This window comes from Artemia franciscana, chromosome 20 (assembly GCF_032884065.1).
Source record: "Artemia franciscana chromosome 20, ASM3288406v1, whole genome shotgun sequence".
NCBI classification, from domain to species: Eukaryota; Metazoa; Arthropoda; class Branchiopoda; order Anostraca; family Artemiidae; genus Artemia; species Artemia franciscana.
The window spans coordinates 37,459,708-37,526,152 of NC_088882.1; the positions used below are offsets into that span (position 1 = coordinate 37,459,708).

General features: G+C 35.0%; 1 protein-coding gene across 3 annotated transcripts; it reads left to right on the forward strand.

The window, feature by feature from the left end:
• The first annotated feature begins 7,110 nt into the window (after positions 1 to 7,110).
• On the forward strand, positions 7,111 to 50,395 carry LOC136040213 (zinc finger protein ZFP2-like). 3 transcript variants are annotated; one of them, XM_065724406.1, is made up of 5 exons: positions 7,111 to 7,213; positions 16,701 to 16,882; positions 36,338 to 36,496; positions 37,808 to 37,966; positions 48,687 to 50,395. In XM_065724406.1, exons 2-5 carry the CDS (start codon positions 16,837 to 16,839, stop codon positions 50,078 to 50,080), a joined length of 1,758 nt encoding a protein of 585 aa, XP_065580478.1. In that variant the 5' UTR covers positions 7,111 to 7,213; positions 16,701 to 16,836; the 3' UTR covers positions 50,081 to 50,395. The 3 variants fall into 3 exon arrangements, with proteins under 3 accessions (XP_065580478.1, XP_065580479.1, XP_065580480.1); XM_065724407.1 differs by having other exon boundaries at positions 7,121 to 7,219; XM_065724408.1 differs by lacking the exon at positions 7,111 to 7,213 and adding an exon at positions 8,243 to 12,221.
• Positions 50,396 to 66,445: the final 16,050 nt, after the last annotated feature.

Consider the following 66,445-nt stretch of genomic DNA (forward strand, 5'->3'; position numbering starts at 1 on the left):
GTGACTTAACGGACAGTTCATCGCCAAGAACCCAACCCCTTTTGAAAGCCCTCCCTCCTTCCTGCTCAGTTGCAGCCAAAACAGAAACTTTTACGTTTATTGGTATCCTGTCAGCGACTTCTAGCCTTAGTCATTGTATTGCATCTTTCCCCTGTGAAACCGTCGAGGTAATTAGTGGTGGCTTTTATTCGGATGACCTTCCAATAAAGTTGAAAATAAATGCTTCGTTTAATGCCTCTAAACAGCCAGATAAAAAGTGGTTTTATATAAAAGACTGGAAAGAAGTTAACCGCGAGATGTTTTGTTTTGAATGTGACAGAATATTAAATAAAATAAAGGTGCCCTTTCATTGTTGTACACGCGCTCGGGCCTTAGTGAAAAAGAAACAGCCACTGGACTTACCAACTATAACAGAAATTAACCATGCATTAAAGTGGGCTGAAGCTTTAGCTGTCCCGTGCCATCGTGCTAGGAAAGGCTCTCAAGTTCAGGGTTGGCAGAAACACCCTTCCTTTACGTCTGCGTGCGAGTCTTCTAAAATTTGGCTGAATATTTGGAAAGATTGCGGCAGGCCAAAGTCTGAAACTGTTAACGGTTTGTGGCTACATTTCAATCCTTATTTGCTGAAGTGTTAAGAAAACATAAGGCTGATCTTATTGAGAAAAACGCTCATAAAATTGCAGAGAACCCTTCGAACGTCTGGAAAAATTTTAACGCCCTTGTGAACATATTGGTGCAAATAGTATTCCTGAGCCTTAGTGAAACTATTATAAGCATGAGTTTTCTTCTCCCGATCCTGCTCTTGAATCAAGATCTGAAAAAGAATTAAGTGCTTGTCTGAAAAAGCACGAACCCTGGACATTTATAATTAAGCCAGGTGATTTATCGTTTTATTGTATAAAACTAAAGCAAAGAAATTCCGCGGGAGTTGATGGAATTACTGCTAGACATTTTGATTTCGCAAGTGCTTTTATTTTTAATCATTTATCTCTGCTTTTTCAAATGTCTATTGAAAATGGAGTTGTTCCTTGTCAATTTACATTTGGTCAAATAACCTCTATCCCGAAAAATGGCAAAAAGGATATTACAGCGTGTAATTCGTTTCAACCTATGACAGTTTCTTGTACTATTTTTAAATTATTTGAGTGTTATTTTGGATGAAATTTTTTCTAAATGTTATGTCCCACCCCACCAGTTTGATTACCAAAAAGGTATTAGCCGGGAGTATGCCCTTTTTTCTTTAATGAGTGTTCTTGCTTATGCAAAAAGAAGTAAATCTCATATTATCCTTTGTGCTTTAGATGCTGCTCGAGCTTTCGACTCTTGCATTTTTTTCCAAGTTTTACTTCAAGTGTATAAAAGATTTTTTTTTATGACGGTGTGGTTTTTATTACTTGATATTTTTTTATCAATATTTTTACATCATTTTAATTTCAACAGATTTATTAGAACTTTAATCCTCACCAGATTTTAGATTAAATTTACGACCATTTCCAATACCTGCCTATGGTATACAATTGTTGATGCTTCCTTTGAATTGATGGTATTTCTTTGTTCTCAAGTTTATCAGAGCAACTTATAATGCGCCCCCCACTAAAAAAAAAAAAATCTTGGATCCACCCCTGTTTACATCGAACACACAAGATTTTAGATACGGTTAGATGTATTTGCTAATACAAAGTGGCAACATGCATAATTTACACACCTTCCCCAACGGGATGGAAGCCCTCCACCCTGAACAGCAATGACAATCATTTTTTTTTTTTTTTGCATGGGTAGTACTGATCTGTCTCCCGTTTTTTTTTTTCTCTCTTTTTTTTCCAAGACTAACGTTTTACCAGAAAATCATTGAGAGATTTTTAATGGTTCATATAAAAGCTATTTTTCATATATACTTGCTTTTTATAAATTTCATCATCTGCAAATGCCATATGGCTCTAAAAATGGCACTTGTGTACCATTTCTCAAGGAGTGGGGCTAGCGGGCAACCAAAACATCGTAGATAGATATATTAATAGCTCATATAAAAGCTATTTCTAATGTCTACATTTTCTCATAAATTCTATGATCTGCAAGTGCCAAATGGCACTAAAGATGGCAGTTTTGGTGTAGTGTCTCAAGTGGAAAAGGTAGGACTAGTGGGCTACCAAAACTTCTTTGAGGGATCTTCAATGGCTCATTTGAAAGCTATTGCTCATTTCTTCGCACTTTTTTTCAGTCCTACCATCCGTAAGTGTCATATAGAACTCAGAACGGCAAATTTTGTACCACCTCTTAATTAGAAAAGCCTGGAAGAATAAAACCGTGCCATTATAAAAATTATGGTCCAAAACCCTTAACTGGAGATTTGTAAGAGATCTGGTATACTTCACCTCCCACCCCACTTAGTAAGTCTCATTAGTCTGTTGGAAGAATTTGCTATGAACTCTAAGACGGTCAGCCGACGTAGAGGCTCGCAAAATTATTTTTAAGACGTTGAATATTCTTAAGAGGGAAAAATTCATAGAGTAACAAATAATTGAATCTTGAAATGTCAAATGACTATGCCTTGACGTATCTCCTCCCCTCCTCCCGTTCTTAAAAATTCAGCTTCACCAAATATAGTTTAATGCTCTTACTCTTTATAATAGAAATCGGAATTAACTCAATGTTTTATAACATTTTCTTATAATAGAAAATGTATTTTCTGAATGAGGTCCAATAACTATGCTTTTGGTGGCGACAAAACCCTCCATAGTCTCTGAGAAGAGGGCTGTAAGTTAGACATGCACTTATGTATTATACCTCCAACACTCAAGAAGTGAAGTTAGGTTAATTCTAATGAAATAGACCTAAGTATGATGAAAATATAAGACTTGGAAACGAATTTTGGCTAAATATTTTACATTAGGGGGGATTGGGGTAAAGTACACCGTGTCTGCAAGCAAAATGTGCTAGGTACAATTATTATGTATATTATGAAGCAGGAATTGTTCTCTAACTTCACACTGTCCAAATACTTTAACCTCACCTCCCTTTAATGTGCAAATATATTGCCCAAATTAAATGTTTCTCATCAATTCTGTTACTTGTTGTCTTGTCTCACTTTAAGCAGAAAGAAACTAACGAAAGAAACCTGTTTCACAGTGCGTCAATGGATGAAGAACTTGAGGGTTTGCGGTATAATGCATTATTACCATTTCCAGTGCTGGATTCACCAGTAGACTGAAGCCTTGGGTGGCAAAGTTTAGGGGGCCACGGGTAAAAAAAAAATGCGAAAAAATGTTCAAATTGACTAAAGCTGAAATGATAGTGCTAGTGCCCTATGTAATGGAAAAATGTACAACACCGAGTATCTCAACATGAAAACTCTTCATGACATAATTCTATTATTCTTAGTTTGAAACTAAGATCTAACGTAGATGGCCGACTTGATCATTTGCTGCATGTCCACATTGATGAAGAAATTACGTATCGGCAAAACGTTCGTAAGAGAGCTGCTGCCGTGGTGAAACGACTATGTTCAAGAGGCCTCGCTTTCAGGGGGAAAAATAAAAAGTTCGGTGATCCTCACAATGGAAACTGTTGGCTGAATTCAACCGTTTCTTAGACAGTCATATTAAACGATTTTATCAAGGATCTTGAAGTACCAGTTTCTAGTCTAAAACCATTTGTGATAAGTTTATTCTGTTGATGAGTCACAAAGTCTTATAACAGATCAAAGACGAGATACAAAAAGCAAAATACTTTTCTTGAATCGTCGCAGACATAGCGTATGGGGACCAACTTACTCTCATCATTTGATACGTTTTGGGAACAAGTGAATCGTGTGAAAGATTTGTGGAGTTTTTATTTGTAGTCATTTGAAGATACAGTCGAAGATTTTGAGAACAAAAAGGTGCCTAAAAGAAGATTGTAAGCATAACTTTATTTATATATAGATTATATTGAATAAAAGAATAAATTGACATTGAATACTGAATTATACTGTTTATACTGATTTTTTTTATAACAATAAACATACCCATATAATTATTAAATCAATGAGTATTGACCAGCAAAAATAATAAGTAAAGCTAAACCTTCATCATCACAAGGATTTCGAAACTAACAGCCATATTAATAACAGGCAGAAGGTATTATTATTTATTACTTATCTATTATTAACTCTACAAAGATATTTTCACAAACCTTAAAGTTACTATTTAATTAATCAAAAATTGTTTTTAATATGATTGTAAAAACTGGTTCAATTTGTAGGGTGGCAAAATCGAAATAGCCTACTGGTGGCAAATACTCAAATCCGCCGCTGATCGTTACACAATTATGATCCTATAAAAACCAATGGATTTTGATCTGATCATCAGCCACCATAGTTCAATTACTAGCGCGTTAAACTTTAAATCAGAATGACAAGGGATCAACTCCTTAATTGGGTATTTGTGTTCCTTTTATGGTTTTGTTCCTTATATATGATTGTTTTTCTGCTAATATACTATTTTTATGAATTTTTTGTGAATTGTGAAATATTTCATACACTAAATTTGGAACAAAACACGCCCCGGACCCCAGCCCTTCCCACATAGGGGTTGGAGAAGTCTATGTCTATGGTTCTGGAACCACACAAAGTTGTATCTTCAAAGAAGGATTACTTATTACTATGTTTATTTATTCATATTATTTACCTTTTACGCTGCTGGATAGACATAATAAAACTATTTGTAATTTATATAGAGAGATTATTGAACTAAAAACCTATTTGCTTTTTTTTCTATGATATTTTTCTAGTTGCCAGGCTACTTTCCATTTTTTTTATTGCTATTCCAAGCCTGTACGTTTAAAATATTTTGTTTTTTATCAGGAGGAGGAGGAGGGGAGATGATTGGTAAAATAATTTAGGCATACAATCATTTTCCTTAGATTTTGAAAACCTTAAAAATACTTGCTTTTTCCTAACTGTTGAGGTTGACCTTTTCAAAATCGTGTATACCGTTTTCTGTAGCATGGATTTCTAGGCATTATTTGAAAAATGATCGGAATTTAAATAAAAACTGTTTGGGTACTTCCTTCTTATATAGAGCACACGTGAAAATTGAAGTTAGTTTAATCATAATGAAATATTCCTAGGTAAGACAAAAATATAATATTTTAGAAACAAATTTGGGATATATATTTCTACATTAGGGGTGGGAATTTAAAGCTTAGCATTTATGAAATACGAAATTAAACAAACATATTCTAATCTAACCAAAAATACCAACTAAATGTTTAATTAAAATATAGCTACAATGTATTTTTCCACCGAGCCGAAGCTTAACGTATGAAAACAAAGAAAGGAAATAATAAATGAAATGAGAAAAATCAAAAGGTGAAAAACGAGGATTTTATCAGCCAGTAGCAAAATATAAAAAACAAGCAAATATTTCGACAAGGAGCTTCGCCAAGTCGTTCAAGTGCTCAAAATAAAATAAGAAAGAGGAAAAAAAGGAACAAAGAAGAAAACAACAACAAAATCTAACCTTCTTAAGTGAACTGTACGAGAGGAAAAAAGACACTGAATCAAACAACAAAAACCAACTTGAAATCAATGAAAGAGAAGTTACCAATTAGATTGAATAAGTATCCTTTGCCTTGCAACAGATTTTGCCTGTCTACAATTTCGGTTTTCATTGGATATGCGGACAGGTTGTCTTAAATTAGACTGGGCGAAAATATTTTTTGCCTAGTCTAATGGGATTTTGTCTAATGCGGAAATTGATTTTTCTCTTTTCATTTATTATTTCCTTTCTTTGTTTTCATACGTCATGCATAGCCAGCATGGTCTCAGAACGTGTTTAATCCGAAGCTAATTGTCCGGTATAAAGGCCATGGAAACCAATTATTTCCTCTTGTTTGCGATACTATTTCTCGCGCGTGCTCTATATAATAAGGAGGTACCAAAGTGTTCTCAACTGAAAGTAAGAAGCGACATTAAAGCTTAAAACAAACATAAATTATTCCATATATGAAGGGGCTTCTCCCCCCTGAAAAAAAAATAGAAAAGACCATTGTAGTGTTGCTTCTACATTAAATTTAAATTAAAAACGGGTATAGATTAATTTTAAAAAACTAAATTTTTTGGGGAAGCTTAAAAGTGATGTTGAAACTTCAAACGAACAAAAATTATTGCTTCACAGTCTATCTAACATATATCAATAAAACTAATACGAACAAACCAACTAAGTATATTTCAGTATTATTGTAGGATTATAGAAAACTAGTGCTTTATTGAAAACACGAAACAATATAGGAGTTTTGGTACAGTAAAAGCAAATCGATTAAAAACACTTTTTATAGTATAAAAATAAATCATTTGAAGATTGTTGCTTAATTTTTCTTTTCGTTTAATTTGGTAACATTTCTGCACAATGGTTCAGTCCTATAATTGGCTTTCGCTTTGGTCCTGAAAAAAAAATGTGGCATGATTAGTTTTTAAACAAGTTTGATGTGAAATCAAACTGATGATTTCACATCTGACCATAGACTACCTTTAAAATTTTATCATAACTTGTAATTCTTTGTTGTATAGAGAGAAAATAGTATATTTCCGAAGTTCATATTATGGCTTATTTGATCTTCATTTTGAGTAATACTAAAATATATTTCTTACAATTTGAGATCGTTTATTATTCACTATTGGTATTATAGCGGGTAAGATTAAAATGTTACCTGATAAATCAGTCTACTTTTTCTGTATGCTGTCCAATGACTGCGGCTATTAAAAAAGTATTCATTTTTATGCTAATGTTCTTATGATAATTTGATTGTATGCCGAAAGTTACTGATATCTCAGCAGATGAAAAACTTTATAGATTAGTTTGTTGTTATCAGGCTACCTACTCATTTTAACTAATAAATCAACATTCTTGTTAATTATGCCTGGATTTTATGTTTTCAGTAAAGCGCTACATCTCCATAATCCTGCAAACATAGGGGAATTATAATAAGTTGGTTTATTTGTACTAATTTTATTGATGTATCTTCGGTACACTGTGAAGCAATAATTTTTTCTCGTTTTAAGATTCAACTTCGCTCTTTACTTCCATACAAGAATTTATATTTTATTTAGGGATTAAAACTTTTCAACATTGTAATTCGCGCTGAATTCAAAAGGAAAACGCCACAAGGATTCATTTAGAACTATAGACTACCTGAAATCTAAAACATTTTCAGAATTTCAAGTCACTTTCTCTAGGTTAAGGTTACATTTCTGATTTATTAGCTATGTAGAATTTTTGAATAGTTCTTCGTGTCTAATTTAGATTGTATCCAGTAGCTCAGGTAAAGGTGTAACCCATATTCAGTGTCTATGTAGAAGAAGATTTAGAAGAAACATTTTTAGATTACCAAGCTATATTCATTTTTGCTATTTTGGTCATATGTTTGGTAATTCATCTTATCCCTTACCCCTACCATCATAATTCTCAAATACCCTAATCTATGGGCTGGGCTGTTTAAAAAAACTAACAATAATTGATGAAATACTTACTTTATAGTACACTGCGACTATTTTACCAGAATTCCACGTTTTATCCATTATTTATCAATGTTTATCAATCACTTTTCATTAATAAAATCCTCTTCAAAAGTGAAATTAAATTGTGTCATTTTCTTACTGTTGTAAAGATGTATCCTCTGGATTTCAAGAGACAATAAAATGGTATGTCTTTTAATAAGAAATGGGGTAAAATTCTAGTGGATTTACTTCTTGCTATCTCAGAAAGGGGTTAGGCTAGAAAAATGAAACTTTTAGGGATAGGTGTACAGGCTAAAGCAGCTAATGTCCTGGGAAGGTATTTTGAAGTACCTACCTCCACTCCTTCTCCCTCTAGAGGGCCCTGACCTTTGATGACCTTCAATAATAGCCTATGTGTGTTATAAAAGTGAAATCTTGCAAAATCTTCTGCTTGAATAAAGTACAGCAAAAGTGTTTTCAGCTTCACAAGTTTGCTCAATCTCAATTTGTAAGGTTTTAAAGATATGCAAATACATCTCCTAAATTTTGAAAAAGAACATTGATATGGCTCAGAATTCTACTGAAATAACAGGAATTGGATTTTTAGAACTAAAGGCAGAGAAAAAGTAACTGGTAACTGAAAATTAAGGTAAAATATTGTTTTATCAAAATTTTTATAGGTAATAGACCTGTCATGTACATACATTTCAGGGCTCTCTAGAGCAAGGAGGAGTGGGGGTGGGTACTTTAAAAGGCCTTCCCAGGATATACTTTAGCCTATAGACCCATCCCTGAAAATTTCATTTTCCTAACCTAACCCCTTTCTGAGATAGCAAGAAGTCACTCAACTAGAATTTTACCAATGGTTTGTCTTTTGATAAGAATGATGTTCACAAGAGCCATATACCACCATAAAAAACAACAATGTAAACAATTACTTTAATTTGTGTCCTTGCCTTGTGCCTGGAGTTGAGGTGTTGAGCATGGGTTCATTAATAATTAGAGCCTATATTTTGGATATTTTTAATAAAAATGACACATTATCTGTGATGGAACAGGATATATCTTTGTACTTGTATGATCACAGATACTGTATAGACCCAGTATTACTCCAAAGTGCAAACTAAAGTAAAGTAATATAGCCCCTACTTAATATTCTTCTAATCTGTTTCTTTAACTCTCAATCTTAATTAAAAAGTTTAAGTATGATGAAAAATATAATACTTTAGAAACAAATTTGGGCTATATATTAGCTCATTGGGAGGGGTGAGGGTAAAGTATAGCAGTTCTACATGCCTAATTTGTTTGGTAAATAATGGTTCTGTATAGCCCTATTATGAAGTAATAAATGTTTTCTAACTTCACACTGTCTAAATACTTTACCAATATCCCCCCCATAATTTTATTTATTTTCTATCTATTCTGTCGCTTCTCTTTGTCTTTTCTCCCACTAAGCTGAAAGAAAATGACAAAAGAAGTGCTTCAATACATCAATGCATTAACAACTTGAGATGTATGGGCTATAGCCTATCATTAAAATACATATTTCTTCTTTGAATTGCTGCTATGTTTGACTTCACCCTATATATGCATGGGTAGGGGTTTGAGTCTGGTGCTTCTGATTATTTAGTTTGTTTTAGGAGTCTGTTTTGCAAATCTGTAAACTCAGCAAGACTCAATTTGGCTTCAAATGGGAAATATTAGAAATATAGGAGAATACACAAGAACTCGTTGATAATTTGTTACTTTGTACCCCTTTTAAACTATCCTTTAAATAATCTGGGATTTTTCTAAGCATAGATGCCAAGGGGCATATCATCCTAGGTATCTTTGTGAAGTTGAAAATAAAAACGCTATTGTTGATCAAATAATGATAATAATAATAATAATAATATTTATTACCCACAAACATACAAAAGTATAAACAGTGGATTAGAGAGAAAAAAAATGAATAAACAAAGCAAAAACAAAAGTACATGTAACTCAACAATGGCAAGCACAACAAAGCTAATATAACAAAGAAAAACAGTGTAATAAAATAGACTAACAGATCAGTAGAACAAATGAAGTAAAGCTGCATTGACAACTAGAAATATTTACAAACACAGTATAGACTGCTGCTTATGTTTCACATTCATCAAGTTCATCATTTATTATTAACCCACAAAGGATAACCATAGGGGGGAAAGAAAAAAGCAAACGAAAATTAACAAAATTAAACAGTTCAATTTTTTTTTTCAATTTAATATAAAAAAAAACACATAACAACAATAATAATAAAGATCCTAGAAGCAAACTTGTTAAGGACCAAAACAACAACAAAAAATTGAAAATGAAGAAGAGAAAAAAAAGAAAAGAGAAAACATGGGTAATTAAAGCATATTGAATAAACATTTAGAGAAATATAATATCAAGATTTTAGTACATTGTTATATAGCATCCAAAAACTTGAGGATAGCTTGACACTGGAGGGTATTAAATTCCAATGAAGTATAGATTTATAAATTTGGAATTGCTGGGCAGAACTAGAGATACGCTTGGGGACAATGAAGGAATGGTTGGATAAATGGAGACCGTGGCCTTCAGAATTGTTACTATTAAAATAAGATAATAAGTGGGGAGGAAGATTTTTATGGTAAGCAGAGTATGCAAGGGATAGATTTAATTTTTTGATGATTTGTTCAAAAGGGATAATACCGAAATTGGAGTACAAGTCCTTGGTGGGATATAGTCGTGGCAACCGAAAAACTGCTTTGACGGCATTTTTTTGAGCAGATTTTAATTTATTGGTAACTGAAGGATAAGTATTGCCCCATACAGATCCGCAGTATAAGATATATGGGTAAATAAAAGAATAATAAAGGGTGACAAGGATATCGGGAGGAAGAAAATAATTCACACAATTAATCATACTTACCTGTTGCAAAATTATGGCTCTGATATAGGACACATGTGTTGCAAATGATAGGCAGGAGTCTATGTGGACACCAAGAAACTTGGCAACTTTGACCTGCAGAAAGAGATTGGTAGAATATTTTAGGCCAAGTGCTGGCTGAGCTTCATTTTTTTTGTAAGGGGTTCAAAATAATACCACCTGACTTTTCTTGCTGTTAATGGTCATGCAGTTAACGAGACACCACTCCTGTGCTCTATTCAGAAGGGTTTGAGTAGAGGTGATGATGGATGGTAAATTAGGACTGGCAATGAAAAAGTTGCTATTGTCAGCAAAAAGTACTGGGTGCACTGATGGACCCAGGTCTGTAAACAAATTATTAATATAAAGGAGAAAAAGTATTGGACCAAGAACAGAGCCCTGTGGGACGCCCCTCTGGACAGGTAGGGGATGTGAAGTCACCCCACCCAGTCTCACACTCTGTACTCTACCAGACAGATAAGAGCTGAACCATGAGAAAGGAACTCCACAAATCCCTAGTTTATTGAGTTTACTTAATAAAACACTGTGATCAACCATGTCAAAGGCCTTTGAAAAATCTAGATATAAGCCCAATACAGTATTTTTAAGGTCAAGTTGGGAACGTATAAACTGTGTGGCGTCTATTAGTGCATGAGCAGTTGAAAATTTGGCATGGAAGCCATATGATGAGGAGAAATCAACGAATCTGATGAATGATTCCCAAATACAAAGGGAGAAAGACGTCAGAATATAATTCTCTTGAGCACTTTAGATATAACTGGGAGAAGTGAGATTGGACAATAATTGCTTATCTCAGACAGATCACCTTTTTTATGAATTGGGATAACAATTGCTGATTTAAATATTTCTGGGAAGACTCCATTGGTCATAGACAGGTTTGCTATGTGCACAATGGGTTCACAAATATAGGAAGATACGGTCCTAAGAAGCTTATTACTTCTGCCAAAGGAGTCAGGTGTACTACTATTGGAGAGAGATTCGATAACTTGAAGCACCTCTTTGCAATCAGCTGGAGAGAAAGACATGGATCTGGGATTCTTGTTAGGTGTACTGACTGTGAGAAGGAACAGGAGTTAGCATTCAGAATATTAGGAAAATAAGTATTCAAAGCATCCAGTACTGAAATTGAATCAATTAATCTGCCACTGATGTCCCTAAGGTTAATAGGTTCAGATCTTGAATTCCTTTTTTTGAAAGAATTTCATTTATTGTAGACCAAATTTTTTGCAAGTTCCCTTTGCAGTGAGAGATTTTTAAATAATAATAATTTTTCTTTGCTTCCCGGATGAGTTTGGTATATACGTTTTTGTATTTTTTATAATTAGTCAGGTCAATAACGCTACTGGTTTTGCAAGCTAACTTATATAGGGCATTTTTTCGGTATGAAGAAATTATCAGGACATCCAGGGGCATATATGGGTAGTTTTTTGGTTTGATTTACAAACTGGAAAGGTTGAACTGATAAGATCACTCAATCCCTGTGTATAACTACTTGTGGCTGAATTAACATCCTGACAATCCAAAATCTTGGACCAGTTGAAGGATTTCAAACAATCTGTGAACCAGTTCATATTCACAGTATTATTTACTTTATTAGACGTAGGGGTATTAGTTCTACAGGGTTGAGTAGCTGATAGGGAGGGTAGCGAGAGATAGATTGGAAAGTGATCTGACAGGTCAGAAAATATTATTTTGGAGGACAGGTGGTTTCCCAGGGAAGTGGATACAAAAATGTTATCAATTAAAGTAGCAGTAGACCTCATAGGATCAACTCTAGTAGGAAAAAGGATTGTGGGAAGAAGACCACTTGAGGTAAATGTTTCAAAGAAGGTATCACAATGATTATTATTGCTAACATTTAATAAATTACAATTGAAGTCCCCAAAAACTATTGCCTTCCTTTGTGGTAAATTAATAAAACTAGAAAAATCATCAAACAGATTACAAAAGAAAGGTGTCAGAAATGAGGTTGGTTTATAAAATAACGAAAAAATAAAAGAATTCTTGTCTACAGTTATGTCGACGATTATTGAATAAATGCATCTATTATTTATAGGTTGCTAGAACAAGAATTCACAGTCTAATAGTCTGGTGAATTTTAGACTTGATTGGATGTAAAGAGAAATGCCGCCAGAGGACTTGGTTAATTTTCTTTCAATATGAATAGCTTGAAAGCCAGTGAGGGAAAATTCATTAGTATCATCAATTTCTGAAAGCCACGTCTCTGTTATTCCAATTACGTCGAAAGGGCAGTAACCATTTGTTAAAATTAAATATTTAAAATTAGCCCACTTATCCTGTATGCTTCTGATGTTAAAGCAAATTACATTAAGTTTGGTCTCTTCCATTAGCTTGGGTTTCACATTTTTCGCAAAATCAAAAGTGTCGAGATATTTTCAGTTAATTTGGTTTAAAGGGCTATTGGGGCTAAGGTGTTGGTGGACAGATTATTTTGGTCATCGTAATAGTCAAAAACAACATTATTGCACAGTGATAAATTCCTGAGAAACGTAAAATCTTGTACAGTACTTGTATAGTCCAATTCCTTCATTTAAGGTTTGGGGTTTTCTTTCTGCTGTTAACAATATCACGTAGAATAGGACACCGAAGGCTATAAGAAACATGGGATCCATCACAGTTAGCGCATTTGGGCTGCATTTGACACGGTGAATCATGTGTTGCTTCGTGAGGACCAGCAAATCAAGAGCATTTCAGGAAAGAACTTTTGCAAACCACCTGTAGGTGGTTGGGTGAACGGCACTTGTTACAGCATCGTGGAAGATCGTGAAAAACAAATACTCGAATTGATTCATACTCAATCCGAATACCATCTTTTAAAGCATGGTCGAGTGACCTGGCATCCATAAAACAGAGCTTTACGGAATTCGAGTTGCCAAGACGAGTAGCATCAGTGATCCCAGGGATCTTCTTAAACGTAGCGAGTTCAAAATCACTTTCAATGCCTTTAACTAAACCATAGTACTTTTTGGATTTCATTTTCACAATTGAGGAGGGTAGGACAGACTGGGCCAAGACACAGAACTCCAGGGCAGCGGTTTTATCAATGGGCACAATCATCTTGTCACCAACAGGTTTAACGGACAGAATCGATTCATGACCGCAAACTTGTTCCAGAGCTTGTCTGCGTTTTGTAGGATTGCTCAGATCAGGCGAAACCTTAGATATAATCACTGTGGCATGATTTGCATCATTGCGAGACGAAAGGGATGGGAAATTGGTTTCGTAAGACACCATTTTAGAAGACATAGTTTTTAACATTTGTTCACAGCTATTTACTTTCGCAGCTAATCTAGAGTATGCTACCGCTGGTATACAGGGGACTTCAGTAGGTACACGAATGACATAGCAAGGAATATCCAAATCGTCATTATCACACTCACGTAGCAGATCGAGAATATTCTTAACATTATTTGATGCTGCCTTAGCACCAATATGCTTTTGTGGCTGGATATCATTGTTAACTGTGTTCCAAAATTCCACCTTAGCAGAAGAAAAGACTGATCCGTCAAAAAAATCAATGGCACACTTAATTATCAGTTCATCATCTATTCCGGATTTGCTGTATGAAATTTAGCATGGGCGAGTAAACCAGTTTCCTATCACCCACCGATCGCATGCTATCGCTGTCTGCATCAGACATAATTCACATAATTCAATAAAAATGCCCAACTCCAATTCTCGACTCTCTAAGTTTAATTATGGTCCAAAAATAAGGTTAAATGACTTATCGTTTCGAGGGGGGAAATCCAAGAAAATTGATTGTAGATTGTCTGAGAAAATCCAAAGTAAACTTTTCACACGATTTAAAAAGGTAGATATAGTTTGAGAGGTCCACAAAATAGGCTAGAAAGTCCTTTCGCCAGAAGAGGATATCCAATTTCTTCTATAAACCCACTTCATCACAATCAAATCAGGTAATAATCACATGTCAGGCATTCAGGTAATAATTTTGTAGCTGTTGAATAAATTCAGTCTCTAATTAACTCAATATACAATCCTTTATCCACTGGTTCAGATTCAGTCTCTAATTAATTCAGAAAATAATCCTTTTTATTTTCACCACTGGTTAAAACTTAGACTAATCCTTTTCAAAGAGAAAATAAGTCTTAACAGGTTGAAGACTAAATAGCTACGTTATCCTACATAATACATAAATAACAAGAGAAAATATAACTATACTAGAAATATAACTTATAAAAAGAAGAAGATTATGGCACCATCACCCCATACAGGAAATTATTCTTGCAGAGATCAGGCATAGCAAGAAAGCCAATTTTGGATGGCCAATTATGGATCAACAATGCCATATCTTTCACTAATCCAAGAGTTTCTATTCCAGGGTGGTAGGCCTAACAAGAACTTACAAAAATAATAAGAGCATGACCAGATGGTACGTTTATTCCAATCAGTTAATAGAGCCCAAAACAGGGAAAGACCAATAATGTGTGGCTGCACCAGCGCATTGAAAAGCCTTGCGCTAATATATCTATTATAATTTGTCTTGGCAGATATGAGACCATAAGATTTGCAGATCTTGCTGGTCAAATGTTCAACTAGCAGTGATCTGGTAGATTTCACATCACAACCAATTGGGAGCCCAAGGTAAACTAAACTAGGTGCTGGTCTCACAACACTTTCCAAGTCGGATATCAGGAACGTCATCTGAGCTTTGACAGTTGAAAACAACAATTTTCGCTCTTACTTTTGTTAAAATATAGGTTTATTTTGGAATAAGCGTTGCTTAGAACATTGAAGTTCTTTTCTATCATCCCAAAAGAACAGCTTAAATTCAGTATATCAGCAGCATAATTTAACAGTGATATATCTCTACCTCTAAACACAAGACTCATCTCAACATCTTTTTGTGATTCTATAACACTATTATTGTAAATAAAAGGGGAAGAAACTGCCCCTTGCTGGATACCTTTTTCTACAGGAACTACTACAGCCAAAATTTGTGGACCATCAATCATCAGGACTTTAATTCTAACCTTCAGTTTCTTATATAAATTTTGGAGTGGTAAGACAATTGATCTGTCAAGGTCATGTTTAAGCGCACATGACAGTATCTGAGCATGGACACCAGAATCAAACTCTTGGGGTACATCATGACCCTTTTCCCTGTCTGGTCACACTCTAAAAGTACATTACAAATGATATGGTGAACATGCTCCCTACTAACAGATTGTTTAAAACCAAATTGGTTATCTGGGCTTTTGCAGACTCTACAAAACTCATCAATAAAAAGAAGTTCAAAGATTTTGCAAAGAGCTGGGGCAACTGTTATGGAGCAGTGAGAGCTGCATTGAGCAGGGTCTTTTCCTTTCTTTAATACCTTTAATAGTCTGCATGAGAAGTTTTAAAGAATGAAAGGATACAATAAACAAAAGTATTTATTGTAGGTAATAGTATTATAAATAGTAACAAGGAAGGGTTAGAACTTTTTTGCAATTTGCTTTGGATCTTAGATATTTTATACCATTTTTAGGGATTACATGTTTTTTTTTGGAATTCACCATAAATGTGTTTTCAAAATAACATTTTGCTTTTACTTTCTGTGTTAATATGGTGCCCAGAAATTGGTAATTTACTCCACAATATAAAAAAAGTAGATGCTAGGAATTTTGTTGTCAAAGATCATATTATTTTGGATGTTGTTTTTTTTTTTATTTGGATTTACTGAGTTTCTTTTTTGATTTTGTTTCAGATGAATTTTCACTGTATCTTAAAAGTGATACATGTAGAAACATCTATTGATAAACACTTGAAAATATATGATTGGTGATGACAAAAACCATAACAATTTTTTAAAATGACTAAAGTTGTATTTATAGTGGGCTGAGTTTAGAGCATACACTATGTCTTTAAATTGTCTACAGAATAGTTATGTCTGGGGGATTGGCTCTTTAGTTTGGTTTGAGCTGAGCAATAAATTATTTTTGAACTTCTTTTTTATTTAGAAGTTATGTTGCTTTGAGTTAAAAAAGAAAGATGAATTTACCTGTTATTCCAAAATTGGTAACAGCTTACATTCTGAAATTTTACTGTGAACTTATGTTTTGTCTTTAAAACTGTACTTTTAATTGTAGCTAGGTTGTTAGTGCAGTTTTTTCCTTTTTTTTATTTTTTCTATCCTACTTTTTTACTTTTGAAAATGGATCCCATTTCTGACACTTTTTACTACTGAAACAGTTGAGCCCTTGATTTCAAATCTGTGCAGATAAAATTACCATTGCTTAACATTATTGATTATGCCATTTATATTTTTAGGGGTTTGGTGCTACCACTCTCTTTTGTGAAACAGGAGTATCCTTTCCTATTGTTGGTGATGTTTTTGTACACTTCATAATTGGTATCAACTCAGTTCGTGGATTGTATTATTGAAAAACTACCTCAAATTTTAATTATGGATTATCTCACCATTCCTTCTAAAGCTTCTGTTATCAAAAATGGTAAGTGATTCAATAAAGTTTCTAGTTGCAGAAAAAAAAGGAAAGCTTCTTTGTTTTTGTAAATAATTTTTTTGGCTTTTCTTCTGTTTTGTTCTTATAAAGTGGACCTCAACGAAAAACTAATAACTTTCCATAGCTTTTTTTTAGCTTTTCAGATTGTCTTCTAACCATAGAATAATACAAAAACAATACAGCCAACCCTGGGTAAAAAATTGGATAATTTTGGCTCTTTAGGCTTACCTTATATAAATGTGATTTTTTGTTGTGGCATGAATTCAACTCCTCTTTCCTGTTTATCTGTGACTGATGCCAAAATAACTTCATGACAATCCTAGGTGGGTAAAAAAGTCAGGTGTTAATTCATTTTCTCCCCACTGTGTATCTCTACAGATCCCCAAATATCAGCTCTTCATTCTAGGATGAAAAATCAGCAATGTTCATTCCATTACATTACACAGGCATGAATTCAATTCCTTCTTCTTGTATATCTATCCCAGACTCATGCACAATAAACTAACATGCTTTTCATTTCATTGCAACTTTGCTTTGTCATCTAACAGTAGATTTATTGTGCAATTTTTTCTTTGAGATTAAATATGGTTTTTGCTTTTTTCTTGTTTCATGCAGTTTTTTTAAGCTGTTCAGAGTCATTTTTCACCTTTTTGTAATTTCTATGTGTCATACAAAAAGCAATGCAACCACTCCCAAGGTAATATGATGTCATGTGTTTATGACGTCATCAATCCGTTTTTTTAAGACGTTAACAACTCTTCTCCAACTTTGACCAATCTAGATCATGTTTTCCATGTCAGAAAATCTTAGGATGCCAATCTTAAAAAAGTGGAGTCATTTTCAAGAAATTTTTTAAATGAATATATATATATATATATATATATATATATATATATATATATATATATATATATCATGAAAAGAGAAATCACCAATGCAACAGCAAAAACGCAAAAAAAAAAGAGACAGAAGGAGAAAAGGAAGACTGTTTTACTAAATTAGTGATTAATATAGACCAGCACTTGAATGAGGCCTTAACCCTACTCATCCATACAATCACATAGGTTAAACAGCATAGCCAAACACAATCAACCATAAAGAATAATCCATGGACAGGCAGTCAGGTCGTCAATAAGTATAAGTCGTCATTTACCAAACAATAAAAAAAAAAATAATAAAGACAAATAATTCGGAGGCAACAACCCAACACAAGGGCTCATCAGGAGAATACACTGGCCTATAGGGTTTCGCCACTTTAAATTCTCTACCCAGCCAAGTGTTGCGGCTACCACAGAATATCCATGGCATCCCCGTGTCAGGTATCACCCCCAAAATACATGCCTATGAAAAAAAAAACAGCAAATGTAAAACAACCAAGTAACACCAAAACAAGCTTATCCTGCTAATGTATCCCTCTTTTTTTTAGCAACAATAGGTAAACTAAATATGATAAAATTTACCAAATCACAAATATTAACACATTGCAAAAAAAAAAAAAAAAAAAAATTAATGAACTAAACAATTATAGAATTCATCTTTACCATGTGGCTATTTTTAAAAAAATCCGCTCTATTAGAAACACAATTCAAAATAAATGGCGCTGCATCATAATTTGTAGAACCTCCGAAATTAGTTGAAAATTTCTTTAAGTATTTCCAGATAATTCTTTTGATATTTATTTAAGAATATTGAATTTTTCAATATTTTTCAATATCTAAAAATTAAGAATTTTGAAGGTTACACATATATATATATATATATATATATATATATATGTAACCTTCTTGTTACCATCTTGTTACTTCTTGTGTGACCACAAGATCCTTCTTGTGGTCAAAAATGTCAATATGCCAGTTTAAAAAAAAAAGCTATGTAGCCAATCTATATATATAAAAATAAGTTGTCTGTGGATCTGTGGATCGTGGATCAGGTGACGTCATGTTTCGGCTGACGTCATGAAATTAGTTGCCATCATTTTTGCTTTGAAGGTGACGTCATTCAAGTTATATAAGACATATGTTCGCGTAGAATTCTATTAATGTTTAAGTTTACAATGACTGATGAAGATGCTCAAAGAGTCTATGCCAAAAAACTTGCTGCTGATAGAGAAAGTCAGAAAAGAAAGCGTGCCGAGGAATCAAAAGAACAGCAAGGAAACAGGCTTGAGGCTAAAGAACGCAAAACCGCGCAGTTAGATGAAGATCCACCTGGACAGCGAGAGTCAAAACATATTAAAACTGAAAATGATAGCGATGATGATTGGGTTTGGGATTTTGACTTGGATAAGGTCATCAATGACTACCAGATTTTAGTTAAAAAAAACAAAGGTTCGGCGATATGTATTTCATAGTGAAGCTGAAAAATAAAGAAGAAAAAGAAAACTGAAAAAAGAAAAAAGAGAAATTACAGACTGGGATACCGGGACACAAATGACGACCGGGACACAGGGAATATAAATGACGACCAGGACACAGGTATTTAAGAATATCGTTCAAAGACAAATTTTTAATTGTAAGAAGACCGTTGAAAGAGAAATTTCTAATTGTAAAATGACTGAAAAACCTACAATGGCAAAGGTACCACCATCGAAGTAGATAACCAGTGGGTTTACGGCCAACCTACCATCTTCAAAGATACCACGATAGGAAGACTCTACACCGTTCACCCCAATCAACATGAATGCTTCTTTCTACGCCTGCTTTTGGTGAATGTACCCGGTCCGACATCCTTTGAGTATTTGAGAACTGTAAACGGTACTATACATGACACTTACCGTAGTGCATGCCAAGCTCTGAATTTATTGGAGAATGACCAAGACTGGGATAACTGCATCAATGACGCGTGCGAAACGTCAACCCCAAGTCAAATTCGTACACTTGCTCTCCATCAGCTCCTACAGAGTTATGGGAAAAATATAAGTCAAAAATGTCCGAAGATATACTCCATCGAAAACAGTTAGAGACGTCAGAAATGACTTTTGATTTTACATCAGAAATTTATAACGACACTTTAGTTATTATAGAAGATTTGTGCGTACGTATGGCAAACAAACCTCTTCAGGATTTGGGAATGCCTTCACCTAACCGTATCGCTGCTGTTTCGACATGTGTAGAATTGGATCGTGAACAAAGTTACAGTACGAGTGATCTATTGTCGTATGTACAAAATAACATTTACAAGTTAACGTCGGAACAAAAAGACATTTATGATACGATAGACTCAATTTCAGGACGTATACAACTACCTGCTGATTTCTGTAGTTTAGTGACGTCCAAAAATGAATTGATTGAAAAAGTATTTCCGAATATTCTAAAAATTTATAAAAATAATAAATGGCTAAGTGAAAGAGCGATTCTCGCACCCAAAAATATAGACGTCCACGAAATCAACAATATTGTTTTGACCAAGATTCGAGACCAGGCAGTCCTTTGCAAGTCAGTCGACACAGTTTTGGAACCAAATGAAGCGGTTAATTATCCATCTGAATTTTTAAATTCCATATATCTTTCAGGGTTTCCACCACACGTGCTACAACTAAAAATAGGCGTACCAATAATACTTTTAAGAAATATCAACCCACCAAAGCTTTGCAATGGCACGCGACTTGCCGTAAAAAAAAACAATGGAAAGCCTAATAGAGGCGACAATCTTGACAGGGCCTTTTGAGGGTAAGGCTGTTCTTATTCCTCGCATTCCCATGATTCCAACGGATCTGCCTTTTCAATTTAAAAGATTGCAATTCCCAATTCGATTAGCATTTGCAATCACCATTAACAAAGCTCAAGGTCAATCATTAGAAAAATGTGGTATAGATCTTAATACTGATTGTTTTTCCCATGGACAATTGTACGTTGCATGTTCGAGGGTCGGTAAACCTGACAATCTATTTATATGCAGCGACAATTGGACAGCGAAGAATGTTGTATATTCGCAAGTTTTACGCAGTTAATTTGTATTGTATCCATCTATCTATCTATCTGTATAAAAACGAGTTGTGTGTATGCATGTTTGTTTGTTTGTAAAAAGAGCGTTTGCATATGACGTCATTATTAGTGCATACGGCTTTGTATATGCACAGACAATGGGAAAGCCAAGAATGTTGTATATTCGCAATTTTTACGTAGTTTAACTCCTGCAGATGAAATGAATGCTTGCCTGAAAAATTCTAATTTATGGGCACACGTAAAAATATTAAAATTAACTACAAATATGCGTGTCCGATTGCAAAACGATGATTCTGGTCAAACATTTTCAGATCAATTGCTGGCAATTGGAAACGGAAAGCTTCCAGTAGTGGGAAAGCCAAAAATGTTGTATATTCGCAATTTTTACGTAGTTTGAAACACATATATAAATCTATCTATATTCACAGGTGGGACACAGGGACACAACTACAATGGCGCGTAACTAATATGGCGCGTAACGACTTACGCGCGCGGGGTGGCTTGGGGGGGCGCGAAGCGCCCCACCAACTAGGTGTTGGGGTGGCGCGAAGCGCCACCCCAACAGCTAGTTTTTAATAAAAATGACCACACATATACAGAGTTATTAACTATCTGATTAATTTTTAAAAAGGCTTATAATTCTAACAGTAAAGTGTTTTGCTGGCTGTTGTCAGTTCTTCTTTCCATGCAACAATATATGTTTGTTGTTCATTTTCAGGTGGTAGCATAACTTTTAAGTTATGTTGTCTTTTAAAATGAGAAAATGTCATGTACAACATGCTGTGAGTAAGAACAAGTGTTTGGAGGTTGACACCAACAAATTCGAAAATTTTGCTGTACAATTTGTCTTTGTAAATGCCAGTCAAATTAGAAATTTGTGCTGCTGAACAGCACATACAAGTTGGCCTTTATTGGAGTTGAGTGTAACTCAAGAAATGTGAACTTCAATTTCTGATTTTTATGTCACTTGGTATCTACCAAGTGACATATAGCAATCGCAAATTCTGTCGGTCTGTCTGTTGGTTCGTCTATCTGTCTGTCCTGGTTTTGCTACTTTAGGCACTTCCAGGTAAGCTAGGACGATGAAATTTGGCAGGCGTAGAAGAAACCAGACTGAAGTAAATTAAAAATTGCCATTTCCCCGATTCGACCATCTGGAAGGGGGGGGGGAGTGGGGGGATAGTTAATTCGGAAAAATTAGAAAAAAATGAGATATTTTCAACGTAATGAACGGGTGATCGGATCTTAATGAAATTTTATATTTGGAAGGATATCGTGTCTCATAGCTCTTATTTCAAATCCCGACTAGATCCGGTGACATTGCGAGGATTTGGGGGGGGGGCTGAAATCTTGGAAAACGCCTAGAGTGGAGGGTTTGGGATGGAAATTGGTGGGAAAAATAATCACAAGTCCTAGATACGGGATTCACATAACCGGAACGGATCCGCTCTCTTCGGGGGAGTTGCGAAGAGAGCGGAAGTAGTAGGGTTAATTATGAAAAATTAGAAAAAATGAGGTATTTTTAAAGAAATAAGGGTTAGAAGTAAGGGTTAATTATGAAAAATTAGAAAAAATGAGGTATTTTTAACTTAAGAAGGAGTGATCGGATCTTAATGAAATTTGATGTTTGGAAGGATATCATGTCTCAGAGCTCTTATTTTAAATCCTGACCAAATCTGTTGACATTGGGGGGAGTTGGGGGGGGACCTAAAATCTTGGAAAACAGTTAGAGTGGAGGGATCAGGATGAAACTTGGTGGGAAAAATAAGAACAAGTCTTAGATACATGATTGACATAACCGGACCAGATCTTCTCTCTTTGAGGGAGTTGGGGGGGGGGGTCAATTCTAAAAAATAGAAAAAATGAGGTATTTTTAACTTACAAAGGAGTGACCGGATCTTAATGAAATTTCATAATTAGAAGGACCTCGTAACTCAGATCCCTTATTTTAAATCCCGACCGGATCCAGTTACATTGGTAGGGGGGACCGAAACTCTTGGAAAATGCTTAAAGCGGAGAGATCAGGATAAAGTTTGGTGAGAAGAATAAGCACAAGTCCAAGATATGTGACAGAAATAACCGGACCGGATCTGCTCTTTTTGATGGAGTTGGGTGGGGAGGGGGGGTGTTGGGTTGTAATTCGGAAAAATTAGAAAAAAATGAGGTATTTGTAACCTACAAACGGTTGATCAGATCTTAAAGAAATTTGATATATAGAAGGGTATTGTCCTTTAAAACTCTAATTTTAAATCCTGACCAGATCCGGTGACATTGGGGGGAGCTGGAGGGGGGAAATGGAAATCTTGGAAACTGAAAACCTTGGAAAACGCTTAGAGTGGAGAGATCGGGATGAAACTTGACGGGAAGAATAAACACAAGTTCTAGATACGTAGTTGACATAATTGGAACGGATCTGTTCTCTTTAAGGGAGCTGGAGGTTGTTAATTTGGAAAAATTAGAAAAAATTCAGGTATTTTAACTTAAGAATGGGTGACATGATCTTAATGAAATTTGATATTTAGAAAGAACTCATGTCTCAGAGCTCTTATTTTAAATCCCGACCAGATCTGTTGAGATTGGAGGGAGTTGGAGGGGAAACCGGAAATCTTGGAAAACGCTTATAAATGTCGTAAATACGTGATTGACGTAACCATACTGGATCCTCTCTCTTTTGGGGGAGTTAGGGGTTGGGGTTCAGTGCTTTGGCGAGTTCGGTGCTTCTGGACGTGCTAGGACGATGAAAATTGGTAGGCATGTCATGGAGCTGCACAAATTGACTTGATAAAGTCGTTTTCCCCGAGTCGACCATCTTGGGGGCTGAAGGGAGAGGAAGAATCAGAAAAATTTAGGTATTTTTAACTTACGAGTTAGTGAGCGGATCTTAATGAATTTTGATATTTAGAAGGACCTCGTGACTCAGAGCTCTTATTTTAATCCTGACCGGGATTAAGGCTCTGATATTTCCTTTAAAGTAATCTATTGATTCCTAGAATTTTGCCAGAGCTCATACCATATGAGCTCTTAGCTCTTGTTTCCCTAATAATTATATTTGACTTAATCATATTGTGATTTAAGATTTCCATTTCAAGTTTCGAGATTTGCTTTGTAAATTCTTCCTATTGAAGATTGACATAGATATTTAAATAAAAGGATTAAAATACTTCCATGGATGATTTTGTTGTTGGATAACTAAGTGATTCGCTAGTGTAGCTTCAGAGTTGACTGAAAAGTAAGAACACTGACAGAAATCACCTCCAGAAACCATACTTGGGTAACATTAGTACTTTGTGAAGCTGGTAAACTTCCACTGAAGTTAAAGCTTAGTTTGTGTCAGGTTTTATGCTGGCAGTTATATTTAAGGCTAATGGAACTTTCAAGCCAAAATTATTGTGAGTCGTTTTTTCAAAAGTCGATAAAATTGATTAAATTCCAGTAAACTCCATACATATTATTTAGTGATTTTCACCATATGGTACTGAATGTTATAGAAGGTGTTATACACAAATTTTTAACAGTACCACCAGGTCCATCTATTAAAAAAAAAGTATCCAGCATAATATGGCTCATAACCAGCTGACTCACTATAAATAACAGCAGCTGACTCATAACAGCAGCTGACTCACTAGAATTTTAAAGTTCAAACTTTTGTCCATTTTGTTGGTTTTAATGTTGTCCAATCCAAATCATTCCACCAAAAAACTAAAAGTTTGGCCTTCTATTGCCATCATATTTAACTTGGATGCAATTATACAATAAATATAATTGCAGTATTTCCAGATGTATTGTTTTGTAGCGCTTGATGAATGAGATCTTCTACTAAATGATTTTTTAGTCTTTCCCAAAGACCATTTGGATCTGCAGGATTTCCAAAAGCAAGAATCTGCATGAAGAGTTACAGAAGGCATTCTGGACAGTGTTGTTTTTTCTAGACCATCTATGCACTGTTAATAATTGAATTCAAGGCCAGAAGATGCCCGATTTTTTGTTATGAATGACGTCATTACGTTTAGTTTGTTGGTAGAAACATTAATAGATGATCTACATCGCAGAAGTAAATATGTTGTGAAATGCAAAAGAGCAGTTTTTCAACATCTCTGGGTTTGGATCTGTTTGGGAAGACTTATTTTCAGCCAGTGTGTTAATTGTTCTGAATAAATAGGGTAAAATAAATGTAGTGATCATAGGTCAAGTGCATTGATAAAACTAGACTGTGGTCAGTTGTGACTAGTAGGTCTCCCTGCTTGGACTTCCCACAGTTTCTATTCCAATTTCATAAATTTAATATTTATAAAAGAAACTATATTGCTAGAAACAGAGTTTATGTGGCTAAAATTCTTTTATGCATGAAGTACCTGTATTGGATTTACTTGGCGACACTTGGGATAGCATAAGGGACTTGCTTAAAGGGATGTTTCAGGAAAGTTTGCAATTAAAAAAAGGTAAAGAATACAACATTGAACCCTACCAGTGGTGCTGATCTCTGTTTTTCGGCCCTTCAGCCAGTGAGAGGTTGAGACCAACCATCCTGTTTACCTTCCCCAGATTTCTCCAGGTACCCATTTAGAGCTGGGTCGACTCTGACTAAGCTTAGAGAGTCACGCCACTGACCCTGTCCCAAACCAAATAATTGGGTACACTAGGATTTGAACCCTCGCCCTCCCGAACAAGCGATTTTAAATCCAGCTCACTAATCCACTTGACTAAGACAGCTTCGCATTTAGCACTTTAGTCCCTACTGGCGGTGCTGGTCTCTGTTTGTTTTTTTGCTCTTCAGCTGGCAAGGGGTTGGGTTCAAACATCCTGTTCTTTCGCACACCCTTCCTGTTTACCTTCCCCAGATTTCTCCACGTACCCATTTAGAGCTGGGTTGACTCTGGCTGAGCTTAGAGAGTCACGCCACTGACCCTGTCCCAAGCCAAATTATTGGGAACACTAGGATTCGAACCCTCGCCCTCTTAAACAAACGATCCTAAATCCAGCGTACTGTTGAATAAATAGGGTAAAATAAATGTAGTGATCATAGGTCAAGTGCATTGATGAAATTACACGGAGTTCAGTTGTGACTAGCAGGTCTCTCATCTAAGACTTCTCAAAGTTTCTATTGAAATTTCGTAAACGTAATATTTGTAAAAGAAACTATATGGCTAGAAACAGAGTTTATGTGGCTAAAATTCTTTGATGCATGAAGTACCTGTATTGGATTTACTTGGCAACACTTGTGATAGCATAAGGGACTCGCTTAAAGGGATGTTTCAGGAATATTTGCATTTAAGAAAAGGTAAAGAATATAACAAAACAAACGACCCTAAATCCAGCGCACTAATCCCCTCGGCTAAGAAGGCCTCTCATTAGCACTTTGAAATTCAAACATCCTGTTACCGAGGTGGTGTTCCTGTATTCTTGGAATGATCTATAATAGGACAAGAATAATGATTTTGATGTATTAAAATAAGATAAATTGACCTATTTTGCCAGCCATAAATAGCTTCAATTACCTGTTAGGTACTTCTCTCGTCAGTAAGCCAAAGTCCCAAGTAGGCTTCTTGAAAGCTCTTTTATTGAAAAAGGAAGTAAGATGTAGAAACTTGAAAGAATGTGCACTTGGGATTAGTGTTGTAAAATTACCGCAAAATAAAAACTCTGTAAGTAAAATTGGTAAAATAAGGTAAAATTGGTAAAATAAGGTACTCTCTAGGAAATGCAGGCAAAATTAATGTTTTAGAGTTGCCGTATAGCTACAAGACCAATTGACCATTTCTTTTGAAGCATCACTTGCAGCTTTTAGTGAATTTTTTCTGGTATTCTGATTTTCCTGGGCTTAAAAAAGTTAATGCCCCTTCATCTTTAGCTTCATTAATTCAATTAACTTTCTAGTTTATCCCTTTGGTAATCTTATTCCTAGAGTAATGCCTTAGCAATTGGACAATGCCTGATCTTGGGCATCCATTTTGTAAAAAAAAAATCAAAAAAAAAAAAAAATCAAATCTACCATTGTTTGGGAGTAAAATTATATTTGTCATTTTTTTTTACATTTTAAACCTAAGAAATGTTACACTAACAGCATTGCGTATTTAAATAGCCGTATTCAGCTACATTTCTCATTTCATATACATATTATTTTTCATTTATTTATAAAAGTACCGAGTACAAGTAAAAAAAGATTTTTAACGCTCTGATGACTGATTAACTAAGCATTGGATCATTATGACGGAACATTCAGTCACTTTCACAGTCACTGAGATTGTCTTCAATAGATTTCATTAGCAAACCTAGCTCCTCTCCTTCACATTTAGATTCTGATTCAGGTGAACATGCCTCTTCTGAAGGCCGCCTCCCAAACAAAATTTCCTGGATACGTCTCTGAGGATTATATATTAATTTCAACCCCCATTGTCCCATCGTCTCTACCTTAGGTAGTGCAATACGATTTCCCCTGACTTAAACAAGAAAGTAGAAATTTCAATTTCCCTTCCAAGAAAAGTTGGAATTATTCAAGGAGAAAGTAGGGAAGAATTTTCCGCGGGGGAGGGAGAATATTCCGTGGGGTATATTTTTTTGGGGGATGTAGTTAATACCGGCTCCAGAGGAAAAGACAGCATGAATACAAGATTTCTCTGAGATGTGAAATTTAAAATAAAAACGAGGATATTGATTCTGTTTTGTCCCTCTATATTGTTGAAAATCCAGATCATGTAGTTCTTTTTGATGGCGCCACTATCATTTGAAGCCAATGGCTCCCCACATTCTTTTAGGAAGACCATTGAAATTGAAATAAAATAGAGACCTTGCTTTAAATAGAGATACTGGAGATACTCCTATAAACCCAATTTACAAATAACTTAAAAGTAAAGGATTCAAATAACATTGCTCTTCAGTTTATATCAAGATCATACGACCATACTTTCAATAAAGTCAATCATAAAGTCAGTAGACAAGTTAAGTCAATCATTAAGCAGCGGACTCTTGCCCAATCTGTTTGGTGATTAGTCCTTCATTTATTCTTGCTTAGTTTTTTGGTTTATTTGATTCAGTCTTTCTTCTGCTCAGTTAGAGCGAATTCAAAAGGTTAATTTTCCTTCTTTTTTTTGTGCATTGAAGACAGCCTGGCGGAAGTCCCTAGTGAAATATCTGCCTCTGTCATTTTCGCTTCTTTTTTGTCCGCTGGCTGACATTAATCTCATTTTTCTCGGCCATTTCATTTCATTTATTTTTTTTTCTTGTTTTTCACATGTCAATCCTGGTTGTAGCCCTTTCTGTCTTAAACAATTCACAGAACTTATGTAATTTTTGTCAGTTAATATTTCGCCATTTTAAAATTATAATAATCTGTACCGTAAAACACTTTATAGTTGTGATAACAAGAGACCTAAGTCAGACAGACGGCTTTTTAAACCAGGGAAGACAGTTATACAAAAAACAAAATAATATCCAGTCCTTTTTCTGCCAGGATCTTTGCGCTTTTGTGCTCTGGAAATTGCAAGCCGTCGTATAATATCAAACAGTTCGTGGTAACGAACTGTAGTAAGGAGCGACCCGGCTCAATAGTAACCAAAAGTCTAAAAAATGGAATTTTGGTACCTATAGCTACATCAAAAGAATCGCATTTTAATGCTGATTTTAAATATATAAGTTTCATCAAGTTTAGTCTTACCCATCAAAAGTTACGAGCCTGAGAAAATTTGCGTTATTTTAGAAAATAGGGGGAAATGCCCCCTAAAAGTCATAGAATCTTAATAAAAATCACACCATCAGATTCAGCGTATCAGAGAACCCTACTGTAGAAGTTTCAAGCCCCTATCTACAAAATGTGGAATTTTATATTTTTTGCCAGAAGGCAGATCACGGATGCGTGTTTATTTGTTTGTTTGTTTTTTTTTGTTTTTTTACCCAGGGGTGATCGTATCGACCCAGTTGTCCTAGAATGTTGCGAGAGGGCTCATTCTAACGGAAACGAAAAGTTCTAGTGCCCTTTTTAAGTGACCAAAAAATTGGAGGGCACCTAGGCCCCTTCCCACGCTAATTATTTTCCCAAAGTCAACGGATCAAAATTCTGAGGTAGCCATTTTATTCAGCGTAGTCGAAAAACCTTATAACTATGTCTTTGGGGACGACTTACTCCCCCACAGTCCCTGTGGGAGGGGTTACAAGTTCAAAACTTTGACCAGTGCTTACATATAGTAATGGTTATTGGGAAGTGTACAGGCGTTTTCAGGAGGATTTTTTGAATGGGCAGGGGTTGAGAAGAGGGGGATATGCTGGGGGAACTTTCCATCGAGGAATTTGTCATGGGGGAAGAAATTTTCCATGAAGGGAGCGCAGGATTTACTAGCATTACTTAAAAAAAAACAATGAAAAAGTTTGTTTTCATCTGGAAGTAAGCAGCAGCATTAGAACTTAAAACGAACAGAAATTATTACCCATATGAGGGGCTCACCTCCTCCTAATACTTCGCTCTTTGCGCTAAAGTATTTTTAGTAATGTCAACTATTTATTCTACGGCTTTTGTGATTCAGGGGTCATTCTTAATGAATTGGGACAAAATTTAAGCTTTAGTGTAAAGAGCGAGGTACTGACGAGGGGTCGAACCCCCTCATATATGTAATAAAAACATAAGCATACAAAAGTTCTTTACGTAAGCTAATTTATAAGTTACGTATATCTTTTACTTATAAAAAGATTCGTAAAAAATTAAAAGTTCTAGTTGCCTTTTTAATTAATCGATCAGAGGGCAACTAGGCTTCCTCCCCCGCTCTTTTTTCTCAAAATCATTCGATCAAAATTATGAGAAAGCCATTTAGCCAAAAAAAAAATATACAAATTTTGTTTTAATTATTCCTCTGCGGAGAGCCAAAATCAAAACATGCATCGATTCAAAAACGTTCAGAAATTAAATAAAAAAAAACAAACAAGTTTTTTAAACGAAAGTAAGGACCGACATTAGAACTTAAAACGAACAGAAATTACTCCGTATGTGAAAGGGGCTTTTCCTTCTCAACGCCCCGCTCTTTACGCTAAAGTTTTTTTACTGTTTTAAAATGTAGAGTTAAGAGAAAGAGTCAAACTTAAGCGTAAAGAGCGGGACGTTGAGAAGGAAAAGCCCCTTTCATATACGGAGTAATTTCTGTTCGTTTTAAGTTTTAATGTCGCTCCTTACTTTCATTTAAAAACTTTTTTTTTTTATTTAATGTCAGTAAAACATGTAAGATACCGGTAAAACATCAGTAACATAGGTAAAATACTTAAATTCTATAAAATAAGTAAAACAGCAATGCTACGGGGGTCCGTAAAACTACAGGAAAATACGTAAAATACCCAAGTTTACCGTGACCAATTTTACAAGTTAGGACTTGTTTTACAAGTTTACAACTTAGGATGAAAAATGACGCTGGTTTCACCTGCAAGAAGTGATTACCCTTAGCAGATATTAAATAAAAAAACAAGTTTACAAGTTTACAACTTAGGATGAAAAATGACGCTGGTTTCACCTGCAAGAAGTGATTACCCTTAGCAGATATTAAATAAAAAAACAAGTTTTTTCAACTGAAAGTAAGGAGCGACATTAAAACTTAAAACGAACAAAAATTACTTCGTATATGAAAGGGGCTGCTTCCTCATCAGCGCCCCGCTCTTTACGCTAAAGTTTGACTCTTTCTCTCAACTCTTCTTTTTAAAACAGTAAAACACTTTAGCGTAAAGAGCGCGGCGTTGATGAGGAAGCAGCCCCTTTCATATACGAAGTAATTTCTGTTCGTTTTAAGTTTTAATGTCGCTCCTTACTTTCAGTTGAAAAAACTTGTTTTTTTTATTTAATTTCTGAACGTTTTTGAATCAATGCATGTTTTGATTTTGGCTCTCAGCAGAGAAATAATTATAACGAAATTTGCACATTTTTTTTTTTTTTGGGGGGGGGGGGCTAAATGGCTTTCTCGTAATTTTGGTCGAATGATTTTGAGAAAAAAAGAGCCGGGGAGGAAGCCTAGTTGCCCTCCAATTTTTTGGTTAATGAAAAAGGCAACTAGAACTTTTAATTTTTTACGAATCTTTTTATTAGTAAAAGATATACGTAACTGATAAACTAGCTTACGTAAAGAATTTTTTATTCTCATGTTTTTATTACACATATGAGAGGGTGCGCCCCCTCGTCAGTACCTCTCTCTTTACACTAAATCTTAAATTTTGGCCCAATTCATTAAGAATGACCCCTGAATCACAAAAGCCGTAGAATAAATAGTTGACATTACTAAAAATACTTTAGCGTAAAGAGTGAGGTATTAGGAGGAGGTGAGCCCCTCATACGGGGTAATAATTTCTGTTCGTTTTAAGTTTTAATGCTGCTCCTTACTTCCAGCTGAAAAAACCTTTTTCATATTTATTTTTTCATTGTTTTTTTTTTTTAAATAATGCTAGTATATCCTGCGCTCCCTTCATGGAAATTTTCTTCCCCCATGACAAATTCCTCGATGGAAAGTTCCCCCAGTATATCCCCCTCTTTTCAACCCCTCCCCCAACCAAAAAATCCTCCTGAAAACACCTGTACACTTCCCAATAACCATTACTATATGTAAGCACTGGACAAAGTTTGTAACTTGTAGCCCCTCCCAAGGGGACTGGGGAGGGGTAAGTCGTCCCCAAAGACATAGTTATAAGGTTTTTCGACTATGCTGAATAAAATGGCTATCTCAGAATTTTGATCCGTTGACTTTGGGAAAATAATTAGCGTGGGAGGGGGCCTAGGTGCTCTCCAATTTTTTTTGGTCACTTAAAAAGGGCACTAGAACTTTTCATTTCCATTAGAATGAGCCCTCTCGCAACATTCTAGGACAACTGGGTCGATACGATCCCCCCTTGGGAAAAAAAAAATAAATAAACACGCATCCGTGATCTGCCTTCTGGCAAAAAATACAAAATTCCACATTTTTATAGATAGGATCTTGAAACTTTTACAGTATGGTTCTCTGATACGCTGAATCTGACGGTGTAATTTTCGTTAAGATTCTATGACTTTTAGGGGGTGTTTTCCCCTGTTTTCTAAAATCACACAAATTTTCTCAGGCTCGTAACTTTTGGTGCGTAAGACTAAACTTGATGAAACTTATATATTTAAAATCAGCATTAAAATGCGATTCTTTTGATGTAGCTATTGGTATCAAAATTCCATTTTTTTGAGTTTTGGTTTCTATTGAGCCGGGTCGCTCCTTACTACAGTTCGTTACCACGAACTGTTTGATGGGCCTTGCATTAACGAGAGACATAAGATTTATTAACTTGAAACCAAGACATGGAATCAAATAATTCGTGGTAACGAACTGTAAGGAGCAACCCAGTTCAATAGTAACCGAAACTCAACGAAATGAAATTTAATAAAAATCAATACATCCAAAGAATTGGATTTAAATGCTGATTTTAAATATATAAATTTCATCAAGTTTAGTCTTACCCATCAAAAGTTACAAGAGACATTACGAGATACATTGGATTTATTAACTTGAAACCATGACATGGAATCAAACAATTCGTGGTAACGAACTGTAAGGAGCAACCCAGCTCAATAGTAACCAAAACTCAACAAAATGAAATTTAATACCAATCGATACATCCAAAGAATTGGATTTCAATACTGATTTTAAATATATAAATTTCATCAAGTCTAGTCTTACCCATCAAAAATTACAAGTTTGAGAAATTTCGCCTTATTTTCGAAAAAAGGAGGAAACACCCCATTAAAGTCATAGAATCTTAATGAGATCACACCATCAGATTTACTGGATCAGAGAACCCTACTGTAGAAGTATCAAGCTCCTATCTGCAAAAATGTGGAATTTTGTATTTTTGCCAGAAGAAAGATCACGGATGCGTGTTTATTTGTTTTTTTTTTTTCCAGGGATGATCGTATCAACCCAGTGGTCCTAGAAGGTCGCGAGAGGACTTATTCTGATGGAAATTCAACGCTCTAGTTCCCTTTCTAAGTGGCCAGAAAATTGGAGGGCAACTAGGCCCCCTCCCACGTTTATTGTTTCCCCAAAGTCACCGGATCAAAATTCTGAGACAGCCATTTTGTTCAGCATAGTCAGAAAATCTAATAACTACGTCTTTGAGGACGACTTAATCTCCCACAGTAGCCGAGGGAAAGGCTGCAAGCTATGAACTTTGCCCATTGTTTACATATAGTATTGGTTATTGGGAAGCATACAGAAGTTTTAGGGGGGTATTTTTCTGATGGGGTGGGGGGGGGGGTCAGCGTCGTGGTTTACGTGGGAGTATCTCTCCATGGAGGCATATATCATGGACGAAGAGAATTTCCATGAAAGGGTTGCCGGATTTTCCAGCATTAAAAAAAAACAACAATGAGAAATTAGATAAAAAAACTAGTTTTTTTCAACTGAGAGTAAGGAGCAGCATTAAAACTTAAAACAAACAAAAATAATTACGTTTATCAGGGAAATCGTCCCCACCTCAATAAATCGCTCTTTGCGCTAACGTATTTTTAATAATTTCATAAGAGCTTTATTTATTCTAAACCGTCGTTGTGATTCGGGGGTCATTCTTTAAAAATTGGAACAAAATTCGAACTGTAGTGTAAAAAGCAGGAATTGACGATAGGGCGAATCCCCCTCATAACCGTAATAAAAATATACGAATATAGAAGTTCGTTACGTAAGTTAGTTCGTAAGTTACGTATATTTATTACTAATAAAAACGTTCGTAAATAAAATCAAAAGTTTTAGAGGCCTTTTTAAGTAACCAAAAGAATTGAAGGGCAACTAGGCCCCCCCCCGCGCCCCTTTTTTCTCAAAATTGTCTGAATAAAACTTTAAGAAACCCATTTCGCCCAAAAAGCAAAAACTAATATGCAAATTTTGTTTTAATTATTCATGTACGATGAGCCAAAATCAAAACCGGCATTAATTCAAATACGTTCAGAAATTAAATTTGAAAAAAAAACAAGTTTTTTTTAACTGAAAGTAAGGAACGAAGTTAAAACTTAAAACGAACAGAAATTATTCTGTATATGAAAGGGGCTCTCTCCTCCTCAACGCCCTGCTCTTTACGCTAAAGTTTGATTCTTTGTCACACTTCTACTTTTTAAAACAATAAAACTTTAGCGTAAAGAGTGGGGCGTTGAAGAGGGGATAGCCCCATTCATATACGGAATAATTTCTGATCGTGTTAAGTTTTAATGTCTCTCCTTACTTTCAGTTAAAAAAATTAATTTAATAACGTCCAAGGGGAACTGGAAGCTGCATATTACACATTTTGTATGTCATTAAGGTATAAATAGTCTCAGTGATAACATATTATGCCTGGTCACTAGATTATATAAATTTTTATGTAGGTTGTCCTTGAAATTTGAAGATTTGGGGTGTCTTCATAAACTCAAGCTTGAACAACTGCTCTAGTTCAGGAGCTCTTTACGCTAAAGCTTTTAATTCTTTTAAAAAGTAGAATTTTGGCAAAGAGTCAAACTTTAGCGTAAAGAGCGAGGGATTGCGGAGGGGACAACCCATTTCATATACGGAGTAATTTCGGTTCGTTTTAAGTTTTAATGTCGCTCCTTACTTACAGTTAAAAAAACTAGTTTTTTTTATGCAATTTCTGAACATTTTTTTTGGTTTGCCCCCTCGTTAATACCTCGCTCTTTACACTAAATCTTAAGTTTTGTCCCAATTCTTTAAGAATGGCCACTGAATCCGAACAGCCGTAGAATAAATAGTTGAAATTACTTAAAATACTATAGCATAAAGAGCGAGGTATTTATCTCCTCCTAAATACCTTGCTCTTTATGCTAACGTATTTTTAGAACCCCTCATATGCGTAATAATCTCTGTTAGTTTTAAGTTTCAATGCTACTCTTTACTTTCAATTGAAAAAGCTTTTCCATGTTTATTTTTTCATTGTTTTTTATAGTAATTTTAGAAAATCCTGCGCCCTTTTCATTGAATTTCTCTTTCCCCCATGACATATTTTTCCAAGGAAAGATCCTCCCACATAGCTCCTTCCCCTCAACCCCACCCCCAAAACCAAAAAAAATTCCCAGAAAACGCTGTACACTTCCCAGTAACCATTATTATATGTAAACACTGGCCGAAGTTTATAACTTGCAACCCCTCTCCAGGGACTGTGGGGAAGTAAGTCATTCCCAAAGACATAGTAATTATGGTTTTTGACTATGCGGAACAAAATGGCTATCTCAAAATTTTGATCCGTTGACTTTGGAGAAAAAAGAGCGTGGGAGGGGGCCTAGGTGCCCTCCAATTTTTTTGGTCACTTAAAAAGGGTACTAGAACTTTTTATTTCCGTTAGAATGAGCCCTCTTGCGACATTCTAGGACCACTTGGTCGATACGATGACCCCTGGGGAAAAAAAACAAACAAACAAATAAACACGCACCCGTGATTTGTCTTCTGGAAAAAATACGAAATTCTACATTTTTGTAGATAGGAGCTTGGAACTTCTACAATAGGGTTCTCTGATACGCTGAATCTGATGGTGTGGTTTTCGTTAAAATTCTATGAATTTAGGCGTTGTCTTACCCTATTTATTAAAATAAGACAAATTTTCTCAGGCTCGTAACTTTTGGTGGGTAAGATTAAACTTGATTAAACTTATATATTTAAAATCAGCATTAAAATGTGATTCTTTTGATGTAGCTATGGGTATTCCATTTTTCAGAGTTTTGGTTACTATTGAGCCGGGTCGCTCCTTACTACAGTTTGTTACCACGAACTGTTTGATTTTCAGAAAGATGAGCATCTTGTTTATACTTTATCTTTAGATTTGCGGACTATTTTACATGTATTCTCTACTGCATATTAAATTAAAGCCTTTTGAGGGAGGAGCTATTAACCCATCGCTGCTTTACTGTCATGACAAAATGTATTTATGGTTTTTTAAAATATAAACTTGGAGGGAAAGATTCTAGCAGAAGCGTGAGCCAAAGGGCTGAGGCTGATCTTCTGTTGGGCGTCTGCCAGTATTTTATCAATGTTGCCAAACATCTGAGAGCAAGAAAGCGTCTTTCTATTTTGGCCCTCTTTGGTCCCTTCCTTTTGAAAGCAAAATTTCCGCAATCCGTTATCAAGCTCTTTACCAACACTTGGAATAAATAAAATTCACAAATGCCACAGATTTTGAAACGTATCTAAAGTCAAGAAAATTGCAGTATTTGAATCAAGTATATAAGAACTTTACTTGGTTAACGCAAAAGGGACATCCATTCTCTCTGCTACTGGTCAATTTGCTAATAAAATGTATATAGCCTATGTTTTTTTCATTTTTTTTAACATATAGTCTGTAAAAGATTCTCGTTTTTGTCGGGCCTGTTGATCTGTGTTTATCAAGCCAAATATAGTCGGCTTAGTTGCCTATTCTTTTATTTCCGTCTTTTTAAGGGTCGTTATCCATTCTTGTTGCTAATTTATACTAAAAGAAAACAGTTTGATTTGTTTAGTAATCTTTACTATTTGATTTCTTTATGTCTTATATTTATATTTTGTTTTAGAAGTTGAAGATGTTTTACCTAATAGTGGTGAGTTCTTTGACGCTCCAAACCTTGTTTCGTCTCTTAAACGTGAAGATATCGCTTTGGGTAATTGTTCTGGCTTTTTAGAACCATATAAACTTGAGCCTGATACCCAGGAAATGGGCTCCTACAAAAAAGGTACATCTCAAACATTTTCTAGAATTAAATATATTTGATAACAGTTTATTGGGCGAAAATAATTAGACAGCTGAAATAAGTACTACGAATGTAAACTAATTTTAAGATGGAACTTTTCTCTTGTCTTATTAGTAGATGCAAGTGCTTGCTTAACAAGTTTTTCAATCTGATAGGGTCGTTTTCAAATTGTAACTCGATTAAGATTTTTCAAAGATCGTTTTCATAAAAGCTAGAGAAAAAAGCCTTAAACTATAACATATATTTGTTTTTTCATGTTGAGACACAAATCCGTTCATTATTTCTTTGATTTCGAGATGATAGGCTTTGGTTATGGTTATGCTGTACATAGCTGTTAAACCTTTTTAAGTCTGAACTACCTACCAGAAGTTTAACTATAGAATGTTAAATTTACTAAAAACAGCACTAAAAAAACAAGCTTTATTTATTTTGTATTTTGAGACATTTTTTTTTGTCTTAAGAACGATCTCCTTTTCAATATAAATCTAGGATTACATGATAAGTTAACCTGACCTAACCTAACCTAATTAGGTTAACCTAACCTAACCTGAACTTTATTAATAAAGAGGAAAGTCAGTTTGGATGGGAAATTTGAATGCTCTCATAAATGGAATGAAAAGGTGATTAGTGTTTGCCTGAAGGTGTCGTTTTTGCCACTATTTACAAGAAAATTCTTGTATTAAGAGTCCTAGGGAGGGAGTGTATATCAAGAAAATTAAAAAAACAATTGTACTCTGCTTTAAATTCTATTAAGACTGGGGATATAGTATGTTGTTGGTTTATTTCTGAAATCCTACGTGAACTCTGCGTGAGGATTATAGTTGTTTTTGTGTCTGGTTGTTTTTTCTTCTTTTTTTTCTGGATACATAATAAAGCTCTGACTGTACTTTACCGTCGTAATATATATATAACCCTGTCTATTTCTATAGGATGACAGCCCAAATGAAAAGAAAAATTACCCATAAGTTTGGAGCAGCGATTCATGAGCTTGTGAAATCAAGCCTTGCGGGTGCTGATTGGATTTTATTCTCCAAAACAAATTACAATTCATGTACACGTTGCTTGAAATGTCTGCTCTAGTCAAATAACTAACCTGAAACTAACATGTTCCCTGTTGTTTGGATTTGATACATCAGATAAAAACGATTTTGTTAAAAGTTGAATTTAGAAATTTTTGATCCTTTGATAGAAAATTTATTTTATTGAAGTTTCTAGGTTTTTATTCATTTTTTTTTTTCCAAGAGACAAGTATTTTTGAATCTGATAGAATCTTATTGGTTTGTTTGGTTATAGGAGTTGAGGGTACTTCATCAATTGATATCAAAACACCCATGGAAACTTCAGATTGTACTCCATCATTTGAAGATGGGAATCCATCTGTGAATCTTTCACCCAGAAACTCCACATTAGCGTCTGAATCGGGTCCTGAGGATTGGGATTGCAGTGGCGAAGGTATGGTTCAACTTACAATGCTTTACAATCAGTTTTAATAAGAAATAACCATGTTTGAAGACATTTCTGCTTTTATACTAAAATGGGAAACATTGTATAAAGCTTTAAGTATTGTTTCAAAATTTCCATGCGGAGGCTGACTTTGGACATTAAAAACTGATAAAAGGAATTTGAATTTAAAACATAGAACAATTGCAAGATCAAAAGTTTCTTGTGAGGCTTCCTTTATTTTTAAGAGTGTTACTGAGTCTGTTAAGCACTGATACTTTTTACCGTGTAGTTTCTATGAAAATATCCTGAGTGAGTATAAATATATTATTTCTTAGTATTTTTATTTATAAAAATTAGTAAGTAATTATTTTGACGCGAAATCTGTAAATAAAATTCGGATTTCTGAACTTAGTGTTGTATTAATCAAATGGTCAAGGCGTGTGTTGAGGCCTCTTGTTTTGTCTCATTTTACAAATTTGTCTTTTTTTTTTAGTTATATTTGCTCTGGGTATGCTATAAAGAATGCCTACTATAGTTTTTTTTTTCTGTCTGTTTATTTATTTATTTTTTGGATGCTCAAGAGACTTTACCAATTCATAGTGAAAAGCTTGCGGAAATTTATAGTTCTACACTGTCGTCTGAACCTCAAAATATATCCGTCATTAGTTCACCCGGATCTTCCAGTTTAACATCTGAGGCAGATTCCCGGGAGCCTGATAGCGAAGGGAGCGAAGGGAAGCAGATTCCCGGGAGCCCACATAAAACTAATGTGCTGTGAAATCAATTTGAGTAACAAAAAATTTGATGGTATTACTTTTAAAAAGCACTTGAATAGCATTGCCAAGCGCTTCTATTAAGGCTAAGTTGACATTTTGATTACTAGGAAAATACATCAAAGTAATTTGAATGTAAGGTACGGAAAAATGTATGACAAAACGCTTCTTGTGAGATTCATTTAAGGTTTAAGGCACCGGCACAACACAGGCAAAGTAAAGTTGGCATTTTCGCCGATTTTGCCAATTTAAATGTTTGTCCATGATAATCTAGTACAGCTCAGCCGCGATAATTAAAAGTGAGTAATACGTCATTCTTTTTTTGTCAGCAGAGCCAAAAACACAAAAATCTTTGTTTGTTATGATCGCTCTGAAGGATGAGACTAATGGAGATAAATGGAACATATTCTAAACCAACTATTTATGTCATTTTCGTTTGTATAAATTAAATTTAAACATTCCTAGCGAAGTCTAAATTAATTCATTTTATGGCGCATGTCTTCTTTTTCTTATAGATCAGATATTTGAATAGATCGGATTCAAAATTAATCTATTTCCGACATATGTCCCCCTTTCATAGGCAGCAAAGTATGGTTGCCTAAGTAACGAGCGATGTGAGCACAATGTTTTTCTTTTTTTTTTGTCTTAGTCCAGGCCCCCTCGTGTCGAAGCAGTTGTCGTAAAAGCTTCAAAAAGAGCTCGTTCGATTGAAAATTGAAAGAGCTAATGTCCTTTTGAAAAGTCGATTGCGATTGGAGGGTAATCCCTGGCCTATCATTTCCTCAAAACACATCCAATCAAAATTTATTAGATAGCCGTTTTGTTCAAAGTAGTTCAAATTTCCGGAAATTATGTCTTTGAGGATGACACCCCCCCCCCCCCTACGCACATCCCTCAGCGCAAGGGTTGTTCAGGTCAGGGTAAGGGTTGTATCCTGGTGGCATATAAGGTTTATATAGAAAAGATGATCGTATACACCTCGGAGAGGGATCATTGGATTGGCAATCAGAAAGTCTATTACCCTGTTTCAGATTCAGGATGATCGGAGGGTGGATACCCCCCTCTCTCTCCTCCACATTTATATTCCCGAAATGTATTTTCCTAAAATGCATCTGATAGAAATTTTCAGATGGCCATTTGTTGTCGTAGAAACTTTGTAGATGGCTCATTCGATTGGAAATTGAAAAGACTAGTGCCTTTTTATTAGTCAAAAGTGATTGGAGGGCAACACGCGCCCCCCCCCCACGTCCATCAATTCCCACAAAACATCTAATGAAACTTTTAATATAGGCATTTTGTTTGTCGTGGTTGAAAGAATTGATCAGGTGGGCAGCTTCACTTACCTTGGTAGTATTATTAGTAAACATACGACAAATATACGGCTAAATTTTAGGCTATACGAAAAATCTGGTCCAATCCTGATTTCTTGGGCTATAATGAGAGAAAGGTTAAGATAGCTAGGGCATGTTCTGCGTATGAAAGATGACAGATTCCCAAAGATTGTCGTTTTCGGCCAGCTGTCCAGGGCTAAACAGAAAGTGGGACGTCCTTGTCTTGCGTGCGAGGATGTAATAAAGAAAGATTTAGAGGAAATTGCAACTTCCTGGCAAGGTATAAAGAGAGAGGCTTTGAATAGACTGAGGTAGAGAAGAAACGTGCTTAGCTGTGTTGACCTCAGTCGGCTTGGTGCTGCGGTGAGCTGTTAGTAGTAGTGGGAGCAGTAGAAGTTGTAGAAAGATCTGGAAATTATGCCTTTGAGGATGACAGCCCCCCTCCCACCCTTAGCACTAAGCGTAAAAGTTGTAATCTACGCCCAGAGGGTATATAAGGCTTATATTGAAACAATTGTCGTAGAATCCCTAAAATGGGCTCATTTAACCAGAAATCAGATGTTCTACTGCCCTTTTTATGAGTCAAAGTGATCGGGGGCAGGCAACCTCCTCCCATGTCGTATTTTCCGCAACTGCATTCACTGGAAATTTTGAGATAGCTATCTGTTTGAAAATAGTCCAAAGATCATATAGTAACGTCTTTGGGGTTGACAGAATCCCCCAGAGTCTGGGGGTAAGGGTTGTAAGTTATGTCCCATGGCATATAAGGTTTTACGAAATGGGTGGTCATTTGAACTTTAGAAGTGGTAGGTTTGATTGGATGTATAGTTCTAGTTCACTTTCAAGAGTCAGTCATGACTCAGGGCAACTAACCCCCCCCCCCTCCCCTTTCCTGACATCTTCTGTTTCCGAAACGTATTCAATTGAAATTTTGAGATTGTCATTTTGTTACCAATAGTCCAAAAATCATATAACAATGTCTAGGGAGGACGCAATCCCCGATAGTCCTTGGGCAAGGGTTGTAAGTTATGCCCCGGGGCACCTAAGGTTTCTATGTAACCGTTGTTCGTATAAGCTTTGGATCGAATAAAGCTCATTTGATTGGAAGTCACAGGTTTTATTGCCCCTTTTAAGGTCAAAATAAATAGAGAGAAATCAGCCCCCCCCCTCCCAGGCATATCATTCCCCAAGACATATGGGATCGAAATTTTAAGAGGTCTATTTTGTTCAGCCCCGTTGAAAGGTCCTGTAATTATGTCTTTGGGGATTTCAACCTCCCCAACTTCCTCAGGACAAGGGCTGTTAGCTAGGCAATTCGTTTGTTGTTTACACCTAGTATATGCTATTGAGAAAGGTATGTATGTTTGAACTTTACTTTCCGAAAAGACGAAGGGCATTCAGGCAAGACTTTCAGAGAATGTTGAGGGGAGTGTTTAACTAAATCAAAACAAGTTATTTGCATAAATATTGTCAAAAGTGTGTAACAAAGGGGTAAATGAGGGTATTAATTCGGAAAATTCAGGAAATGATAAGGGGTATGATCAAAAAGACAATATTTGCATGCTACCAATACTACTACAACTACCACCTCTACCACTACCAGACTACTCCATAACTGGTTTGAGGAGAAATTCGAACTGAATCAAAAGACGCTATGTGTACGCAAATTGTCAAAATAGCTTACCTCAAGAATTAATTTGGGTATTAAGCTGGAACTTCCAGAGAATGCTTATAGGGAACGATCATCATAGGCAAATCATCGTGTATCATTCAGGATATGATAAGGTATCAAAAAGACAATTTTCGGTTGCTATCAATACTACTACAACTATCACCACTATTACTACAAGACTACCCCATTTACACTATTGACCGAGAAATTGAACTAAATCAAAGCAATTTTCAGTTATGTTCAATTATGTTCTGGTCTTGAGAATGCCGAGGGATTGTCAGTCCCTATCATATTAAAACGGTATAGCCATTTTGTTCAGCGTAGTTAAAAGGTCCTGAAGTTATGCCTTTGAGGATGACCCCCCCCCCCAGAGCCCTCATGTTAAGGCCTGTAAGTTAGACAGTTCTTTCATTACTTACATATAGTATATGCTATTGAGAATAAATGTATGTTTGAACTTCATCGTAGGCAGCGCAGTGGATTTCAAGAAACATGAAACGTGAATTTAGAATGATTTTTCATTTATAAAAAAAAGTTGTTGTATCAGTGTTGCCACTTCAACTCTAGAAATTCAAAATTGTTTAGGTAAAGTAGTAATAGCAGTAATGAAGTCCACCCTGTAGCAACGTGCTGGACTGATAAAGAGAAAACATTTTTAAAATGTTCTGCCAATCTCTCTTTAAATCTTTCCCCATAAATAATTTTGGTCCCGTTCCTATTGCTGCCTTGCTACCACGATTAGCAATAATAGAAAAAAAATAATAATAACCGGCGGTAATATGAACAGAATTGTGTTTAATATTTCAATTTTCATACCTGACATAAACTAACAAACAAAACTAATCAATTAACTTCATTAACACACAAAAGACTACAGATACTACTAGGATTTTCCTAATTTCACTGATTGATACCTAACAAATCCTAGAATAAAGAAATCTACACTACAATATATTAAAAAAAACATACAGTAAATAAAAGCGTAAATTGGGAAGAATAATGTATTTTGCTTCTTTAATTATTTGAAAACAATGAAGAACTATTCCTTATGGACGAAGTAAAAGCAACAAAATAGGTACAGCAGAACAATGGCTTTCCGCAAACATAGAGCGTGAATTCAGAATAATGTTTCATTAAAAAAAAATATTGCCGTATCAGTGTTGCCAAATTTTTGCTAAAACCGACTTATAGAGACTTAACTTTATAAGTAATTTACTTATGAACTAATTGAAGTCATGATGATATGATAAAGAAAAAAAAATTAAGCTATTGAAAAATCTATTTTCAAAAGCTTTTTCCAAGTTTTTCGTTCATTATTTTCAAGCTCGAAATGAAGAGTTTCTGGCCTAATTTGCATAAACTTACTGTAACCTAAGAAGAAAGGCTTAGAATCATTATTAAGTCTTCATCGGGGAAGTGAACTCTAAATAGATATTTTTGTTAATAGTGATTTTATATATATGATAAAAAGTCACAAAAATATTTAAGTTTTCTTATGAAAGACTTTGACAATAAAGGCATTAAACTATCTTAGACAATTAAAATATCGTAGAATGGGTTTTGACTAGCCTATGATAAAAAGACGATAAAAATTAAGCCATTAAAAAAGCAAGTAGTAACTAAACAAATTATATAATCTGAAGACTATTGAAAATCGATAGTTGAGCATTTAATTTTATTTTGATTTGTGTACAAAGAATAATCTCTCCAAAATGTAGAACTATTTCGCTTTTTTGCTTCGTTCTTTGTCCTTTCTGGTAACGGAGAATGTTGACCTAGTTTACTCAAGTGGATGGGTCCTCCAATAGACTCCTTTGTGTGTCCCTTTTCTGGTATAGATTTGGTAGTGTAGTTTTCTATTATTTTTTCACGCAGTTTAATGGATTCTTCTTCTTTTTTGAATCCGTGCTTTTATTTCTCCGTTTATTTTATCTTTAAAACTTTAAAGTTATTTTTTTTTTATCGTTTCGTTTGATGAAATATGTTTGTTCTTAATTAGGATAAATTGCAATAAAAATTAAATTTTTATGATAAAAAAACTAAAACAATAAAGAAAGTGATTAGAATCACTTTTCCTCTTTTATTTTAAATATTAAAAGTCGAAATTTCTTCTGACAGAACAATGAAAATATGATCTATATGAACAAATTGACGGCAAAATGAAATTTAAACTTATTATTTTAAGCAAATAGTTTATTCGTTGCTTCGGCTTAAAACACGTGCTGCTATTTGGATTAACATTTGTACAAAAAATTATTTTTTGAGAATTCATTGAACTACAATGACAGACAAAGGGTCGTAAGAATTTTCGGTGCATTTTCGAGGTTAGGTAGACATTCTTTGCTACTATTGGCAAATCACTGCCGAACAAATTATTATATTAGTTTATTAGTATTTTATTAAATTGTTTCTATTAACTTTTTGCTGATTAATGATTATAATCTACCTTATTTTTGTGTTGCGAGAGCAACACTTTGGTTTTGTCCTTTTTTTTTTTTTTTTTTTTTCTCCTATGCCGCTGATGTTGGCTTATTCCTGGAAACTGGTAAGGGTCCAACCTGTGCGGGTTTTACGGAAAGTGTGGACCTCAGGCCGGATTGATGAATATGGCATTACATTTTGGAAAACTCCGCAGAACTCTTGCCTGGGGCCAAAAAGGATGGTTTTTGCTTGTCCACGAGCCAGGGCCTATGGTGTGTGAAGTGAAGTGGAGTTATGTAGCCTATGTCAGAGAGGAGTATCTGAAGCTGTGCAGCCAAGCTTTCGTTTCATCAAACCACTTTCTGCTTTCGAGTGGAAAGCTCCGTTGTAGCAGGCAAGCAGGCAGGCACCACTTTCAAATTGAAGATGGACTAAAATCTATAAGTGTTAAGTATATGCGGGAGTTACCCGGCCCCACAGCCAATATATCTTCTTTGAGTGATAAATAAAAAATTTACAGAAGCAAAAAAGCGGCATTTTCCCACAGGTCCGAAAGTGCTGCCGTGATTTTGTCTGGGCTTATCATTTGTTTTTTCGGACTCGGGATTGAGGTAGAGAAATGTTATCAGATGTACCTCTTAAACTTTAAAAGTTCTGTCACTGCTAAAGAAATTGGAGCTTATCCTTTGCTCCTTTCTAAGTGGTGAGGTTAGAAAGTTGGCCTACGGCAAAAAAATCAACTTTTGAACTAAGTCAGATAGAATTTTTTTTCGACGACAATCGATAGCTCTTGATGAGCTGATCACAGTATATGTCATCCATTTTTTGGTACAAAAATTCCTTCATGAGATATACTAGTTTGAAAGTTTAAAGGGGTTGACAACTTCAGTAGTAGGGTACATACTGAAACAAAAAATAAGCCGATACCAATTGTGAGACATGTAGGGGACTTGTAAGGAAAGATCGGCTGTTAGCTCATAATCATCTTCGGCAGTGAGGGGTTTGCAAATTTTGCTATTTCGTGTACCTATTATTTGTTTCCAGTGTATTTGATGGTAAGACCGATTTGGTTCCAGTGGTAAGACATGTAGGGGACTTGTAAGTAATAATCGTCTGTTAGGCTACAATCATCTTTAGTTAAGAGGGGTTTGTAACTTTTTCTAGTCGGTGTAGCCTACTCATACTCACTGTAACCTAGAATTAAGTGTTTACGCAACGGGTACAAACAATAACGTAAAACAACGAGGCAGTTTTGTAATAATTAATAGAGTGTCATCTATGGTATTTTGATCCTGAAAAGTTACGGATAGCTTTACAATACCAACTAGATTATATAAGATATTGTTCCAAGTCTTGATCCGTCACGATGTCTACGATTGAAAAGGATAAAGTGCAACTGGCTGCAAAGTTAATTTAGTCCCTTCTTTCGATATTCTTCTGTTATTGTTGTTTTTTCAACGCTGAGGAATAGCCTTTGATCATGTGATTACTGATCGTGTTCTTCTTTGAAAATAACGTTTTAAAAGCTTCGATAGGCTGACAACTTCAGCGTTTAACCGATAGCATAGAAACAAAACCAAAGTGTTGCTCTCGTAACACTTTATTTGGCGAAGCCGGACAAAGGTTGCCGCAACACTTCACGCTGCTCAGGCAACGTAGGTCTAGTTTTATTCTGCTTTAACTTTTTTAAAAAAAGACTTGTTTTTTTTAGCTCTTGACAAAAAGGAAGACAAAGCTATTATAGCTTCATAAGAGAATCCTCATCTTTCAGAACTGGCGTTTTCTCTTTTTTATCGTCGTAACGGTATAAGATAGGATAAATGTGACTGCAGCATTTGATTCCTTGTGCTGCATGTGATTATGTCGCATTTTTAATTATCACAGCCGAGCTGGGTCAACACTTCCTCATTTGTTCTTTTTGTCACCGGTTTTTGTGTTTTTAACTGGTTGTGATATTTCCCAGATTTAAATAATAGCTGGCAAATTATTAATCATTGCATTCTTTGTCTGTCTTGTAGTTTTTATGGCACTTCGTATAAACCAAGTGACATATAGCGATCGCAAATTCTGTCGGTCTGTCTGTCGCGGTTTTGCTACTTTAGGCACTTCCAGGTAAGCTAGGACGATGAAATTTGGCAGGCGTATCAGGGATCGGACCAGATTAAATTAGAAATAGTCGTTTTCGCGATTTGACCATCTGGGGGGGGGCGAGTTGGGGGTCGGTTAAGTCGGAAAAAATAGAAAAAATGAAGTATTTTTAACTTACGAACGGGCGATGGGATCTTAATGAAATTTGATGTTTGGAAGGATATCGTGTCTCAGAGCTCTTATGTTAAATTCCTACCAGATCTGGTGAAATTGGGGGAGGGGGACCTAAAATCTTGGAAAACGCTTAGAATGGAGGGATCAAGATGAAACTTGGTGGGAAAAATAAGCAGAAGTACTAGATACGTGATTGATATAATCGGAACGGACCTGCTCTGTTTGGGGGAGTTGGGGGGGGTTAATTCTGAAAATTAGAAAAATGAGGTATTTTTAACTTACGAAGGAGTGATCGGATCTTAATGAAATTTGAAGCTTGGAAGAATATCGTGTCTCAGAGCTCGTATTTTAAATCTCGACTGGATCCGGTGACATTGGGGTAAATTGAGGGGGAACCTTAAATCTCGGAAAACGCTTAAAGTTGAGGGATCGGGATGAAACTTGGTGGGAAAAATAATCATAAGTCCTAGATACGTGATTGAAATAACTGGAACGGATCCGCTCTCTTTGGGGGAGTTGGGGGAGGAGGGTTAATTCTGAAAAATTAAAAATAGGTATTTTTGAATTACGAAGGAGTGATCGGATCTTAATTAAATTTGATGTTTAGAAGAATATCGTGTCTCAGAGCTCTTATTTTAAATCTTGACCGGATCCGGTCAAGGGGAAGTTGGGGGTGGCGGAACCTAAAATCTTGGAAAACGCTTAGAGTGGAGGGATCGGGATGAAACTTAGTGGGAAAAATAAGCACAAGTCCTAGATACGGGATTGATATAATCAGAACGGATCTGCTCTCTTTGGGGGAGTTGGGGGGAGGGTTAATTCTAAAAAATAGAAAAATGAGATATTTTTAACTTACGAACGGGTGATCAGATCTTAAGACAATTTGATATCTAGAAGGATCTTGTGCTTTAAAACTCTCATTTTAAATCCTGACCAGATCTGGTGACGTTGAAGGGAGTGAAAATCGAGGTATCTTACGAATGGGTGATCGGATCTTAATGAAACTTTATATATAGAAGAATCTTATGTCTCAAATGCTCCATTTTCAACTCGAATCGGATCCGGGGACATAGAGGGTTGGAGGGGGGAAACAAATCTTGGAAACCGGAAATCTTGGAAAACCCTTAGAGTAGAGAGATCGGAATGAAACTTGATGGGAAGAATAAACACAAGTTATAGATACGAGATTGACATAATTGGTACGGATCCGTTCTCTTTAAGGGAGCTGGGGGCTGTTAATTTGGAAAAATCAGAAAAATTTAGGTATTTTTAACTTAAGAACGGGTGACCGGATCTTAATGAAATTTGATATTTAGAAGGAACTCATGTCTCAGAGCTCTTATTTCAAATCCCGACCAGATCTTTTGACATTGGGGGGAGTTGAAGGGGGAAACCGAAAATCTTGGAAAACGCCATAAATGTCGTAGATACATGATTGACGTAACCGGACTGGATCCGCTATCTTTGGGGAAGTTAGGAGGTGGGGTTCAGTGCTTTGGCGAGTTTTGTGCTTCTGGACGTGCTAGGACGATGAAAATTGGTAGGCGTGTCAGGGAGCTGCACAAATTGACTTGATAAGGTTGTTTTTCGCGATTCGACCATCTGGGTGGCAGAAGGGAGAGGAAAAATTAGAAAAATTGAGGTAATATTAACTTACGAGTGGGTGATCGGATCTTAATGAATTTTGATATTTAGAGGGACCTAGTGACGCAGAGCTCTTATTTTAAATCCCGACCGGCATTAATCCTCTGATTTTCCTTTTAAATCAATCTGTTGATTCTTAGAATTTTGCTAGAGCTCATACCATATGAAGTCTTGGCTCTTCCGACCTCGTCACAAGTGCCATATACTGCAATTACATTAAATCATCTAACTGCAGAAAGAAATCATAGCTTTGATCTTAATTTTTGTGCGTTTATTTAAGTATATTGTCCTCTTGGTGAAATTATTCTCGGCGCAGGATTCAGTTGGTCGTTTTATCTTTTAAAAATATCTGCAGGGGCAGGGTAGAGTTACATGGCATTGTTGAGCTTTTTAGAGCATGTTTGCTTCCATTGGGCTTGGTTCTTATCTAATTTTTAAACAGTTTTAGTGAGGAGAGTCTTTGCTTAAAAATATTTCCAGTAAAACTCTTCAGCATTTTAAAAAGTGAATAAAGAGGATATTATTTGTTAAAACCTTTCTTGCTTGTTCTTCACTTATAGTTGTTTTAATGCCTATTTATTTGATCTCTTTTTTTGTTTATTTAATTATATTTTTTATTATTATAGGGTTAATCCGCTCTACAGTGCACTGTTCTGACGGAGTTACTCTACCACAACTCTCAGGCCCAACACCGATCATTAGGGTGAGAAAACTGACAAAAAGGGATATAGAAGAATTGACAGCAGGCATCTGGCGTTGTGTTTCCTGTGGGAAAGCAGAGACATCATTTTTGATGCTAGATCTTCACATAGACACTGGATGTGAAGAACTATCACCTATAGAATGTGATGTCTGTCCAAGCGTGGTGCATGATTACAGAGATTTTGTTGTTCACATTATGGAGCACCGAATGGGGGAGAGAAGAAAATGTGCCATTTGTTTACGAGAATTTATTGGTGATATGAGGGAGCATCTTTTTTTACAGGGGCACTTTTCACCGGATGTCTCTGAACTAGGCTTGCAAGGGAATGTGTCGCTAGGTGCTGTACAGAATCCATCAACGAGCGTTTTTTTTAATTTGAATGAATCAGAAACTGAAGCAAAATACTTAAACAGTGAGGAAACATGTTTAAATAGTCGCTTGTTTAGGAAAAAGCAGAGCAAATTAAAACAACATAAGAGAATCCATAAATGTGGTGTATGCCAGAAGAGCTTTTCCCAACTAGCTATACTCAATGCACACCAAAGAGTACATACAGGTGAGAGACCATATAAATGTGATAAATGTCACGAGACTTTTTCTCAATTAGGCAGTTTGGATAGGCACCAAAAAGCGCATACAGGTGAGAGACCATATAAATGTAATTTGTGTCAGAAGAGTTTTTCTGAATCATGTAATTTGAAAACGCACCAAAGAGTTCATACAGGTGAAAGACCATATAAATGTGATAAATGTCACAAGACTTTTTCTCAATTAGCCAGTTTGAATAGGCACCAAAAAGCGCATACAGATGAGAGACCATATAATTGTAATTTGTGTCAGAAGAGTTTTTTTGAATCATATAATTTGAAAACCCACCAAAGAGTACATACAGGTGAGAGACCATATAATTGTAATTTGTGTCAGAAGAGTTTTTCTGAATCATATAATTTGAAAGCCCACCAAAGAGTTCATACAGGTGAGAGACCATATAAATGTGTTATATGTCCGAAGAGTTTTTCTGGATCAGGCTCTTTGAAAACGCACCAGAGAGTTCATACAGGTGAGAGACCATATAAATGTAATGTATGTCAGAAGAGTTTTTCTGAATCATGCTCTTTGAAAACGCACCAGAGAATTCATACAGGTGAGAGACCATATCAATGTGTTATATGTCTGAAGAGCTTTTCTAAATCAAGCTCTTTGAAAAGGCACAAAAGAGTTCATACAGGTGAGAGACCCTATAAATGTGATAAATGTCAAAAGAGTTTTTCTGACCAGAGCTATTTCAGAAGACATCAAAGAGTACTACATATCTGATCAAAGATCAGAATTACAGTCACCGTTTAGCTCTACCAGAACCGCTTGGACCTAATGTATTTAAGAGAGTAAATTTATGTTCGTTTTAATGGGCATTTGACAACTCTTTCAATTCATTCATGAATTAATTCAACCACAGCTCAGTCATTAGAGAATAATTTTTTAGGCATCTAGGAAGAGAATTAGTCTTTATGAAAAAAAAAGTTAGGGTCTTCATGTGTATTGATTTATTGTGTTTTAATTATATAAGAATAATATATCCTACTTTGATATATATTTGTTAGAATATATCAAAATAAATATTTTGCTAAGACATTTTAATAGTTATATTTGTTTCAGCTGCTGAATTATTGAGTCAAGACAGTGTATCCGTAGAAGATTTCAAATGCGCAAATCATGTGAATAAATTAAAGTATTTAAGTCAAAGCTGTTTCGTTGCTGGACTTAAAACGGAAGTGTAAGCATTTGACAAAGGAAAAATCTTGAAGGCTATATAAGTCATCATTGAACAGACCAAAAATATGCTTGGGCGATCAGAATTACCAAAAGAATTAAGTGGGTCGGTTAGATGACATTTGAAGTCACCAGTCGCGATACAGCATAAACCCTGTTCTTTTATTTTTAGGAAGCATTTAGGTAAACGAGTAACCCCAATGGCAAATAATCTCTTAGATCGGTCGTCACGATAGCTCGTGGGCAGATAAAAGTTCGGTACAACGAAATTCTGGATTCTAATTGCTAAAAATTCACTTGCTGAATCAAAAATGGACAAAGGAAAACATGACTTCACATAGGTTGCTAGACCACCACAAGGCTGTGCATTTGACTGAGAGTGGCACGCAGAGACCGAGAACACTTTATGATTGGTTGATAGTTCCAAAAGGCTCTGGCTCAAGGTAGTTGCAAAGTGTACCTGAATACACATTATGTCACAACACTAATCTTGTATTTTTGATATCAGCATAATAAGCCAATTCCTTTGATATATCTATTGATATCAATTATTTTTAGAAGTTTGGTTATTATTGAGCCGTGCCGCTCCTTTTTTAAAACAATTTCTTGCCTTAACTTACATGAAAAAAATTGCATATATAAAATGTAAAGGTTGCCAGCTCTAATGATGTATAACTGGTTTTTAGTAATTTTTCTTCCCGCCATTTGTTTTTGTTTTGCCGAGATGTTTTTAGTAATTTTTAACTTTTATTTAAGAATTTTCACGGAATCTAGAATAACCTAAAAAAAACAAACAAACGCTGGATGATATTAAATTAATAGGCAGCACTATTAGCGCTCCCTAAGTAAAGAGCGAAATGGCTTAAATATTTTTCTTTCCCGCCGGCTATGTTTGATGGAAACGGTGGTCTCAAAAACTTTAGAGCGGTTTATTGGATTGAAAATTCTAGCATTGTTTTTTTTTGCTCAACAGTGAGCAATGGGTGAAAATATCCCTCCCAAGCCCTACCTAGTCGCCCTATGCCCTTCAATACCTATCAAAGTGTTAAGATATTCACTTTGTTTAAAATAGTCTAAAACATCAATAACTGTACCACTGGGGATGACATGAAAACCCCTCTCTCCCTCCCCACAGCCCTTGGGGCAAGTGCTGTAAGTTATGCAATTTGCCCATTGTATACATTTGGCTTTTATTATTGGGAAAAGAGGGTATTTTTGATTCTGGGGCCCCAAAAAGGATAAGGGTATTAAGTTTAAAATTTCAGGAAATATTGGAAGGACTGTTGGACTAAATCAAAATAGACTATATGTATGAATGCATGTCAAAAGGGCTAATAGTGGTATTGATTCATAGTGATAAATATTCTTTATCATGGTGATCTACTTAAAAACTAATGGCCATGAAGACACCTCAATTAAAGTTTGGAAACTAAGGAAACATTGACCAGTAACAAATCTGATTGTATTTATTGTGGCGTTCTATTAACACAGAGCTCTATTTTATTTCAAAGAAATCGAAAAGTTTTAATTAATAATGAAAACTGGCTTCCCCATTAATGAAAGTGCTTATAGGAAAAGAGCTGCGAATGAAGCGATCGTCTAATTGCTAGTAATCATTTAATGCAATCCTTCAAAATACCAAAGACATCAGAACAAAAGCTCCTGACCCACCTAAGAATCACTACTTGAAACTACGATATTTAAAGTCTTTCTTTTGGCTGTTTCAATATTTTTTATTTTATTTTGCTTTTTTGTCGTTTAGCTTCTATATTGTTTTTATTTTCTCAAATACTTTGGATTTTCTTTTTGTTGTTTCAAAGTTTTACATATTTTACAATACTCAGTTTCTCTTTTTTATAAAAGAAAACAAAAACTTATTATTGCGTAAAAGACGAACGATGAAAAGTTGCTTTTAATAAAAGAGCTTATAGGAAATGAATTGCAAATCAAGCAATCGTCTAGTTTATAACAATCATTTGTTGGTTCAGTTTTTTTGAAATATCAAGGGTGTAAAGAAAAATAGCCTCCCGGACCCATCTTGGGTCTATTCATGCCTGAAAACTTACTTTGAAGGTTTTTCTTTTTAAGCGTTTCAAAATTTTGGGTTACTTTAATCTCTTCTTTTTTTTGGTTTTCTAACAATATTCTCGTTTTCTTTTGACTGTGTCGAAATTTTAAGTATTTTATGTAGAATTTCCGTTTCACCTTAAAGAAAACGAAAACTTTAGCTATTGTTTAAAACAAAAAATAAAACGTCACTGTTAGTACAAGAACTTATCAAACATTTGGTGTTAACAAACTGTAAGTAAGGAGCGACTTCAATAGTAATCGAAACTTTAAATAATGGGATTTGGATACCAATAGATATTACAAAAGAATCATATTTTTATGCTGATTTCAAATGTAGAAAGACCATTAAGCTTAGTCTTACCCATAAAAGGTTACGAGCCTGAGATAATTTGTCTGATTTTTGAAAAAAGAGGGAAATGTTCCCTAGAAGGTATATAATCTTAATGAAAGTCACAGCGTCAAATTCAATGTATTAGAGAACCCTACTGTCAAGATTTTATCTGAAAAAATATGGAATTTTGTATTTTGTGCCTGAAGAAAGATCACGGATGCGTGTTTATTTATTATATTTTTGTTTTTTCTCCAGGGGTGACAGTATTGACCCAGTGGTTCTAGAATATCATCAGAGGGCTCATTCAAACGAAAATTAAAAGTTCTAGTGCCCTTTTTAAGTGCTCAAAAACATTGGTGGACATTTACGTCCCCCCTTCGAAGCCCATTTTTCTCAAAATCCTCCGACAAAAAATTTTGAAATAAGCCATTTTGTTCAGCATAGTTGAAAGGCCGAGTAGCTGTGACTTCGGAGATATTATGACGCCCAAGAGCCCCTGGGGAAAGTTTTTTAAGTTACAAAATTTGCCCTTGTTTACGCACAGTATTTGTTGTTGGGAAGTATGCAAACATTTTTAGGGGGGATTTTCTGTTGGTTCAATTTTTGATGGGGAGGGCCGTTTACAGGGGGTAGATTTTTCATGGGGAATTTTACCCTGGGGGAATTGCCAGACATGCTATACGAAATTTTTCTTCTTTCTTGCTTTCTCATAGCCGATTCAATTTTTAGGCGTTGATTCATATGTATCAAGTTTATTCTAATGCACATATATATATTATATATATATATATATATATATATATATATATATATATATATATATATATATATATTTCAAACATATTAAATGGTATTAGAAAAAATATTTTTTTCAATATTTTACAAATGTGCAGTAGTACATTTCAGTCACTGTCATTGTAACGAATTTTTTTTTTTTTTTTTTTATAAAGAAAAGAGCTTATATGAAAAGAATTAGAAACCTTGGAAGTAGTGTAATTTATAGCTATCATCTAATTCAATTCTTTAAAGAAAAAATTCTCTGACAAACGGCTGAAAAGATTTTCCCTCGCTCTGCTGTAATTGAATTGGTTTTCCCAAGGGGGTTATTACCTCCCCCGCATCTCCATTGAGGCAGATAATCAGACATAATGTCAAGCATCGGTCCCGGAACAATAATTAGGATTTCTACTATGATAAAATTACTGGTTGCCATTTGGACACGTGTTTGAATGAATAAGGTGTGTCCAAATTCAGGAGTATTATATTTACTGTTGCTTCACAAAAAAAGAAAAATAAAGAAATGATGAATCAACATCGAACTCGGCCTTGAACTCATTTAAAGCACAAAGAAGAGTCCAAATGAAATCTGATTAGTCCAATCAGTTAAGTGTAAATTTATACAACTATATATATATATATATATATATATATATATATATATATATATATATATATATATATATATATATATATATATATATATATATATCATGAAAAGAGGAGAAATCACCAATGCAACAGCACAAACACACACAAAAAAAAAAAAAAAAAAAAGAAGAGAGACAGAAGGAGAAAAGGAAGACTGTTTTCCTAAATTAGTGATTAATACAGACCAGCACTTGAATGAGGCCTTAACCCTACTCATCCATACAATCACATAGGTCAAACAGCATAGCCATACACAATCAACCATAAAGAACAATCGTCCTGAAGCACCAAACTCGCCAAAGCACTGAACCCCACCACCTAACTCCACCAAAGAGAGCGGATCTAGTCCCGTTACGTCAATCACGTATCTACGACGTTTAAAAGCGTTTTCCAAGATTTCCAGTTTTCCCCTCCAACTCCCCCCAATGTCGAAAGATCTGGTCGGTATTTGAAATAATAGGTCTGAGACATGAGTTCCTTCTAAGTATCAAATTTCATTAAGATCCGGTCACCCGTTCGTAAGTAAAAAATACCGCAATTTTTCTGATTTTTCCAAATTAACAACCCCCAGCTCGCTCAAATAGAACGGATCCGTACGAATTATGTCAATCTCGTATCTATAACTTATTTTTCCCATCTACTTTCATCCCGATCTCTCCACTCTAAGGGTTTTCCAAGATATCCGGTATCCTAGATTTCTGTTTCCCCCCTCCAACCCTCTATGTCCCCGGATCCGATTCGAATTGAAAATGGAGCATCTGAGAAATAATATTCTTCTATATATCAATTTTCATTAAGATCCGATCACTCATTCGTAAGATACCTCGATTTTCAAGTTTTCCAAGAATTTCGGTTTCCCCCTCCAACTCCCTTCAATGTTACCGGATCTGGTATTAAAAGAATTTAAAAGAAGAGTTCTAAAGCACAAGATCCTTCTAGATATCGAATTTCATTAAGATCTGATTACCCGTTCGTAAGTTACAAATACCTCATTTTTTCTAATTTTTCCGTGTTACTCCCTCCCCCCAACTCCACCAAAGAGAGCGGATCCGGTCCGGTTATGTCAATCACCTATCTTGGACTTGTGCTTATTCTTTCCACCAAGTTTTATCCTGATCTCTCCGCTTTAAGCGTTTTCCAAGATTCCCCCCCCCCCCAAATGACACTGGATCTGGTCGGGATTTAAAATAAGAGATCTGAGTTTCGAGGTCCTTCTAAATATAAAATTTCATTAAGATACGATCACTCTTTCGTAAGTCAAAAATACCTCATTTTTTCTAATTTTTAGAATTAACCCCCCCCCCCCACCTCTCCCAAAGAGAGCATATCCGTTCCGGTTATGTCAATCCCGTATCTGGGACTTGTGCTTATTTTTCCCATCAAGTTTCATCGCGATCCCTCCATTCTAAACGTTTCTCAAGATTTTAGGTTCCGCCCCCCCCAACTTCGTCTAAAACCGGATCCGGTCGGGATTTAAAATAAGAGCTCTGAGACACGATATCCTTCCAAAAATCAAATTTCATTAAGATCCGATCGCTCCTTCGTAAGTTAGAAATACCTCATTTTTTCTAATTTTTCAGAATTGACCCTCCCCCCAACTCCTTCAAAGAGAGCGGGTCCGCTCTGGTTATGTCAATCACTTATCTAGGACTTGTGCTTATTTTTTCCACCAAGTTTCATCCCGATCCCTCAACTCTAAGCGCTTTCCGAGATTTTAGGTTCCCCCTCAATTCCCCACAATGTCACCGGATCCAGTCAGGATTTAAAATAAGAGCTCTGAGACATGATATTCTTCCAAACTTCAAATTTCATTAAGATCCGATCACTCCTTCGTAAGTTAAAAATACCTCATTTTTTCTAATTTTTAGAATTAACCCCCCTCCCCAACGCCCCCAAACAGAGCAGATCCGTTCTGGTTATGTCAATCATGTATCTAGGACTTCTGCTTATTTTTCCACCAAGTTTCATCCCTATCCCTCAATTCTAAGCGTTTTTCAAGATTTTAGGCCCCCCAACTCCCCCCCAGTATCAGCGGATCTGGTCGGGATTTAAAATAAGAGCTCTGGAGACACGATATCCTTCCAAACATAAAATTTTATTAAGATCCCATCACCCGTTCGTAAGTTAAAATCATTTCATTTCTTCTATTTTTTTTCCGAACTAACCGACCCCCCACCGCCTCCCCGAGATGGTCAAACCGCTAAAACGACTATTTCTAATTTAATCTGGTCCGGTACCTGATACGCCTGCCAAATTTCATCGATCTAGCTTACCTGGAAGTGCCTAAAGTAGCAAAACCGGGACAGACAGACAGACCGACAGAATTTGCGATTGCTATATGTCACTTGGTTAATACCAAGTGCCATAAAAACTTATAAAATTAGTCTTGAAAGAAAATAACTCTAGCGTCTACTCTTTTGTGAGATATCAAAACCTACAATCAGCAAAATAAGTTGTACTTGGTGGGCTGAGATATGTCAAATAGTTTGTAGTAACTAACTGTAAGTGAGGATTGATTCGGGTCAATAGTAACCGAAATTCTAAAGCACAGAATGTTGATAACAATAGATTCATTAAAAATTTGCCTTTCTATGCTTATTCCAAATACCAGGAGGTTGAGAAAAATTGTATAATTTTCGAATTGAGAAGAAACAGGCTTAAAAAGGCATATGATCTCAATAAAATCACAATATTAGATTCAGCATATCAAAGAACCCTACTGTAGAGGTCGAAGCTCCTATCAACAAAATGTGGAATTTCTATTTTTACCCAGGAAAGAGATAAGGGATGCATGTTTATTTGTCCGTTCCCGAAAAGTCACTTGGTCTATACAAGACAAATTGTTAATAGGAACATGTATCTTAATGCTTGATTAAATAAAAAAAAATCAACTGAAAGTGAGGAGCAACTTTAAATTTTAAAACAAACAGAAATTATTAAGTACATGAGGGAGTCTCCTCCTCCTCAGTACCTCACTCTTTATGCTAAAGTTTGATTATTTTTTCTTCCAATTATTTCAGAATGACTCCTGAAACACAAGGGAGAAGATTAGAACAATTAGGTTTTTTGAAAGTTTAAAAACAACTTTAGCATAAAGAGCGAGGTATTGATGGCGGTGCAACCCCTCTTATATAATTAATAATTTGAAAAACGGTCCGAAACTAAATTTAAAAGAAAGTTTATTTCACCTGAAAGCAAGGTTCTTGCTTCTTTCTTTTTTTTTTGTTTAACCAAATAGTTTAAGGTAACGAATTATAAGTAAGGAGCGATATGGCTCAATAGTGAAGAGCGATGTAGTCAGGAGTAAGGAGCGATGTGGCCAAAAACTCTAATAAACAAAATCCTGGAAACAATAGATACATCAAAAGAATAAAATTTTGATGCTTATTTGAAATATGTTTAAAATTTATCAAGTTTGTTATTAGCCTACTCATCAGAAGTTACGATTTTGAAAAAATTTCCAAACTTTACAAATTCGTATCATCACTATATTTCACCATAGTCGAAAAATCTAATAGCTCGGTCCTTGAGGATGACTTGAACCCCCCGGCCCATGTGAAGGACTGAAAGCTATGAACTTTACGCATTGTTTTGGATATTGGAAGTACGCATATATTTTTCAATGAGGGGGCTCCTTGGGGGGGGGGGACTAAATGAAGGGATCTTTCTATGAAATGAAATGAAGGGATGCAGAAAAAGAGTTTTTGACATTTATTTTCAAGGTTCATTTAACTAAACTGATTTGCTTCATATTTTCTAAATTATAAATAGTGATGTGTAATTGTACATCTGCTATTATAAAGGAGCGATGGAAGGTCTTTTTGTAGACGAAGTAAGGGGAAAAGATGCCTCAAAGAGCGCAAAATATTCTGACTATATTTGACTCTTCGGATAACCATAAAAAGAGTTTTTGGGATGATTGGGAGATATAACGCCACAGATAATTCCGCTTGGTTCCCATAAATATTTTTGGTATGCACCTTTGCTATTTTTGCTGGGGGGGGGAGAAGTAATTACTCCATTGCGACAATCTTTCTCTATGTAGAAACACAATATTATATTCACATGCCTACAAAAACAAAAATAGAAAACACAGGGAATCATAGCAGCAGCTGAAATACGGTATGTGGTAGCTTAAAATATCACAATATATCACTATTATAAGCTTTTCTATGTTGCCATACTATTTGAAAGGAATTTGGCGGTCTTGCCATAGATTGAAGAGCTTGTACAAGAGATCTTAATAAAAGATAGGAGACTAAAAATTGACTCCTACTTTCCTGGAGACCTTAGACAAACATAAAACATCTCTCGTTTTGTGCCAGAGATAGAGAAATTTAGTTCTAATCAAACTCAAATTATCAGAAAGTATAATTTTGTTTTTTTGATTAAACAGAGCAGAATCTTCTTTTTTAAAGTTCAAGAAACAGTACTCCTTAAAACTTTTTTGAACCACCTCAAGAAAAAGAAAGAGATTTGGGAGTTCTTTTTGATGCCACCTACTTTGATTAAAAAGAATTCCAACTACGGGAGGTTAGGGAAATTACAGATTCTCATCGGTTTTTGATTATCCCTAGTCCTAATTTCCCTAATAGCTTCCTTTGACTTTGTAACGGTCAGCCGAGCTAAGGCTCGCAAAATGATTTTCAAGGTACCGCATTCTCTTAAGTATCAGAAGAATTAAGGTTGTAAGGAACCGGTGTTGCTTGGAAGTATTTTAGTTTCACAGCTTAGATATACAATACAGTTATGACGAGTCCTATCTTGCCCATGAGAAGCTTTAGGTACAGAGCTCTGAACTTGGCGCCTCCTCCAAGCCCGTGCTCTGACGCGTAGATCGTACTATAACACCATAGGCGGCAACGCAATTTTGTTTTACGATTCTATTCACGACGTCAGTCCAATTGCTCTGACTTTTAGATTCAGACTGCCAGTTTCCTGTCTCCAACCGCTAGGAACGCTACCGCGCAATGTGTCCCAAAAATAAATCGAGTCTTAATAGCTGCATTGTATATCTAAGCTGTGTTTAGTATTAACAGCGTTATATCAAATGACTTTCCGAACCCTATTGCCAGATCTTCCGTATACTGTTCTCTTACAAATTAAGAACTACTGACTGGGGATCTTGTTCAGGTACAAGGGGTACCTGAAGACGAGCAGATGGAAAGTAGGCTAATACTAGGTTTTGAATTTTTAATAAGAAAGGATCAAATAAACGTCCAACTACTATACTCCCGACAGAATAGTAAGTAGCTCATAGTTTTTTACTAAGTAGCTCATAGTTTTTTTTGGAAGTGACTTCACCATAAGAATTACAAACGTCACTTTTACTTCACTTTAAACGTCTTTATATTTTGTTCATTGATGTTTGATATGTTTATGTGTCTAATTGATTAACCTTCTTTTGATTGTTTGGTATTTTTTACTGTTGTTGTTTTTCTGGTACTTATGCATTACACCACCAACACTCAAGTTTACGGTGTGTAAAACTCGAGAACGAATGAGCTTTATCTGTCTGTATTAAGAAACAATTAGCTTATGCTCAGGAAAAACAAGTGGCGGTGAGACAATACATTGGAATTATATAATTTGGTCTATATATTTGTACATTTGGGGGTGTGGGATAGGTTAACCCCATCCCCCCTAATGTGCAAACATATAGCCCAATTTTGATTCTAAAGTATTGTATTTTCATCATGTTTTGGTGTATTTAATTAAGATTAAGCTAACTTCACTTCTTGAGTGTTGGCGGTATAATACATAAGCACCGTTTTTCTCTTGTTGTTAACCTAAAATTCAAATTTGGCCCATCCGAGTATGTGACAGAAATTAAAGAAATGATTCCCTAAGCTTCAGCGACGATAAGAATGTAAACTACCGCTGTTGATTTCCCGTACTTTAATATTAATAGCGTGACATCAAATGATAAACTGCCAGAATCTTCAGTATCCGTGTCTCTTTCAAGCGCTGCTTCTATGAAATCTAAAGATAAATTTGATTCAGCGGGACACTCAAGAGTGTTTAAATTATTACTAAGTGTCTATGTAGGGTATTGAGTTGAAATGAAATATTATGGCAAAAAAATATTTCTTCTATTGATAAAACACCTAGCGCACTTGCCGAAAGGCTTGACATGGTTAGTTTTTTCTTTTCTTCATTGTAATGGTTAAATTGATGTGGTCACATGACTAATGAAAACTATACTGTCTACAAATGCACGACACGATAAGTCAAGCTACACTTACATTTTGAAACATTAAAAATTTTCCTTTCTAAATGTGTATTTTTATTCATTTTCTGCACACATAAATAACTCTACCTTTTCAAAACATTTTTTTATTCTGTGAAAAATACATGTGGTTCTTTTGTGAAAAATACATGTTCGAAAAGTCCTTGAGCAACAACATTTTTTGTGTAAACTCTGCTTCTCTGTGATGACATCGCGATACGGGGGGGGGAGGGGGCAAAAATTTAATCACATTAGAATTTCGTATGCTGAAAACAAACAGAGATGTAGAATAGAATATTGAGCCATACGTCAAAATCAGAGCAATCGAGGATGTGTTACAGTAGGTTCAGGTTCATTGCAATCATGTATATATAAAACACTAAGTATATCAATATCTAGCATAAAGACAAGCTCGTTTTGCACAGGTAAAACAGCTAAAGTAATAAATAACGAAATATATGGATGATTAATCAAAGAAAGAGAAAAAAATAACAGACATAATGTTAATTACTCACCACGCCACAATAGACCTCCCACCCGACGATAAACATAAAAAATCAACGGGCAATGGGACAACAAGAGGAAAATTAAGACCCGAGAAAAGGACAAAAAAAAATCAAATTAATAATAATAATAATAAATAAATAAGTAGATTAACTAATAACTATAAAAAAATAAGGACTTCAACTTATTTTTAAAATTCCTAACGACAAATCAAAATCGAAAGCAAACTCGTATTGGTTCTTTGCAACTACCTCACTATTAGTTAGTGAAAAACAGAATCTCTCTGATATTATCCATTACTGGCGTAGTTTGTGTGTATACCGAGTTAGGTGCAATTGGGAACATATCAAAAGAAAAGAAATAGCTAGGCATTGTCAAGAGATTGTGCCTAATTTGTAATAATAACGGAAGAAAAGTAAAAGCCAGTTCAACGCGAAGAATATTCAATAAGGAATATAAACTCTTTGAAGAGGACTTGCTTGGAAGAGACGCCGGAGAAGGAAGAAAGCCTTTTAAAATACGAAGCGCCTTATTTTGTTGTTTTCGGAGTAAAATAAAATGGGGTCTGTAAGTATTCAAGTAAATAAGTGGACAGTAATTTAGGTAAGAATGGACAAGAGCAAAATAAATAGAATACATAGCTTCCAGAGGTAAAATGAATTTTTTTCGGTACATAATACCTATTTCCCTACCAAGCTTCAATCTTATATTATTAATATGTGGCTTCTAACTAATTCGAGTCAACCAGCATACGTAGGTAACAAAAAATATTAATACGTGATATCTCTGTGTTTGACATAGGCGACTTAATCAGCTTAAGACATGGAAGGGCTTGTGATGTACGTGAATATACTATAAATTTAGTTTTGAAGTATTCGAAGCTAGTCTATTTGCCGCAAACCATGCTACTAGTCTGTCAAATGCAAGAGTTCAAACAATAAGGAGCGACCCGGCTCAATAGTAACTCAATTCATCAAGTTTAGTCTTACCCATCAAAAGTTACGAGCCTGAGAAAATTTGCATTATTTAAGAAAATGCTCCGTATACTCTTTGCCACAATTCTACTTTTTAAAACAATTAAAAGCTTTAGCGTAAAGAGCGAGGGATTGCGGAGGGGACAACCCATTTCATGTACGGAGTAATATCTGTTCGTTTTAAGTTTTAATGTCGCTCCTTACTTTCAGCTAAAAAAATCAGTTTTTTTTTATTTATCAACTCCAGAAACAATACAGGCTGTGTAAAGGCTGTGGCAAAAACCAAACATTTAAAAAACATGAAAAAAAAATAATAAAAATTGTTATGTTATGACATACAGAAAAAAGAAGGAAAAAAACCGAATCGAATAAAAAACCAACAAATGCCAAAAATAAAAGTATTTAAACATGAGAATATTCATTAAAAGACTAAATTTAGAAAAATAAATTTATAGGAGCTACGTCGTATTTATGAGCATATTTCAATAGCATAAATACGTCATTTCCGCCTTGGGAGTGGTTATATCATTTTAGCTTATAGGGCGCGTGTAAATTTGGACAAGAAACATTGCTAAGTATAAATACCAAGTGTAATAAGTAAAACGAAAGTGAAGAAATGTCCTTGAGAAATTCCATCGCTTTCCTAATTTGACACAATAACTTTTTAAGAAATGCCGATTAAAAAATAAAATTCCTAATGACTATTCAAATATTCGAGTGTTTTGTAAGTCTAGCACGTCAGTTTTCGAAAAACTGAACCAGGTCAAATTTAGCTAAGACATTAATCTCTAGAATATGTGTTTTGCTTTAAACCCGTGAAACATTTGATCAGTTTTTTTTCTTTTTATCTCGATAACTTTGAAAAAAACTGGCAATTGCAAAGGATTTTCTTTTGAACCTTTACATGTTGGAGCCCACACATATACACATTTACGATTATATTAGTTTAGTTCGTTAATTTACAAAAAATTAAATCTAAGCATAAAATACTGCCTTTTTTCACACCAAGGATTCCCTATTGTTTATCGTTAATTTTATGCAATAAATAAAACAATACCTAGGCTATAGGGTGACCCTAAAAATACATATTTACAAATATTAAAAATCATATTTCGTATAAAAAAGAATAAATTTGGAACCATCCAACATGACAAATATCATGGGGAAGACCCGAGAAACGTAAACTCCCAATGGCTGAAAATGAACAACCTGGACTACCAAGGCCAAATCAAGCAGCTGCGGCAAAGGGCATTGAAAACTTTTCTGAGATGATAAAAGTCCAAAATGAAGGAGCAATGAAAATGCCGTTAGAAGAAACGTGAAAACAAGAATCAGAACATATGACAAATGAAAGTGAAGAGCAAAGACACTTGCGGCTAATTATTGGTTCTTACCTAACCTAATTGATCTCTATGAGGAAATATTGCGAGACACAAACAACTCTACCTAAGGCTATACGAAAAGCGGAGAACCATGTAAATCAACAGGCTGTTTCATTGGGATAACAGCCATGGTTAGAAGACAAGCGGCAATGGGAATTCATATATACAAGCCTGCCGTGTGGCCGTGCCGGGGCCTGGCGAAGAAGCCTTTGGGTTGATGGTACTATATATATATATATATATATACATATATATATATATATATATATATATATATATATATATATATATATATATATATATATATATATATATATATATATATATATATTCGTATACATAGCAGGCTATAAACTGTTTTCTTTTCTGCTAAGTTTTATCAAGGGGCTTCGATTTCAACTGCCTTGATAATATGTATTTTTTAGATCTAAGGAAGGATTATGTTGTTTTCTTTATTTTCTGCGAAGAAAATACCAAAAAAGGTCGCTACCAAATTTAGAGAGGTGAAAGTTGGTAAAAAAAAAGTAAGGAGGTATTGGCACCCCGACCTTACCCTCCTCTACATAGCACCCCTACGTTTTACTTCATTAGCTAGTCCTATTTATTAAATTATGCAGCTAGTTGCGAATGCTGAAAAATACATAATTTATTATCCACAAGGTGGTAGTGTGAGGACATCAAGCAAAAGATCCTTAAATGCCTAGTAGCACGTGACTTTTCAGAGATAAAAGGGCCCTTTTGAGTGTAGCCAAGCAGAAACAAATCAGGGAGTTGAATGATTTGATTAGAATTTTTCTCGCTTGAATAATGTGATAATTTTCTGTGAGAAACGAAAACAAAACAGAGCCGTGGCACGATCTTTTTCTTTCTTTTTAATTTCTATCCCTTTGAAATCATCAAAGAATACTCTGTAAATGGAATGAAAGTGAAATGAAGTGAAAATAATCTCCCTGATCTCTGGTAATTTCCTTTTGACTTGGGATTGCTCGATATTCATTCTCTTATTCCATTTTTATTTAAATGTAATATTTTGAACATTCTCTCAAGAGGATTCTATATTATTGAAAAATTACTATGAATCACTAATTTTAGTTCAAGAAAAGTTTCAAACCTTGATTTCAAATTGAGCGAAATTCATACAATAACTATTTAATATACAATCAGAGCTAATGCTCAGATTACCTTATACAACTTGGGAATTTGGGTTAGAATCCAATAGTTTAATTCTTAAGTCGAAAACCTTACAAACTGGAGAAATACTCATTATATGAATTAATAATTACATTTTGGGAATCAAATTAGAAATAATTTTCTTGGAATTTCTAGAAGAAGAAGTCTCTTAAAGAAAATTAAAAAGCCCTTATCAAAACTTAAGACGAGCAGAAATAATCTTTCAATAATTCAAACTTAAAAAATCCAAAAACTACTATAAAAGAATAATGAAACCCCATACGAACAGAGATTGAATTTAATAATTGTGTCAAACACAAAGATAACAGATGCTAAAATAGACTAGTAAAATAATCCAAAACGAATAAAAATTAAGTGATTATTCATGTCAAACTTAAACAAATGAAAGTTACTACAAAAAGGAGTTTGGCTACTGCTCCTTCAAACAATAAACCTTTTATTGTCTTTTGTATCTTTTTCCATTTTATTAAAAACACATGTATTTTGGATAATGTGCTTTAATTTTTCAAAACACAGACGAAAAAAAAATCACTATAATAACTAGGAAGATTTGAAGAAATTCATGAAAGTATACTGTCACTTTAATATAAATGATGTTAATTTCTGTAAATCTCAGCGATTCGTGATTCTATCAAGAATAGTTTTCGAAGTTATTAATTTAAAACAATATTGAAATATATTTTTTTTTCAGTAAAGTGTAAGTTACACAACACTCAAGTCAAATAAATTAAGTTAGTATTAGGGGGAGGAGTGTCACACTCCTCCACAGCCAAAATCCTGTTTTTGAAATAATTTCAGTTCGTTTTGGCCGAAAAAGTTTTGTTATTGGTTAATATAATGAACATTTCTCCAATTTTTCAGGTTTTTAGCTTCAGGTTAATTTTTCAGGTTGAAGTATCGGATTCTAGCATAAAAAGTTTAAAGCTTCGTCTTTATTGAGATCATTCGTCCTGTCAGCAGCAAGGCCGGTTTTGATCTGACCCCCCAATTGTAGACTTCAAAATTTTTGAAGCCAGTTTAGTCATAGCTGGCTGTCCATAAATTATCTGCCTCCAAAAATGGTGCTGGTAGGGTAAATGATATCAATGAAGTCATGCCTTAAGTTGCACAAGGCAATCGCTGTCTTTCATTTTATTCAACACAATCATCAGTTTAAATCAAGCCTTGGAACGATTCTTGAACTGGAATTTCAATTTCAATTCACAGATAATACATTATCTGTATATTAGCTGTATATAGCTCAATATCCCAATCGATTTACCCTGAAATTACATAAAAAAAAGTTCTATTTAACTGCAATTAAGTAGCGACATTAAAACTTGTAACGAACAGAAATTATTCCGTACGTGAAAGGGGTTGTCCCCACTTCAACACCCCGCTCTTTACGCTAAAGTTTGACACTTTATCACAACTCTACTTTTCAAAACAATAAAAAACTTTAGCGTAAAGAGCAAGGCGTTGAGGAGGGGACAATCCCTTTTATTTACGGAATAATTTATGTTCGTTTTAAGTTTTAACGTCACTCCTTACTTGCAGTTAAAAAAAAACTTGTTTCTTTTTAATTTAATTTCTGAAACTTTTTGAATTAATGCAGGTTTCAATTTTTGCTCATCGTACGTGAAGAATTAAAACGGAAAAAACTTTTTCTTTTTTTAACTAATAATAACCTTATAATCACCCAAGTTTCATTTTTGTTCCAGTTTGTTCCAATTCAGAATTACTTCTGAATCACAAAGGCCGTTTAATTCGAATAATAACATCTTTTAAAAGTAAAAACAAACTTTACCGTAAGAGTGAGCTGTT

Excerpts from the sequence above, each read along its gene's own strand:
- LOC136040213 (XM_065724406.1), top strand. The coding sequence starts at position 16,837 with ATGGATTATCTCACCATTCCTTCTAAAGCTTCTGTTATCAAAAATG. Across the intron at positions 36,497-37,807 it reads AATGGGCTCCTACAAAAAAG|GAGTTGAGGGTACTTCATCA; the intron begins GTACATCTCAAA and ends GTTTGGTTATAG. Across the intron at positions 37,967-48,686 it reads TTGGGATTGCAGTGGCGAAG|GGTTAATCCGCTCTACAGTG; the intron begins GTATGGTTCAAC and ends TTATTATTATAG.